The sequence below is a fragment of the Eubalaena glacialis genome, chromosome 17 (genome assembly GCF_028564815.1).
Source record: "Eubalaena glacialis isolate mEubGla1 chromosome 17, mEubGla1.1.hap2.+ XY, whole genome shotgun sequence".
NCBI classification, from domain to species: domain Eukaryota; kingdom Metazoa; phylum Chordata; class Mammalia; order Artiodactyla; family Balaenidae; genus Eubalaena; species Eubalaena glacialis.
Window position 1 is genome coordinate 82,923,439 of NC_083732.1, and position 72,089 is coordinate 82,995,527.

The following is a 72,089-nucleotide window of genomic DNA, read 5'->3' on the forward strand; positions in this document are numbered from 1 at the left end:
CTCAGCCTCTCGCTGTCTTGTTTCAAGGCATCAGTAAATATCCCTCGGCAACAGCCATCACCTGCCGTACTCATTACAATGACCACTTTCTCTGGAAACTCTCAAACACCTGAGCAAGTGTACCAGCCAGCACACCCCCTTCCACAGTTACCCCACCCCAGTTCCACTGGAGAGGTTTGAACAGTTACACTGTTAACGGAATGCAAACAGTAATGGGTAGTTCACCAGCCACCAGCAGTGGGCTCCCCATTAACAGTGAATATGCTCCCAAGCCCATTTTAGCATTGGTTTCCTAGCACCACTTCAGGCATCAGCTGTCTTAGATCAAATTCACTGGAAACAGCGTCTGAGACAGTGATCTGTGTGCAGGAAGTTTACTGAGAAGCGCTCTGCTCTCAGGAATAAAGCCTGGAAGGGAGTGGGAATTAGAGGGAGGAAGAGGTTGGACTGTGGAGCCATTGCTCCCATGGTTCAGCAGATCCTGCAGGGGAGGGGGTTCTGGAGCTGGGATCTGAGGCAAGGGGGCCAGGACTTTGTGGCCCCTTGTCCAACAGTCACTGGATGCAGGTCACTCCCAAGGAGGGCACTTGGCCTTGGGCCAGGAGGCTCCTCTCAGTCATCAGCCATTAGAGGTTAGCATTCTGCACTCCCAAGGCAGGACCCAGGGGCCTCGGTCCTGGAAGTGGGGTCTGGGAAGCACATCGCAATAACTATCACATGCCGCGAATCCTGTTCCAGATCTGCCATGGACTTTGCCTCTCTGCATCTCAGTTTCTTCAGCCATAGAGGAGAAGCCGTATGTTTGTGGAAGTGGACTAGATACTATCTGAGGAACTCCCTTCCTCTCAAAATATGACTATTTTCTTTTAATTTTATGAATGAGCTTCTTTGGATGAAACATGATGGAGTGGAAGACAATTGACAAGTGCCCGTTAAGCCTGTTCCGTGACCCTTTTCTGTCACTTAAAACCATTGGGACTTTTGACCAAGTTTCACAAGCTTCTGTGTCTCAGTGTTTCCAGCAGTAGAATGGAGATATTGATATTGACTTCAGGGGGTTACTATGAGGCTTAAATGAGATTAATTTCTCTTACTGTTTCATCTGAACTAATCCTAAGTGAAGACTTTGGTTTGAAAGACTCGGCTTTATTTTGATATAGAAGTTTATTTGTACCATATTCATCAGACTATGTAGCCAACACATGGAGTAAATATCTAGCTGTTGTCCTGCACGTGATTAGCTGTGTTTGAAAAAATCCACCTGATTACAGAGAGGAGGCTTTATCAGTGGGTATCGGGACTGCTTCAGGAGGTTGCAGTGCAGGTAACACGTGTGAGGTAGGTTGTCTTGCCATTGCTCCTCCCTCTTGCTGATGGGTTGCCCTGACACCATCTGCGTGGGAACATTCTCCTGAGAGCACATCACTCCTTTATTCTGCTTGGATGACTTTGTTTGATGAAACACAGTCCGGGGGCGTGTCTTCAGAGAGAAGCACTCAGGTGGGACCAGGACTTGCCTTCCACAGAAGGGGAGGGCAGAAAATCAAGTTGGGAGGTGAGATGGGCTGAAGGACAAGGTTATGCGCTTTGCAGGGATAAGGAAAGCGCATTGGCACCTTTGCACAATTAATTTTGTTCAAGGGAAGGAGACTGTGCAGAGCCAGAATGGAAGGAAAGAAGGAAGGGAGGGAGGGAGGGAAGGAAGGAAGGACCTCAAAAGGGAATTCCAGACCCAGAAAAGCTCTTGACTTAAGCTCTTCCCCATGGCTGTGACCATTAGACGTCCACCGCATCTGAGGTCACAGATCTGCCCCCAGAACTCTCTAAGAAATGAGGCTCTGAATACCTTGAATATAATTTATAACATCAGTGATAAAGTGGAAAGAGCACTTATTTTGGCACTGAATAGAACTGACTGAATTTCTAGCTCTTGTTTACTTGCTGACAAGTAAGTTTTATATAATTTAGGAGAAATTGTTTGCCTTCTCTGAACCTCGTTATTCTTTGCCTGTTAGAGAGAATCCTACCTACTGTAAAGAGATGATGTCGGAAATAAATTAAATCACAATGTAAGACACCTGGAAAATGACAGATGGTCAGTAAAATATACCTTTCATTATTAAGTCACTTCAGTCCCTTCCTCCCAATCCTCATTCTTGGAGAGCCTTTGTCTTTATAATAGGGCTGTAGCCTTGGTCTCCAAGTCATTGGCTATGATTCCTGTCAATGTAGTCCCGCCTGGCTTTAGCCTCTCCTGTGTTACAGAGCTGTGTCTCTGAACATTCAAGCCTGGATGTCTCTCCTGGACGTTGCCTGTCTACCTGGACTTGATTATAACCCAGTACAGACGCTCCCTACAAATTGGAAACCTTGCTTAATTTGGCTCCTGTGCTCCATTGCCCACTTTTATTATAAATATATCTGTGGTGGTTGTACTGTGCCTTTCCTGTGGCACTGGGCTGCATTTTATATGATTGGGTTGGTTCCTCCCAGCTCCTTTGCTGTCTGTCTCAGTGGGCAAATGCAATTCCAGGCACCTCTGCGTTTTCTCTTCCAGCTTGGGAAGATGGATCACCATGGGCTGTAGGATCAGAAGACCTCTGTATCCAGATCTAGATTTTTCTAATTGGCCCTGGTGAGTCACTTTTCACCTGCTAAGGTTCTTGGAAGGGCTAAATGTGATAGAAATAATGACAGATCACTTCTTCAGCTCTTACTTACTACGTGCCATGATACCTACTATGTGTGTTACAATAAGCGCATCACACAAATTATTTAATTTAATCCTCAAAGAATCCTAGTATCCTCTGTAGGCAAAATCTCAGTTATTCCCATTTTACAGATGAGAAAGAGAGTCAAAATGAGGACAGGGAGAAGGTAAGGCAGATGCGAGAGAAGGAAGATGTAACGAAGGGGAAAGGAGAAAAGAAAAAAGTAAGAAGTCTCTTGAAGAGGAGACCCAGTGGTACATTGAAGCAAGTAGAACTTTTTATTTAAGCTCTCTGTGCCCTCTGCTTTGTAAGCGACAATCCTTTCTAAACTCTGCAAGTCAAAAGACAAATGAAATAGAGTCAGAACAGGATTAAGGATTTCTGTGTGTTTTGTCTGAATCCCCAGATGCCAACACTTTGCAGCACCCTTAGCCAAGGCAGGGAGTATTTTGCCTGTTTCTCCTAGTGTCTGATCCAAGATCTCAGAATTGATACCTGATAGACTGGTGGCCAGAGCCCACCTATTGGTAGAATTATTTCAATGTTCAGCCAGTGCCTCATTCATTCAGCCAATATTGACTGAATGTCTTGTATGGACCAGCTGTGGACCAGGCACTGGGGATAAAACTGAGAGTTAAACAATCACAGGGATCTTTTAAAATGGCCAGCCCCTTCCCCAGGTGATAGATTAGGAAACTGAGATTCAGAGAGAGAAGCAGTCGGAGCGAGCTGACAGTTTACTAGATTCAGGAGGTAGGACTCAAATGTAAGTCTTGGAGATTCTTGATAATTGGTAGGATTTTTATGAAAATATTATGGACCATGCTGAAAAAAAAAAACTTGCTATTTTTCCTTAAACGTCAAAAAAAAATATTATTTATTTATTATTTTGGCTGCGCCGGGTCTTAGCTGCGGCATGCGGACTCTTAGTTGCGGCATGCATGCATGCAGGATCTAGTTCCCTGACCAGGGATCGAACCCAGGCCCCCTGCATTGGGGGCACAGAGTCTTCCCCACTGGACCACCAGGGATGTCCCTAAAACTTGCTGTTTTTTAAAATGCTATCAGAAGAAAGGGTGAAAGAAGCTAGCATAATTTGGGCACCTATCATGAGCCAGGCATCATGTGATTTAACCCTTCATCTCTGTGAAACAGAGGTTATAGTCTCTGTATTACAGATGATAAAGAGAGACTCGTGTATTTGTTTCTAGTCCCAGGTCACTTAGGTGGTACCTCAGGGAGTGTGACTGGGGCCCCCGTGCACGTTTAGCAGGGTGGCACCGTCCTCTGCAGCTGCCGATAGGTTTTCAGTGAAACACAGTTTTCATCTCTGAACTCTTTTCACGATGCTCTGCATTTTCTGATCAAAAGTGCCCAGTGGGAATAGACACCGGGAGGCAATTTAGCCAAAATCCTTTTTAGCAAAATGATGTATTTACTGCTGCTTGAACAGCGTTTTCTCCTGTTCTTTCTCGGGCCCTCTTTGTTGCTTCCAGTCATCTTTGTCTATTTCTCGCCAAGAAGCCTCTTATCTTTGCTGATTCGGGGCCAGTACATCTGCTCCCCGCAGTAAATCTGAGGCTAATGGGCACCCAGAAGAAAAGCAAAGCTTAGGGCCACTCAGAACACAACTGTCTTCTCTTGGAACAAACAAGTTATTTTTTCCTTAAATGCCTAAGCGGGATGCCTAATGACCTCTCTTCCCCTCACACGACCCACTTTTTCTCATACATCCATTTTTCTCCAACCACGGATAACTGAATAAACTTGGATTATTTGGGGAATAGGAAGTAGTTTTGATAAAAATTAGTGTGCCCTTGGTCTTTGCATAATTTTTAGTATGTGAGAAGATGCATTTGAGGGAAAGAAGGCTATGTTAGAGGCTCGTGTAAAAGGGAAGAAGATAGTAAAAGACTGGATGCTTCCTCTCTGCGATCAGGATAAAGACAACAAGCATGTCTGCTTTCACCACTTCTATTCAACGTCTACTGGAGGTTCTAGCCAGGGAGATTAGGCAAGAAAAGGAAATAAAAGGCATCCAGATTGGAAAGGAAGAAGTAAATCTCTATTCACAGCTGACAGGAGCTTGCATATAGAAAATCCTAAATAATCAACTAAAAGCTATTAGAATTAATGAGTTCAGTAAGGTTGTGGGATGCAAAATCAACATACAAAAATCAGTTGTATTTTTATACACTCACAATGAACAATACAAAAATAAAACTAAGAAAACAATTTCATTCATAATAGCAAATAACAAAAACAAAAAACAAAAGTGAAAAACCTACACTGTGAAAACTATTAAAAAATTGCTGAAAGTAATTACAGAAGCTCTAAATAAATGGAAAAGCATCCCACATTCATGGTTTGAAAGACTTAACAATTGGCAATTTTAATGGCAATTTTCCCCAGACTAAACTGCAGATTCAGTGTAATCCCTATCAGAATCCCAGATGCCTTCTTTGTAGAAATCAACAAGCTGATTAAAAAATTCATATGGAATTGCAAAGGACTCAGAATAATCAAAACAATCCTGAAAAAGAAGAATAAACTAGGAAGACCCACACATTCTGATTTCAAAACTTGCTACAAAGCAATGGTAATCAAGACAGCATGGTACTGACACAAGGCTAGATGTATAGATCAATGGAGATAGAATAGAGAGTTCAGAAATAAACCTGTAAATCTTTGGTCAACTAATTTTCAGCAAGAGTGCCAAACCATTCAATGAAGAAAAAATAGACTTCAACGAATAGTTCACAACATATATAAAAATTAAGTCAAAGTGGATAAAAGACCTGAACATAAGAGCTAAAACAATAAAACTATAAAAGAAAAAAAAATAATGTTTGTATTTACTTACATATATACATATTTCAGGTGGGTTTTTTTCTGTGTGAGAGATCTCAGTTTCTAGCTGGTATCGTTTCTCTTTAGCCTAAATAACTTCTTGTAACATTTCTTGCAGTGTAGGTCAGTTGTCCACAATTTTTTTCAGATTTTGTTTCTCTGTAAAGGTCTTACTTTTGTCCTTATTTTTGAAAGATATTTTAAATGTGTATACAATTTTGGGTTGACTTTTTGTTTTACTCAGCATTTTAAAGATGTCATTCTGCTGTCAACTGACTTCTGTTGTTTCCATTAAGCAATCTTCCTGACTTCGTTGTTCCTCTCAATGTATAGATTTGGTTTGTTTGTGTTTTTTCTGTTTTTTTTTAAAGATTTTCTCTTCATCTTAGGTTTTCAGACGTTTGATTATGATATGTCTCTGTTTGTGTTTCATTTTACTCAGCAAATTTACCAAGTAAATTCCTGGATCTTTAAGTTAAAGTCATTATTATTATCATTATTAACTGAATTTGGGATATTTTGGCCGTGATTTAATTTCCATGTATATTTTTATGCCTCATTCATTCTCTTCTATTTTCTAAGGAGTGTGACTTCACATATGGTAGACTATTTGAAATTATCTTAAATCTCATCAGGGCCCTGATCATTGAAAAATATTTTCCACATTGTTCATCAGATTCAACATTGTACTGATTTGTCTTCAAGTTCACTGATTCTTCTGTTCTCTCCAATCTGCTATTAAGCCCATCCAGTGAAATTTCTATTTCTAAAATATTTTACTTTTTTATCCATAGACTTTCCATTGTTTTGGTAGTTTCCATTTCATTGTTGAAATCTCTCATCTATTCACTCATTATACCCATATTTTCTTTTAAATCCTTATACATATTTTATAGTTCTTTCAGAGTTCTTCTCTGCTATTTTCTCCTTCTGTGTTATTTCATGGTTGTTACTGTTAACTTCTTTTTCTTAAATGATTTGCTGCATTTTCCTGCTTCCTCACATGTCTAAAAGTTTTTGTTACATGGTGGCTCTTGTGGGTGATAGGTTGTAGGAATTATAGATCATGTGGTCTTCCTTTAGAGGGAAGACAGTTAAATTATTGGTTGTATCCTCTCTATCCTGTCATATCGGTTTTTATACCTTTTATGATAGAAGTGCCTGTTATTTTCCCCTTATTAATAAAAAATTGTTCTCACTAAAGAAGACCTTATTCTTAAAGTGAGGTCTTTCTGGGGTCTCAGCTGAATGCAGGAATGCTCAGTGAAGTCTCTCCATTCTGCTGACTTGGAACGGCAGTGTCTTCCAGCACTGGGTAATCTCTAGATTGCCTTTCAGCCTTCAGCCCTGCAGCAGCCACTCTTTACTAAGCATGCTGAGTTTCTTCCTGTAAATGTCCATCCTGACTTTCTGCTGAGAGCTGCAATGACTGTCACGCAAACTTCTGGGGCCACCTCTGTGCACAATTTCCTCCTCTCTGGTTGCCTTCCCCACAAATTCCAGCAACTGCAAACACCGTTATATACCCCCCTCAGTTCAGCCGAACTCAGGCATTCTGCTTGGGTGCAGCTCCGTGGTTAGGAACATGCACTCAGGAGGTGAGGGGGCTGTCATAGTCTCACATCAGATGTTTCTCTTCTTATTAAGACCACAGTCTTCCTCTGGCTCTTCTCCAGTTCCTAAAAACATGCCTCGGACTTCCCTGGTGGCGCAGTGGTTAAGAATCCGCCTGCCAGTGCAGGAGACACAGGTTCGAGCCCTGGTCCGGGAAGATCCCACATGCTGTAGAGCAGCTAAGCCCGTGAGCCACAACTACTGAGCCCGTGCACCACAACTACTGAAGCCCGTGTGCCTAGAGCCTGTGCTCTGCAACAAGAGAAGCCACCGCCATGAGAAGCCCGCTCACTGCAAGGAAGAGTAGCCCCCGCTCGCCGCAACTAGAGAAAGCCTGCGTGCAGCAACGAAGACCCAATGCAGCCAAAAATAAATAAATAAATAAATAAATAAAAAGAAAAAAAACCTCATTGTTGATGATGATGATGATACATTTTATCGTTGCTTAGGGTAGTAAGATAAGTCTGGTAATATCTCTCACATGGCCATGATGAAGTCACTACCCATTGAATTTTTATTTTCTATAAATATATTGCTTTCTTTTTTCTTTTTTTAAAGAACTTTTTTTTTCTTTTTTTAAAATTTTTATTTTATATTGGACTATAGTTGATTTACAGTGCTGTGTTAGTTTTAGGTGTACAGCAAAGTGATTCAGTTATACATATACATATATCTATTCTTTTTCAAATTCTTTTCCCATTTAGGTTATTACAGAATACTATAAACATATTTCATTTCTATAATTTGGAGTATATTTCATATCTGCCCCTTAATTCCTGATAATGTCCTGTTTTGCTCATCTTTGTGGTGATGTGTTTATTTCTTTAAACATTTTATACATGGTGATTTAATATTCTGTATCTCCCAATTCCAGTAACTGCAATCCATAGAGACGTAAATGTGTTCTTTCTACTTTCTGCTGACTCTCAACCATGGTGGTTTGGTATCCAGGGTACTTTCTGATCTTTGCTTGTGAGATCATTCCTTGATCTTAATTTATCAGAATCGGTGAGAACATCATTGGGGAAACTTTCCTCTGAAGCGCAGATGTTTCTTCTGGCTTTCAGGGGTTTCTTACCAGCCAGAGACCACTTTAATGCTCCTCAAAAGTCTTGGCTCAGTGCTGGAGCCCATGGCTTTCATCTCCCATCTCAACTTTGTCCCACAGCTCCCAGTTATCAGCATCAGCCTTTAGGGAACCCCCCAATTTCCGGCCAAAATACTGACTTCATGTGCACCATTCTTTAGCTCTGATTCCTTTTTCCCCTTTGCTACTTGGGATGGGAAAATAATTGAAAATGTCCATTACCTTTTTTAAGAAGGATAATGCTTTAAGAGGTATGTCCTCTTCAGGATGGTTTATGTTAGTGGCAGGGGTTGAGGGTCTGTTAAAGCACTTAGCTTATGAAAGTGACAAAAAATGGACATTGATTTATTTCCTACAATCATCTGCTTTTTGGTAAGATGAAGATTCACATGTTATAGTGTTCCGATTTGTATCAGATTTTGCGATTATATAAAGAGTGGCATCCAGGATTCTATTTTTTGGTATTTAACCACATTGGAAATTCATATAACAAGAGAGAGAAAAAGGAATGCATTTTGCTGAATCTTAGGAGGAATGAGAGCTACCGCTAGAAGAATGAGGATGGAAGAAGCACATATTAGGTCTGTCTTACTGAGAGCAAGAAAGATACCTGGAGACTGAACTACTACTTCACCAATTTGGACTTCACATTTAGTGCATCAGTAAATGTCCTGTGTAAAGTGCATACAGGAGTAAGTCTGCATGTACTAAATGTACCTCTAGAGGTCCAGTTGAGAGAGATTAATCTAGTTAAATTAGACTGGGTCTTGAGAAAATAAAAACATTGACAGACGAGTGCCTGCTTAAGAAAAGGCATGCAGTAAATAAATGCATTTTTTGAATGAACAACTGAATGGCTACAGCCAGATTCTGATAATTACCAAAACTAAGCCTCTAGAGTTTAAATGCCTCACAGGTCACCTGAAGTTCCAAGTGATTTTGTCGCAAACAGTTGATTCCATTTGTCATGTAGAGTGAAGGAGCAGGTGAGTCTGACTTGGTACACCTGACACACCTCCGAGTACCCATCTCCACATTGTTCTGACACCCTAGGAAGGCTGTGACTACCAAGAGGAGATGGGGTTTCCAGTGCTCAAACTGTAGAGGAAGTCTTCACGAGGAAGCAGAAAGAGCGCAGGACTTGGGATCAGACACCTGAGTGGTCTCCGGGAACTTAGAAAGTTTCCTCAATCACACAGAACGTCAGTTTCCTTACCTGTAGGATGTGACTAGAAACAGCTCCTTGACAACAGAATGGTGGTGACAAATGACAAAATACGCATGACGGTGCTATGGAACCATTTTCAAACTATACAAAGAATAGAAGAGGCTGGTCAGTACGTTCTGAGCACAGATAAGGCAGCATTAAGACATACCGGGTCAGTCTTCTCGGGATTCCTAGTCATCAGGAAAATAGGGGAGAACAATTTTGAGTTTAACTTCCAAAGTAACTTAGCAGTGAGTCTAAACCAGAAAAATCTTTCAAATGGTTAAGGGAATTCATTCTCTATAAATTAGGTTAAACACTCAAAGAAAAAAAGTAATTTTCCGTTCTGCTACTTTCTGGAGGATATTTAACTACTGGGAGTTACGATCCGGGAACCCTCAGGCTCATGAAAAATGTGGCCATTTGCATATTGGACCTCAGAGACTTCTCTCTCGTAGCTGCTGCTTTGCTCATACCCTCAGGGTTGGAAAAGCTGAGTTGTTCTCAGCCAAGAGAGTTGTGTTTGGTAAAAACAAGAAAAATAAATAAAAATAAGACAAAGCAAGAAAGTAACATTGGGTTGAAAGTCAGGTGTTGTAGATTCTTGACTTAGCTCTGCCTGCCAAAGCAGTGTGGCCTTGTGCCTGGGCTGGGGGGCAGCCGTCTGGGCTGGTGGGCCCTTTTGTGGCTTCCTCTCCTCTCACGCCAGGGCCTGCAAAGCCTGACAAAAAAGTGTTGGGCTGCTTCCTGCTGACCAAGCAGTTTTTCCAAGCATCATCTTCCGCCTTCCACTTTGCATGTTCCCTTTTCCCTGTGGCCCAGATTCTATCCCACCGACCCGCAAAAGGGCTCCTCTGTCTGGACCACAACTTAGCTAGATGATCTGCCTCACCTTTGGGGTCCTTTTCTCCCCTAATGCTGTCCCCTGATTGCCCTTCCTCGCTTTATACCCTGCAGCCTCCCAACTCCTATTCTGTCCTGATGCCCACACTGAACTCTTGGTGGTGGCTCCCAGTTCCATGCCGCCCAGGCCCAACATTGATCAGGGAGCTGGATGGGCATCTTCATGTTCAAATTCTACGGCGCTTCGGGGAACTTTCCCAATAGCCTACAGCTGTTAACTGTCTTGCTGTTCTCTGAAATCTAATCAGACTTTCTCACTGATGTAGTGTGTGGGACTTAACACTCTATCAGGCATGTCTTACATCCCTACTAGATTAGGAGCAAGGTAGGATGCGTATCCGTGGGTGATTCATTTTTATTATTATTATTCTTTTAACTTTTTATTTTATATTAAAGTCTAGTTGACTAACAATGTGCTAGTTTCAGGTGTACAGCAAAGCGATTCAGTTATACATACACATGTACCTATTCTTTTTCAAAATCTTTTCCCATTTAGATCATTACATAATTTTGAGCAGAGTTCCCTGTGCTGTGCAGGAGGTCCTGGTTGGTTATCCGTTTTAAATATAGCAGTGTGCACATGTCTTTTCACTGCCAGTTTGAAGATGGCAGCCCTCATCAGATGCCTTTGCTAGCACAGCCTCCTCTGATGAATCAGGACTAGGACCTCATCTCATTTTCGTACACGACTCTTGTGCCTCATGCTGTTTTGTCTCTCTGGAATGTTCTTCTCTTCCTGTGTTTGGTCAACTTCCAGTCATCCTTCAGATTCTAGACCCATCATCACTTTTACTCAAAGACGTCATCTCCAACACCTGGAGATTCTGCCCCCATCACTCTCATGGGTCTGACTCTCTTTGCACTTGTCTTTGCGGCGTTTTACACATTATTGCAAGGTGCTTAGCTCCAGATGGCAGGAAGAGTAATTGACTTTGCTCACCATATTATCTCCAGCATTTACGACAGAGCTTGGCCCACACTTTACTTTAAAAAGAATAAAATAAATGGTCCACAAGTGAACGGCAAACTTTTATTCGATAAATGAATGAATAAATAGTCACGTGGGTTCGATGTTTTCATCAGTGACTGTGGCAGAGTCTTTCCATCTTGGTCACCCAAAGAGCTTTGGTTCACTTCGGAAAATACAACTAAGGCTCACAGCTTCCGGCTCCCACAAGCCTCCTGATGTCAGGAAATTGCCCTCCCTGAAGTGAAAACAGCAGGCATCAAGTCCACAAGCCTGTACATAAAAAGATCCATTATGTTGGGAGCCAAATGTCACTGATGGAATGGCTCCCAAAAGCTGCTAAAAAGAACAATATTAATAACAGTAATGATAATAATAGTGATCATAAAAACACATATTAAACTTTAATTTATATGGCACCCAAGCTCCACAGCTCTGGGAGGGAATCACTCTCACAGCAGAGGGGATGGAATAAAGCAAAACTCCAATTGAAAGGAAATATGATACAGTTTGGGCCCAGAGCCAGGCTTTAAGCTTCTGTGTGGACATAGAAAAAGAAAAAAACCTCACCAGGCTTCAGACTAAGTCAGATGATGTGAGAGGTTTGAATATCAGGGATACAACAGGGAGAGGTGAAAACATATGTTTTAATCTCATTTCAGGATAAGTACCCTTCATCATTTCAACTCAAAGCATAGAACGTATTACCCAGAGAAGCCCTAAAGGATGCAGGAAGGAAAACAGTCCAGAAGTTGTCTGAGTCTATGTCTACACTGGGTGCTCACTGCAACACGACTGGATGGGTTGAAAGATCAGCGGGCCATGCACTATTTACAGGTAATGGTCAAACATTTAAGGAGTAAAAAAAATAAAGTAGTTGTTTCAGTGGTTGTTAGGACACTTAAAACAGTTTTCACAGGTATGAGAGAATTCAGTGACTCTAAAAATGGAGTCAAGAGCTAAAAATGGAGGTAAGAGCTAAAAACAGGAATAACTTTTATTTATTGGGGCAGCATTGTGTAATGTTGAGCTGTGGGCCTTGGAGATCAGTCAGATTGGGTTTGGGTCTTGCCTCCTCTGCTCACTGTGTGACCTTGAATGTGTCACCCTAAACTTCCATTTCAGATTATCACACTGAGAGCAATAATGGTATTTAACCTCACAGGTTAGAAAATACACAGTAAGTGTCAATATCTCTTATTCAATAGAAGTTTATTGATAAACCAGCATCTTCCAGAATTGCCTGGTGTCCTTTATTTGTGTGTGGTAACAATACTTAATGTGAGATATACCCTCTTAATAAATTTTGAAGTACAAAGCACCATATTTTAAACTATAGGTATTATGTCTATTACCTTGATTGTGGTGATGGTATCATGGGTATTTGCCTATGTCCAAACTCATCAAATGTACACTTTTATTTATTTATTTATTTTTGTAACATCTTTATTGGAGTATAATTGCTTTACAATGGTGTGTTAGTTTCTGCTTTATAACAAAGTGAATCAGCTATGCATATACATATATCCCCATATCTCCTCCCTCTTGCGTCTCCCTCCCACCCTCCCTATCCCACCCCTCTAGGTGGTCACAAAGCACCGAGCTGATCTCCCTGTGCTATGCGGCTGCTTCCCACTAGCTATCTGTTTTACCTTTGGTAGTATGTATAAGTCCATGCTACTCTCTCACTTCGTCCCAGTTTACCCTTCCCCCTCCCCGTGTCCTCAAGTCCATTCTTTACATCTGCGTCTTTATTCCTGTCCTGCCCCTAGGTTCTTCAGAACCATTTTTTTTTTAGATTCCATATATATGTGTTAGCATACAGTATTTGTTTTTCTCTTTCTGACTTACTTCACTCTGTATGACAGACTCTAGGTCCATCCATCTCACTACAAACAACTCAATTTCGTTTCTTTTTATGGCTGAGTAATATTCCATTGTATATATGTGCCACATCTTCTTTATCCATTCCTCTGTCAATGGACACTTAGGTTGCTTCCATGTCCTGGCTATTGTAAATAAGGCTGCAATGAACACTGTGGTACATGACTGTTTTTGAATTGTGGTTTTCTCAGGGTATATGCCCAGTAGTGGGATTGCTGGGTGGTATGGTAGTTTTATTTTTAGTTTTTTAAGGAACCTCCATACTGTTCTCCATAGTGGCTGTATCAATTTACATTGCCACCAACAGTGCAAGAGGGTTCCCTTTTCTCCACACCCTCTCCAGCATTTATTGTTTGTAGATTTTTTGATGATGGCCACTCTGACTGGTGTGAGGTGATACCTCATTGTAGTTTTGATTTGCATTTCTCTAATGATTAGTGATGCTGAGCATTGTTTCATGTGTTTGTTGGCAATCTGTATATCTTCTTTGGAGAAATGTCTATTTAGGTCTTCTACCCATTTTTGGATTGGGTTGTTTGTTTTTTGATATTGAGCTGCATGAGCTGCTTGTATATTTTGGAGAGTAATCGTTTGTCAGTTGCTTCATTTGCAAATATTTTCTCCCATTCTGAGGGTTGTCTTTTCATCTTGTTTATGGTTTCCTTTGCTGTGCAAAAGCTTTTAAGTTTCATTAGGTCCCAAATGTACACTTTTAATATGTGCAATTCACTGTATATCAATTAAGCCTCCATAAAGCTTTAAAAATTTGCAACATAAAACATAGATAAAAGTTTATTGAGTATGATGAAGCAGTTCATATTTGAAGCAAAATAAGGGAATAATTCAACAAAACTTCCTGTGTACACAGGACTAAGATTTAATGAATACTTGCAAAGCAGAAGTTCAGTGTAACCATTTTTAACTTGAGTGGATCTGTGGGCAAATTTTATTTTGAGACTGAGAACTTGGAGGACAGGATTCCTGCCTGCCTGATATCGGGATATAGTGTGAGATTTGAGGACAGAGATGGGAACAGATGATGAATTACTTTAAGAGTAATCATTGTGTGACCTTTTTCCCCCAGACCACAGCCTCCCCCCAACCTAAATTGTAATTCATCGTGTCATCCTTTTCTACTGAGACCATTCTAGCTAAAACTGGAATCTATATTCTGATCTTAATCTATAGCAGATAAAGAACATTATAGTTTCTTAAATAAAAGCATATGTGCATATGCTAAAAAATTCAAACTATCAGGATGTATGATTAAGTCTGCCTTCTTCACCAAACCTCTAATATCCTTTCTCACTAGCAGGTTCTTGCTTATCTTTCCGTAATTTTTCTTCTTTGTTGTTATTTTGAAACTTGATTTAATGGACATGACTACATATAGCTTGCAAACTGTCAAGTTTTGCCCATTATGTTATATATATTAATATTGACTATTATTGAATGCATGCTATGTGCTAGTCATTTTTCTAAACACCTTATATGCATTAGCACATATAATTTTAACAGCAACACCTGGTTTACACGCTGTGTGGCTTCAGTCAGGTTTCCTAACTTCTCTGAAGACCAGTATCCTGCTTGGTGAAATGGGCATAGCACGGCCATCCTAGCAGGGTTGGTCCATGTACAATGTATTGAGTGGTGTCTGGTACCTAGGACTGACTAGGCCATAGTGACTACAGCCTCTTACACATATCTTTTTCTCTGCCGTGATAATACATAAGACGAGGCGTGATTCTGGTTCACTTAGATTGTACTGTATGGAAAGGAAGATCTATGCTATTTGAATCTTTTGGGTAGGTTTACTCTAGATAAACAAGACTGGTATGTATTAGACAAGTATAATTATTTTGTGTTTCCTGAACACACAGCGGGTTCATTATTATCCCAAGCACTAGGTATAAGAGCTTACTTTTTTACTTTTATTCTTTTACTCTCTCTTTTATAAAATCACTTTAGTGTTTTCAGACACTACTAGGGAAAGGTAATCCTGGTTTTTGATTTGTTCATTGACTCACCAAATTTAGTTTGAGAAAAAGCTGGTTGGATAATCAATCCTTTCATCCAGGCTAGTACATTAAATTATGTGGTCATAGACAAAATTCAGATAGCAAAATCAGAGTCCTTGAGGTTTGGATTTGAGAAAAACAATCCAGAACTCCCTGCCTGTTCCTCTACAGCTTAAATAATTGCCCTGTGCCTCCCAGAAAGATCTCAAACTCACCATTCACCAGGTTGTGCAAACCCCATATTGAGACATGAGATTTGCCAACTAATTATTTGTGGATCTTTTTATAATAAAAGTCACAAAAATATAAACTTATGAGACATTTAATTATACTTTTTAAAAACCACGTTGATTGAATATTTTGCAATAAGAAAGACACAAGTCAGTAGAAAAGATACACTGAGAAGTACAGTATTTGTATTGTCATTTTTGTCCTTTTATCTGTAGGTAGGTGATCTTCAGATAAGAGAGGGAGAAGCCTTTTAGGTAGAGTGAGAACTGTCTACAAAGGCATGGAAACGTGAAGCAGCAAACTCTCTTTAAAAAACTCAGAGTAATTCTCTTTGGCTCCTGTGATCCTGTTGGGGGACCACGTGCATCATTCCAAGGGGCTTGGGTTCATTTGGTAGCAATGGGGAATGGCTGATATATTTGAAATAAGTGAAGTGATGTGATTAAATTTACATTCCACTAAGAGAAGTCTTTCTAGACCTATTGAATAGGTAAACTAGAGAAATATTATTGAATTAAATTATGAAAAATATTAAATGAACTAATATTAATATGGAAAACTTGATAATTATTTGGAAAAGTCAATTCTATTTGTGGGAGAATGGGAGGGCACTGGCTGAAGGTACAAGGGACTTTCTGAAAGGATGTTGAAAGAGTTGGTATGAAGAATACTGAGTGATCGAAGAGGCCAGTAACAGTGAGGGCGATGCAGAAGGGCATGGATCAGTAAATATCTTCGATGTGAGGCCCTTGACCTCCAATAATTAAAATGATCTTGAACGAAGAGATAGTTTAAAGAAATGGAATGGTCAGAACTGAGAGGTCAATCAGAAGTCAATGGTGAGGTCATGGCAAAACGTTACGGTCCCTAGTGTGGTGATCCGGGGGAAGATGAACATCATCAGTATATAGAGAGTAGCAGAAATGAGTAGGAACTAACATAACATTGTTAAATCAACTATACTTCAATAAAAAAAATAAAAAATAAAAAATTGCCCAAGGTAGCGTGTAATGAAAATAAAGAGGATCTTGGTACCCTGGGAGCATGGGCATTTATCATAATAAAGGGTAACACCTAATAGGTAATTAATTTAGTCCCAGTGTGGTGTAGATGTATTACATGTATTAATTCATTTAACTCTCACAACAAACTTTTGAAGAGGATACTATTATTTTTTTATTGAAGTATTTACAGTGTTGTGTTAATTTCTGCTGTACAGCAAAATGATTCAGTTATACATATGTACACTGTCTTTTTTATATTCTTTTCCACTATGGTTTATCTCAGGCTATTGAATATAGTTCCCTGTGCTATACAGTAGGACTTTGTTGTTTATCCATTCTATATGTAATAGTTTATATCTACTAACCCCCAACTCCCAGTCCATCCCTCCCTGAAACTGATACTATTATTAAACCCATTTTACAGGTGAGGAAACTAAGTCAGAGGAAATTAATTACTCATTTGATGTCTGTGAGAAAATAGAAAATATATATTTTAGTCTTTGTGCCCAGTGCCTGACACAGGGCTCCTAAAACCCTTGCAAATTCCCGAGATAAGAGCAGTAGGGCCATCTTCTGTTCTAATGAGGTGACTCTGGGTGGGTTCCTGGACGGCTTCTGGATGGGGCTGCTGGTCACCAGAAAGACCAAGCCATGATCAGAAGGTTGGAATTTTCAGCTCTAGCTGCCCCCTGCATCCTCCAGGGAGGGGGAAAGGCTAGAAATGGTGTTAATAATTGATCATACGACATGAGGAAGCTTTCATAATATTTGATCCCAAGGGCTGCTGTAACAAAGTACCACAACTGGGTGGCTTAAAACAACAGAAAATGTATTCTCTCACAGCTCTGGAGGCTGGAAATCTGAAATGGAGCTGTCAGCAGGACCATGCTCCCTCTGAAGGCTCTAAGGAAGAATCCTTCCTTGTCCCTCCCCACATCTGGTGGTTGCTGGCAATCCTTAGGGTTCCTTGGCTTGTTGACACATCCTTCCAGTTTCCACCTGCATCTTCACACACCTTCTCCCTGTGTGTGTCTCTGGGGATGCTCTTGTCTTCTTATAAGGATACCAGTCATTAGATTTAGGCCTCATTCTAATTCAATATGATTCATGTTAACTTACCTTATTATATGTGCAGAAACCCTATTTCCAAATAAGGTCACATTCTGAGGTTCTGAGTAGACATGAATTTTGGGATATACTATTCAACCCACTACAGACTTATTTATATTTGATACTAAGTATTTGTCTGTTTTGTTTGTTTGCTATGACTTCATCCTTCTAGAATATTAATTCCATAAAGATAAAGCGTTATCTGTTCTGTTCATTGGTATATCCACAGTGCCTTGTAGATGGATCATCAATATCTGTTGAAACTAGAATTTCTGTTTAGTTGTGAATAAGTGTAAACAACATATTTTTAAAGTAAAATCTGAGAATCTAATATTTATTGTGATTGGACAGATATTTGGACTTATTTCTACATCTTATTTTGCATTTTATATTTAACTTTTTCTAGTTTTGTTTCCCTCTCTTTTCCACCTTCTGCTAAAAGATTGAGTTTTATCTAAATCTATTTCACATTTCTTGTTTGGAAGTTAAACATAATTACTGCAATTATTTCATGGCTCTCTACAGTTGTATTAGGCGTTCTTACAAAGTCTAAAGTTAATCAGCACTTAATACAGCCAACTACATAAGTTCCACCTTGTTTTTAAATCAATCCAAATTATCATCCTCATAGTTTTTATTCTTACAATTAATTCTTATTTAAATTTACTTTACAAGGTGTCGCTCTAGGACCTGGCTTCAAATGTAAGTGCTTCATCTTCAAGAAGATCCATAGGAAGAACCTTTTGACAATAACACGTCCCTGATACATGTCAGATTATACTGCTGAACAGGATAGAGGGACGCCCTTTACCTCAAGTTGGTTATGATTTATAGCAATTTGGTAAATTACCCCTGTGGGTAGAATTGAAACATTTTTCTTTTCTCTTTGCCTGGTCCCACCAGAAATTGGGAACTCCAGTTCTGAGGAGCCTAATCAGGTGAATGGGAAGGACTGGCATGTCTGGCATGTGCAAGAATCTCAATATTCTGGGGACTGAGAAATCCACTGAGGCAGAGCCTGATGTCAGGCCTTGGGCTTGACTTTCCTGGCCTTGAGAAGCCTGTTGGGAATTCAGTCTGAGAACTCCTTCTGGGGAGTTCTACCTCAGCCAGTTTGGAGGAGCCTATATGATCAACTGACCAGACTTGTTTTGCAAACAAATTAGTCTTGATTTGGCTGTATTTGGTGGAGATGAGGGTAATTTTAGAGAGAACAATATTATGTTTCAGTGGATGTTAAATTCTAGTTCTGTTCATTGAGGTTTGTATTTATGAAAGTTATTATGTTATCCATACTTTTGCCCTGATGTTCTGGATGGAAAGAAAATTATCTAGTGAAATTATCCCAGAGTATAACTACTCATGAACTGTGACACTGCTTGCTTTAAGTCTGCAGCTAAAAGCACATGTACAATGCTTGTGTCACAATGAGGTATAAGTGATAAAATGTATAGCCCATAAAGTGTTTCCCCAGTAACGTACCTCTGAGCCTGTTCATGAGATCTGGTTAGTTTTCCCCCAAAGTGAATGACTAGGCAAATATAAAGGAGGCCTAGCATGGAGGGACATGATCTGAACCGAGGGTAGGAGTCAGCACCCCAGCACCGAAGGATGGATATTTTGATCATCAGTGCTTTCTATTGAAAGATTTTCAGTCAAAGGGGGAAATGATGGAAAAATCTGCACATATTTGAGGTCTGAGGAAGTCAGAAGGTTTATACATGGTTTAACTTAAATTTTACTGATCGGAGCCGCCTGGCTTGTGGCCTTTCAGACAGGCATTGTACATCTGCTTTGGCCATTGAGGAAGGGGATGGATTTGAAAGTCAAAATGGAGTAGCTGTGGTTCAGACATCCAAGGTAAAACTAGGTGGCCATTGTATACATGATTTTGGGCACATTCCTGTATTACTGAAAACTTGAGTTTTCTGAACTGCATTGCAGACAAGGACAAAAAAACCACAGGCGGGTGTGGTATTATCTCAGAATGTGGTTACTGCTTGTATTTTGCTTAATTGTCATGATCTCCCCTGTGTCGTGCCTGTTAGATGCCTTACATTCCCTCCCTGGCCTGAGGGAGGAAACCTGTTCAAGGACAGAGCAGCAGCACGGGCCTCACTGTGACATGAGTCTAGTTGCTGAGTGTCCAGCGAGATGCCGTTGTCGTCCTCCTCCGGGCTTCCACGAAAAATTGACCCGGCTGCTGTGACTGTGGGGACTACTGACCATGGGGGAGAAAGCCTCTCACCATCTTCCTGTCCCACCAGCCAGTACATCAGAAGGACCCCCACTGGTAAACGTTACGGTACACCTGACTGCCCTTGAGTCCCCCTGGGCTATGCTGGGTGGAATGGAATAGGCTGGCTTCTGGACACACAAGTCCAACTAGTGGGATTAACTGGGTTTTGTTTGGAAAGACCTAATGGGTCCACCCCTAACGGCACTCAACATTACGTGGGGTGACAGATCTGTACTGTGACCAACACAGTCTGTCTGGTGGCTAGGCCACCAGAATATTTCTTTGAAAGCCAGGCCTTCCCCTCCTCATGGGGGTGGCTCTGGGTTTGTGAAAAACAGAGGTGGCCTTACCTTCCTTATAACTGGACAGGGTACTGCTGCTGTTGACCCCCTTTCCATTGACTCGGTAAGCTCCAAAATTTGCCCATATCCGGGCAAATGACTGTCCTGAACATACTAGGCGTCTTATTCTTGACACTCTGGCTGCTGCTGTCTGTACTGAATTTGTGGCCTCTGGTTGCAGTGCCCCCTACACGCCTGACCCTTGCAGTCCTCCTTGGGGAGAACCAGGACGTAAGGGTTGTGCAGGGTATGTGGGGGTGGAGAGTGTGGTCAGGATGGCTGCTCTCTCGCTCCCTGTACATCGCCTACCTGACCAGTGCCCGCTTCACCCACACCTGCTCACATGACTGCCCTTCCTACGTACTTGTCCCAGGCCCCAGCTAGTGATAGCTTATCAGAGGGGCGGTGAGGGGCGTGCCCCTCGACTGGTTTCCCTGGTAGCTAATGAGCCCACCTGACGTCAATTCCCCTGTAACTGGTAACCTCCCCTTCCCCCCAGGACCAAGGCTACCAACACGTCCTGCCTGCCCAGCGCCTCCCATGGTGGGGTGTCGCTCCAGGACCTTGTTTCAGACGTGTAAGCTCCCTCATCCATTAAACCACTGATGTCTCTGTAAATAAATAAATAAATAAATAAATAAATAAATTGATGTACTTTATCTGAAATGGGACACTGGGGTTTTAAAAGATTATAACTGCCTGGAAAACAAAACATTGCTAGGCCAACAAATTCAAACCAAGCCTCAAATACTTTCATAAAATTAATAATAAATTTGGAGTACATCCCATTAACAGGAGGAAATATGTGTGGTAGCCTAGTCCAAAGCAATTCTTTTAAGCCCACAAACTTACATATTTAATTTGTTCACCTGTACTTATTGAACTTCATGCTTTTGTTCCTGCCCTCAAATTCCTTTATTTTGCAATGCATTTCTTTTTATTTAAAGCTTTCTTAGTTGTTGTTTTGTTTTGTTTTGTTTTTTGGCTGCATTGGGTCTTCCTTGCTGCACGCGGGCTTTCTCTAGTTGCGGTGAGTGGGGGCTACTCTTCGTTGCGGTGCATGGGCTTCTCATTGCGGTGGCTTCTCTTGTTGCAGAGCACGGGCTCTAGGTGCGCGGGCTTCAGTAGTTGTGGTTCGCGGGCTCTAGAGCACAGGCTCAGTAGTAGTGGCGCATGGGCTTAATTGCTCCGCGGCACGTGGGATCCTCCCAAACCAGGGATCGAACCCTCGTCCCCTTCATTGGCAGGCGGATTCTTAACCACTGCACCACCAGGGAAGTCCCTGCAATGCATTTTTAATGCGGCATTTTTCAGTAAGAGCCTCTGAGAATTGATCTAAAAATGTCTTTATGTTGTCCTCACTTTTGAAGGGTAATTTATCTGGCTCTAGAATTATGAGTTGATAGCTATTTTCCTCAGTCCTTTGAAGATGTTATTTCACGGTTTTCGGGCATCTGTTGTTGCTGATGAAAAGTCTGCTGACAGTCTATTTGTTTTCCCTTTCCAGTATTTTTTCCAGTTGTTTTCCTTTGATGTTCTATTTTGTTTTTCGTAGTAAAACTAGAATTTCTTTGTGTTTATCTTGCTGAGAACTTATTTATCAAGCTGGAGACTCATCTTTCTTCAATGTTGAGAAACTTCTCATTATGTTTCCTCAAATATGAGCCCCTCTCATTCTGTCTATACTTTTAACTCCTCTTAGATGTATGCTGGACTTTCTCAGTCTCCACCTCTATCTCTCTTTACTACTGATTTTCCTTCTCTCTCTTACATTCATGATGCTTCCATCAGATCTGTCAGTTTACTAAATGTTACTTCAATCATATCTAATTTCAGTTAAAGTTATTCTACTTAAACAAATCTTTGTTTATTAGTAAAAGTCTTATTTTGGACATTTTCAAATTTGCGTTTTTCACACTGTATTTCTATTTAATTTATTTTTTACATTTATGCTTTAATCTCCTTTGTGTCTTTAATATAGTTAATTAATACTCTTTTTTTCATTTTGTTGCTATTATAGCCAGTTCTTTCTTTTTACATTTTTATTTTTATTTATTTTTCTAAATTTTTATTTTGTATTGGAGTATAGTTGATTTACAATGCTGTGTTAGTTTCAGGTGTATAGCATAGTGATTGAGTTATACATATATCTACTCTTTTTCAGACTCTTTTCCCATATAGGTTATTACAGAGTACTGAGTAGAGTTTCCTGGGCTATCCAGTAGGTCCTTGTTGATTATTCTATATATAGTAATGTGTATATGTTAATCCCAACTTCCTAATTTATCCCCCCCCCACCTTTCCCCTTAAATTTGTTTTCTAAAAATAGCCAGTTATTGAGACATTAATTCTTAAATTCATTACACCTGGTAATCTTTATGGGCCTGTTAATTTTTTGAGTTTTTTTCACTGGAGTACTGTGGAGTTTCCTAATTGATTCTGGAGGGGCCTGGCGTCTTTAATGGACCAGATTAGGTTTTCATTTGTTTGTTTTGTTTTGGAACAGTTTTAGGTTTCCCAGCAAAATGGAGAGGAAGGCACCGAGATTTCCCATACAGCCCGGTCCTGACACATGCACCGCCTCCCCATTACCAACATCCCCACCAGAGGGGTGCATTTGTTACAGTTGATGAGCCTACATTGACACATTGTAATCACTTAAATACCGCAGTTTACAATAGAGGTCACTCTTGGTGTTGTACATTCTATGAGTTTGGACATGTATCCATGTAAAGACATGTATCCATCATTATCAGACTAGTTTTTTTCTTTTTTTTTTTTTTTGGCTGCATTGGGCCTTCAGTTGCTGCATGCAGGCTTTCTCTAGTTGCAGTGAATGGGGGCTACGCTTTGTGCAGTGTGCAGGCTTCTCATCCTGGCGGCTCCTCTTGTTGCAGAGCACAGGCTCTAGGCGTGTGGGCTTCAGGAGTTGTGGTACGCAGGCTCAGTAGTTGTGGCTCATAGGCTCTAGAGCACAGGCTCAGTAGTTGCGGTGCACGGACTTAGTTGCTCCGCAGCATGTGGGATCTTCCCGGACCAGGGCTTGAACCCGTGTCCCCTGCATTGGCAGGCAGATTCTTAACCACTGCACCACCAGGGAAGCCCCCAGACTAGTTTTTAATGTTAATTTATGATCTTATGACACAGGCCTGGGTTTTGTTTTCTCATTGGTGTTTTTAAACCACATCTGATTCCCTTGACAGAGTTATTCCCAGAGCAGTCAGCAGAGTTTTCATGGAAGGAAAAACTCTTTAGGAATCTGGAATTTATGCAAGGAGTTAGTTCCAGTTCATAGTTTTCATGGACTTAAAGCCACATCTTTTCTGTCTTCCTGGATAGCAGAACATTAGTTCTCATCATCTATGACACAGATCTTGGTCCAAAACCCTGAGGGCCCTCCCAGCATCAGTCCAGGCTTATCGTGCTGGTTTTGTTTCTCTTTTATTACTAAAACCCTGTAATTCCCTTTCCTTCTTTTGAGTTCATTTCTGTGTCAGTTTGTTATAATTTTTCAGCATATATATGATTTTGTAACAGGAGTGGGCTTATCTCTATCACCTTAGACTGCCCAGGTTGCTAGAAGTATCCTTTATATTTAGTATAGTTCCAGGGATTACACACCGTACTCATGTAGACCTTGGAATATTTTGCTTAAGAACAGTAGGAAATGATTCCAGTCTGCAAATCCCACCTGAAAAGTAATGGAAAATATTACTTGGTGGTCAGATAGGCCCCATAGAGGGTAGTTTAATGAGAACCTTCCATAACAATAGGGAATTTTAACTTCTTCATTTATATTTTTCTACTGCTATATTTTCCATATCATCTGAAATGAACAAGGATTGTTTTTGAAATGATAAAAGCTGATTTAGCAAAATAAACACAAACACAGGGCAAAGAGTGATACCCATGTGATTGGGAGATGCAGTGTTTCCACCCTTGATTTCTCATTCTAACACCACCCCTTAATAGCACTTGGGTTTGTATTTTTAAACAGAGCCACACTTGTCTGTGATTTTCCCCCTTATTTCCACCCCATGAATCTGAGATGAGATTTGACATTGCATTGTTGCTTTTTTCCTTCTCTCAAGAATATGTATTTGAAGAATTTATAGGAACAAAGGATAGAACTTCTGTAAAAAGAGAGGCAGTTTCCTCTGAACAGCAGGGATGAACGGGCACTGGATCTTTGGGTGGTTTCCCAGATGCTGGATTTCTGGCATGCCTGGATTTCCTCTCCTGGCAAATGCCTGGCATCTCACCACCGACAGTAACTTCTTTTTTTCTCGCCTGCCCACAGCCTGCCAATGTCATTTGAAGGAACGTGAAAAACTGTACCAGGCATGTCTCTTCATCAGATCAAAGTGAATATATGTATATGAAAATTCCATCTGAAATGTGAAATGATTTAAACTCCTTCTCATTGAACAAGGGAAGATTTCACCAGCTGGGGGGGTGGGGGAAGGAGCCAAAATTTCCCTCACAGATGTGCAGTGTTTGTGCTTCTCCTCTTTTTCAGCAAGAGGAATGGAAATGAGGTTAGAGGACCCCAAGACATCCGAGAAAGCAGTTAGTGTGTTCTAGAAGCACTAAGGCTTTCTGCGCCCAACAAGTGCTCAAGCTAGTTTTTCCCCAGTCCTTTGGATGGGTGCTCCCCTTGAGCTGAGAAATTGTACACCACTTCCTATCCCCAGTAGAGACTGATTTTCGACTCCGAATCTTTATTTTTTAATTCTTTATTTTCAAACATCTCCAACCAGCAAATTTCAGCTGAATGTGTGCTTGCCCTGAATAGAATTACATTTTCTATTTCCCATGCAGTCCAGTGTATCGAAATGACTGTGTTCTTGAAGTGTCATGTGGGATTTAGAGAAGGTGTTTCCAAAGGGAGCATATGTTTGTTCACCCTCTTCCATTCTGCTGGGAGTTGTGATGGTTGGTACTTGAGCAACCATCTTGCACTCTGAGGTAAAGGCTGTATGCTGAGGTTGCCAGAGCAGCAAGATAGAAGAAACTTTGGTGCTGAAAAATTCAAGAAACTACCCTGCTCTATATTGCCAATCTTCATACCTCTTTTATGGGTGAGAGAAATATATTTATATCTTACTTAAGTTTTACTTTGGATACCCTGTTGTTCTCAAATGGACCTTATCGTAACTGACATAACTTCTTCTAACTGCAGTTTTCATCTCTTGTTCCATTGCACCATATAACAGCTTTCAGGACAAAGTTCACAATTCTACTCCCAGTTTCCCTTCTAAGAAATCCAGGATACTAATCTGTAGGCTGATCCTCCAGTAGAGAAAAGCCGGCACTCTTGGATTTTGGAGTGCTGGAGTTGTTTAAATATGAACCTTCCAATGTGATCATTAAGCAGTTATTGAACATAGACATTGTGCATTCTCCATCCCCTGCCTTCCCGATTACTTTTTTTTTGAGTAGCAAGTAGCTAACTAAGCTAGAATAACACAAATTTAAAATATACACTCTATTAATGGGGAGCCAATTGCAATGTAAATTTTACAAGTAATTTGGAAAGAATGCCATTTTGAGAACAATTTGCCGAAGTATTCCCCCCTTACTTGACTTCAGACTGGGGAAAACTAGTGCTTTAATTACAAGCTAGACAAATAGTCTCTGAAATCTTGTTTAGTGAGTTCAGATATAATGAGCTTTCCGAAAGCGGTGAGAAGGAAAATGATCATTTATTTATGTGGGTTTTGCTTCTTGGCATTTGTGATTGCATTTGTTTGGTGTAGTTCACTACTGAGATTTTAAAAACACTGTTTCCAACGTTAAGGCAGAAAGATGCCAAAAGTCAATCTTCAGGAACAGTATCCCTGCTCATTGACCAGCAGGGAGCCACCAGCACCAGGGAGCCAGAGGAATGTGGAAGGCAGTGCCCACTTTTCTTTCCTGTTACTAACTCCAGTACATTGCCTGTTGAACTTGCAGCCAGAAGTGAGACTTGTCTGTATCCCATACCCTGTTATGTCCTCAATCTGGCCTGCTTGTGTTGTCAGTGTCTTCGGTTTTCCAGCACGTTTGTGATTCCCCAGGAATAGAAGGCAGGACCGAGACCACTGGAGGGTCAGTGGTGACATAAAGGGATGACCTTCAGATATCATCAGGGTGGCCAGCTTAGGGTCCCTCATCCAGCTGGGGCCGTGCTAGACACTCACCCTGATGCACTGTCCATTGTCTCCCTTTTCCTCTGGACCGTAAGTCCCGAGAAGACAGAATTGCCTTCGTCTTAAGCATCGTCATGTCCTCAGTACCTGTCACAACGACCAGCATAAAACAGGTGTTCAACGCATGTTTTTCAAAATAACCAAAGGCCCCTTTATCTTGAGAATAAAGTTTAGGTTCCTTTGCATGTCATTCAAGACACTTCAAAATCTGGCTTTAACCTTTTTTTTCTTTTCTTCTTTTTTTTTAAATCAGCCTCATGTCCTACTTTCCCCTGACAATTACTGAACCACCGTATTGCAGCCACTACAATTTCCCAGACGGGTTTGCATTCTTACGCCCTATGTATGTTTTAAGAGTACCCTTGGCAGACTTTTAAGATCCAGCTTAAATGTCACCTCCGTGCAGCATCTCCCAAACCCAGCAACTGCTTGTGAAATGAATTTACTAACAGACACGTGCAGGTTAGCTATTCTGTCGTGAGGCGGCTCTTACCAGCGCTTGACGGTGGGTGGACACTAAGCTGAAACAAAGGAAGTGAGGGCTGAGAATCATGGCCAAGGGTTGGTCACGTCCGCATTAGAAGTCCCGCCTACTGTCTTCTTCAAGAAGAAAGGTGAGCTTGTGGAATGGAGAACCAACAGATCTCATAGCTGCTCTGTTCAGTAAGACTTCGCCTGGCTAACTTTCCCTTACTATCTCTAATCCCGTTGGCTTCCAGCAACACCAAATGCTAATCATTCCCTGGGTAACCCATCTCGTCTTAGTGGCATTGCCTGTGCTCTCCCCTCTGGCCCCTATACTCCCCTACTTCAAACCTGCCTGGCCAACTCCTACTTCACCTTAAAGAATTATATCAATAGTCCTTCTCTAGGAAGCCCTCATTGATTACTCCTTCAGTCTGCATGATGTCTATCTCTGCTCTTCCTATTTATAATTAACTATTTATATGTCAAACCCATCTCTGGAGAGCCACCTGGAAATTTTGTTGAAAACACCAATGATGTAGAATCAGACCTTTCAGGAGTGAGGTCTGAAAGTTTGAATTTTAGTATCTTCCCCGGGTGATGGATGTCAGGTGTGTTCAAAACCGCCTCTCCGGATTGTGAGTTCCTTGAGGCTGGGCATCTCTTGTAGAGGTTGTGTGCTTAGCAGAGTGACTCACATACAAAGGTGGACAATGTACGCTCACTGGCTGGATGAGTGAGTGAATGAATGACAATGCCCCGAGTGGCATCGGAACAAACGGACTCTCCACGTCTGCCCCATGTGGTCTCGTCCTCCCCCTGCCTTGGGCCATCTAGTCTCACCTCTGAGTGCTTCCCTTTCGTAGCTGCACCTGCCTTTACCTTTTAATCTATCTTAGGATAAAACCCTTCCTTGAGATTTAGCTCTTGTGTCTATGGTAATGTGCTATGTAATTTATTTACTTTTTAAGTTAGTTGTCTTTCATCTGTCTTCCCCCAGCAGAATACAACCTGCATGACGACAGGGATCTCTGTGGGTTTTGTTCAGTGATAGACTTTAATGACCCAGAACAGCATTTCAGTAAATATTTGGTAAATGAATGAATACATGAGTGGATGAATGAATTTCCTGAGATGGATCCACTTTTGTTCAGCTTTTACTCTTGAACGCAATTTGTGCAACTGTCCTTTCTCACCTGTTGGCTCATTTCTGCCTGGCAGTCCTCCCACAATTTTGTGTGCCTGCCAACCTCCTTGCTGGACACCTGAGTTCTCAGGCTCTGTCCATGACCATCATTTCAGCCATACCTGGGACTGGCCCCTCCTAAGAACTTCAGAATGTCACTGGCCATTCCTAATTTCTGAGTGATCAAGGAAGGGTCCCTTGCTTTAAAATGGCACCATTTCCATGAAAGCCGAGGTGTCAGCTGCTGTCTTTGATTTATTCCAAGGCTGGGCCAGGAAACCTCTCTTTCTTACTTGGAATGCACAGAGCTCCCCCTGGGAAATGAAGATGACGCCAGTTAGATTCATCACTGCAGATGGCACCCTTCACCGCATCCTCCTAAATGATTCCACATTTGGGCAAGCCAGTTGGGGCAGAATGGCTGGCTTCAAAGGCTTTGTGGCTTGCTAATGAGCTACTTGGCTGAATCTTTTTACCTTGAGGTCACTGGTTTGCAAATGGCCCAGATTCCTGGTGATAAGAAGTGCTTCTGTTGGACAGCTGGGCTGCAGTGTGTCTGAGACATGATATGCTTTCAGGCCAGGCCCTAGTGAGTAATTGTTTCTTGTTCTTATCGTGGGGACAGACTCAACACCAAGCCTGTCCCTTTCTTCTGTGTGGGCCTGGTCCCTGAGGCAGGTGGCAGGAGGTGGCCATTTGGAGAGGAGGCCTGGGATCCTTGACTGGGGGGTCTGAGCATATCCATATGTGACTGGAGACCTCAGGGGAGTGCAGAAGTGGGGGGAGCAGAAGGGGAAAGTGAGGGGGGAGGCGGCAGCAGGGTCTGCAGGAGGATGCTGTAGTGGAGAGGACACCAGGTCGGGTCTCAGACAGGCACGGCTGCAGATTCTGATGCTGCCAGTTACTTGCTATGTGGTCTTGAGTTAGTTAGAATGAATTTCAGACTCTACTTTCCTAATCTGCAAAATGGAAATGATAAGGTGCGTCTTATGAGGTTATTATATGACCCATGTGTGTAAAAGTTGTATATGAACTGTAAAGTGCTGTAGAAATGGAAATCAGATCATTAACTAGCTGAGCCTTTACCCAACAGTTAAGAAGCATTAGATTCCTTTCTCTTTTTTTTAAATCCAGATCCTAACCTTTAGAGACACACCAATTATCTTCTTATTAACTTAGATGAAGTTGGAGGGTTTTACGCAGAGATCATCTAATCCAACCAGCTGTGGTGATGAGGAGCTGCCACCTAGAGATTTGTCCACCACTGTGTGTTCCAGCTTGTGTGTGCACAGCACGCTTGTATATGCGTGTACACGTACACACAGAGCTGGCACGTGCACAACTAGTACACGAACAGCTGGTATATGGGCTTGTATCCTAAGTCTTTTGGAGTCTAAATCCTGTGGTTTTCCCTATGTGCTAGAACAGGAAATCAGGGGAGAACAGGGAGAGGCAAAGCATCCTTGGGTCAAACATTAGGGTAAACTTAGCTGTCCTTGTTTCATACATAGTTATTCATTTCCTAGGAACCTCAGGGAATACGAGAACCTTCCCCTGAAGGAGGCTCAATGAAGTCACTTTCATTTCATTCATTCATTCATTCAGTCATTATCCAAGTATTTATTGAGTACGTAGTATATGCCTGATACTGCTCTAGGCCCTGGGATACCAGGCATAATGAGTCAGTCCAGGCTGCTGCCCTCATAGACTTATCTGGAAAAAGATGAAGAATTTCCTGGGCACAGTTGTTTTTATCGTACATGCTGTAGTACCCCTACTGGGGGGATTGTGCTCAGCTCCAGGTAATTTTAAAAGAGAATTCTGCTCCTAAGAGTTTATTTTTAAAAGATTGCAGATTGCACAAGTATCTATTTATAAAATGCTTCTCACAACATTATTTCTGTTAGCAAACAGTGGAGATCTACCTAAATGTAGATCAAGAGGGAAAAGTTTAAGTACGTCGGCAGCATATCCACTGAATGGTACTTTATATTCACCTTTTCCAGTCCATACAGTATGTTTCCAATTTGAAGGAAAACAAAACAAAACGAAAGCACGGATATCTATGAGTAGAATAAGTGCAGGGAAGATGCATTTAAATATGCTGGCATAATCCCTCCAGGTTATTGGTGGTTGTCATTGTCTTTATTGGTCTGTGGCAGATTCCTGGGTTTGAATTCTCTTTTCATGGGTGTGACCTTGAGAACATGACCTGAGTCCCCTAAGCTTTCTTTCTAAAATGGGAATAAAGATGACCTGGCAAGGCTGTTGTGAATTTTTAATGAGATAATGTATGTTCGAGTGTACGTTGCACAGTGCCTGGTTCAGAATTAGAAGTTAATAATGATCTGTTTATCCATGTTATTTTCTAAGGTGTCTACAATTAATATGTATTACTTCCTTAATCAGAAGAAAACCCAATCAATATTATACAGAGAAAGCGAGGGAGGGGAGCCTGACAGCCAGGTCCTCTGACAAGCAAGACATCAAAGGGCCTTGCTGTGTATCTACCACATAGTGGGTAATGAGTATTAGCTTAATCACGCAGTGACCGTGTCACGGGAGGAATTGCCTTAAGAAGTGATACTTTTATGAATAGGAGTCTTTAGGAGAAATGTGAGCCTGTATCTTAAGGTCTCTCATGTTCGATAGAGATTAAGGTTAGAAGGCAGAGCTACCCCCAATGCATAGACTTTGTCAGTTCAGTCTGGGAAAGGATGCCCCGCAGAGGATGCCGCCGGTGAGGAGTGAGCTCCTTGTTGCCATCAAGCCGGGGGAAGGAACCCACTTGACTGTGAACTTGTAGGGAGAATTCCTGCCCTGAGTGGAAGCTGGACGAGCGCCCTTCCACCCCCCGTGGTGCTGTGAGTTCATGAACTATCAGAATGGAATTTTTTTTTCCTTTGTCACTTCCTGGAAACTGCCACGCCCACACACCTGCTTTGTTCCAATATCACACGTGCGATAAGTTTGTTTCTGGCACCTTGCGTTGTGGTGCAGCCTCACCCACAGGAGCCTGATAAAGTCGTGGTGTCCCCAGTGACTCTGGAGGCCACCCAGAGAGGACACTCCAGGGATGCTTCCCTGACTGCAGTGCTGGGGGACAGCCTGGCACTGAAGTGGGGAGGCTACATTTAGATCTCGACCGCTCTGCTCACAAGAGAGTTACCGGGGACAAGTTCTGCAAACTCTTCGAGCCTGGCTTTCCTCATCTGTAAAATAAGAATTACAAGTTGTTTATCATGGGCTTTTTTTGAAAATCAAATGCAGACCAATTGGAAACATATGAAAGAACCTCGTACGCAGATAGTTCTTGCACCTCCTTTTCCCTCTTGCATCTTCCCTTTCTTCTTGCCCCCCTCTCTCCCTTCTTTTCTCCCTCATTTTTTCTGTGTGTGTGTGTGTGTGTGTGTGTGTGTGTGTGTGTGTGTATTTTCCCCTCCACTTTCCCTAATAGGAATCTCTTAATTTTGCCTGGTCCTTTTAAATTTGTAAATATGTGTTCCGATGCTTTGTCAGTTAGTCCTCACTGAAAAGTGAACAAGTTTGCAGAGTGGAGGGTAGAAAGAAAGAAAAAAAGGATGAAAGAAGAAAGAAAGCCCAAACCATTCATGTGTCTGTGGTAGTAGCTCAACTTTACAGGTGAGGAAACCAAGATCAAGAGAAATTAAACAATGTGTCTGAAGACACAGGGCAGGAAAGCCAGGCGTGAAACCTGGACCACCCCACTATCTCAGGAACTAAGGAAATCCTGGCTTCTCTCATTTGTTTGATGCATTGACTGAATTTTAAGAGAAAAATATAAAAATAAGATGAAAGACTGGGTCCTACTTATTATAAATAACCACGTTAAAAACTGCTACAAAAATCCATGCAACGCTTTTTATATTGTCATTTGGGGAAAAAAAAAGTTTAAAATCTAAATTTGAGGATCTTCTTAAATGTCAGACTGAAGCCAAATGGCCTTTTACAACTCTCCCCATCCCTTTCGGCGGCCTGTTTAATCGTTGCTGGCTAGCTGGGCATTTTCTGGTAGGAAATCAAATAGGAGATGGCCAGATGCTTTGGCAAAGGGTGACTGGTAGACTTCTCAATTAAAATAAATCACCGTGATTGAGTCATCGAGCAGAGGTTTTGATGGCAGCAAAAAGGAACATGCTGATGTGTTTTGAAAGGCTGGTGTCTCCTTGCGTGCAGCGTGAGGAATGACGTGACCTGGGGCCAGTCCCCCGATGGGCTCCAGAAATCCCGGGAAACACGCCGTCGCCATCCTCAAGCGGGACTTGGACACAGGGCTTGTGCTCAAGCATGGACACAGTATTGTTCATTGGACTTCCGACTAGGCAGCCAGTTTGATTATGATTTGGCAGACGCTAGGTCTCTGAAATAATTTGAAACCTGCCCCAATCATGACTGAATATCAAGTCATAAAACGAAAGAGCTGGCAAGGCAATCATCCCAACCCCTTCATTTTACAGATGAACAAACTGAGGCTCACGGGAGCCCAGGCAGAGCAGGGAGTCGGGGTGAGCTGACCCGCGTTGGGGTTTCCATCTGTCCACTTGCTGGTCCTGCGGCCTTGGCCGTGTCCTTCGGTGGTCCTGGACCCCTGTATGCTCATGTGTAAAATGGTAAAGCCCTACCTCCTTCACAGAGTTAAGGGAACCAGAAATACTAGCTGTGAAGTCCTGAGCAGAGGGCCTGGCCTGGAGGAAGAACATGATACATGGCAGTGAAAGCAACTCGCCCAGGGACACACGCACAGCTTGGCAATGGCCGAACCAGGGCTTGTGTTGGAGTCTTCGACTCCCTACCTCTGTTAGCCTCACAAAGTAAAAGATTGAGATGGCCTGGGGGGGAAGCATGGGGGAGGGCCGTGTCTGCGGGAAGCGAGGTCATCAGAAAATCATCGGCTGTTGGGCTGGAGCTGCTCCCTCCAACTCTTCATCTGACACACTCAGAAAAATGACTCACTGATCCAGTGTCTCTGCCCTCTTGTCTCTCCACTGATTCTGACCCTTTCCTGACCTGTTTCCGGGGAAGTCCTGGATCAGTTGAATGATTACAACTTTGGTGTAACCTCTCTGAGGAGGACTTGCTTCTTAGGTCGGTTATGACTTTAAGCTAAAAGAGTCAAATGCTGATGGTGGAATTGTAGGCTTTAACTAATCAATAGGATCGTACTCCTGAGGACTTCGCCCTGTGTCTGTATCCACGAATGAGGTCATTCTTGCCCCTGTGGTTCTTGTGAATATTCTGGATTCTCTAACACTCTCTTTGTTTCAATAAACCCAATAACTCACTCATTTAGCCATATATTCAGTTTACTGAGTTAGTAAATATTAAGGTCCACAAGATTCTATACACGCTATAGCCCTAAGAGAGGAAGAAGTATGAAATGCATCAGTTCAGTTCAGTTAGATAGTTCTATGATGGAGAGAGCTCAGGCCTCTAGGGCCACATGGAGGCTTTGCCCAGGGCCCCAGGGTCTCAGAGGAGGAATTACAAAAGAGGTAAGAAGAGTGGAGACTCAAAAGAGGGAGTTTCCAAGCGGCTTGGGGGGATGGAAATGACATTCCAGATGGTGTCAGGTGCCTATGTAAAGGAAGTGAAGTTGGAACCTGCATGGTATGCTTGGGAATTTTAAGTCCTTTCATGAGAATGGTATATACAATATGCAGGAGTTTCAGTTACTGAGTCATGAGAATTCCAGAGGCTGGCAAGGTGCACTAGGCTGTGAATGATACTCTTGGAATTGTTCAGTGTGGCAGCCCTAAGGCAATGTCATGAAGACCTGCATGCCAAGGAATATGGGTTTTTTCCTGATGGCAAAGGGAAGTGAGATGTATTACAATATGGAGGTTAAGAACACGGCCTCGGGCACTATGCTACCAGGGCTTGTAGCCTCATTCCGTCACTGTGTGTTTTTGGACACGTTGCTTAGCCACTCTCTGCCTTGGTTTCCTCATCTGCATGGGAATACTGAAAGTATCCACGTCATAGTGTGGCTGGGAGAATTTAATGAGTTGAATTACGTAAAACATTTAGAATTGTGCTTTTAACCTAGTGTGGCTGTATTATTATCATTCATGGGTTTTTAGAAGGAAAAAAAGTTAGGCAGATGGTCTTCTCGACAAGTGAATGTTATAATAATGAGGAAGATGGTTTTGAAAACGATAGGAAAGGAAGCAGGGAGAACATTAATAAGTAGTCGCAGATATCCAGGGGAGAGAAAATGAAGATCTAAAGTTTGACAGAGGCCATAGGGATGGAGGAGAGGAAGGTATCAGTTAATGACAACCTCATTAACTGGGTGTCAGGCTACACCATTACCTCATTAACTGAGGTATTGTATTAGTTTGGGTTCTCCAGGGAAACAGAATCAATAGAATCATTGAGGGGGAGGGGAGAGAGAGGAAGAGAGAGACAAAGAGACAGAAGAAGAGAGAGACAAAGGAACTGGCCAATATGATTATGGAGGCTTCTCTCTGCTTGACTAGATGACCTGACATTAAGGGAAATATTCGTTAACTGAGATGTTCAGAATGCTCACTGTTGAGGTGAATTTAGATATTTACTTACATCTTTATAGCATGAGAACATGTCTGAGACGCACAGCGCTCTAATTCATCAGTGCTCAGCAGGGCAAAGTTGAAAGAGACATGACTCTCCTCATAGGGTAACCATGACCCAATCCCACAAACTCTTTCAGTCTTATTTTTCTCAGTGTGGAAAGTTAGAAGGTTGGGCCAAATGTTACGTAAGATCTTTCCTGACTTGCCTAATTTTTAAAATCTGCATCTAAAAAAATACAGCGTGATTTCTGTAGTTCGGCTTTATTTCGTCTGTGCACTGTGTCATTTACCTTCCTCTGTTCTTGGCAGGGGGGTTAGAGCTAGCACTGCCAAAGAGCCAAGCGCATTCCCCGGGGACGGGATTTGGCAGGAGCAGCTGCGGCAGTGAGCAGGTGGACCCCTGGCCAAGGGGGAGGAAGACAAGAAGAGATTCAGAATTGCCGTAAGTGCCCAGTGCCATAGCACAGGGGTTGGGTGATGCCTTTTCGTGGGCCCTGGGGCTCTTGGTAGGCATTCCCTAGGACTTGGAATTTGTTTCAGAGAAGCACAAAGAGCGGAGGGCAGGGGCTGGGGACACATCTCCAGTTGCAAAGACGTTACAAACAGTGATTTACTGAGGACCTACTATTGCCAAGAGCTGACCTTGGCTGGAAGGGTAGAAGGTCGTGTGAGAAACACCATCTGAATTAGACCTGCTACCATCCTTTAAAGGACCTTATGGCAGAGTCAAGCAAGAAGTGAACAAATATGGAGCAGAGGGAATCAATGCTAAGGACAGGATATGTTTTAGAACACTCTAAACTCTGGGTTCCAAATTGGAATACAAAAATCACAGTTCTTGTGTGGCTCTTTAAAAATCTCCTATCACTCCTGTGCTTAGTATCAATGTCCTGCACAGCCCAGACCTGTGTGAAAATAGGTTAACTTTATTTGCCACTGAATAGATTTTCATAGTAAGAAGGGAACTTTTACGCCTCTTCCCCCAAAGAGGAAAATATTGAATATGAACAATTCAAGACTGAAGCAGAAGTAACTTAACTGATGAGCAAATCTGGGGAAAAAATACTGAACTTGTCCAACTCAGTCTCTTCTCTCCCCTCTTTAAAGTCTGTCTGTCTAGACAAAGGGTGAATTTTCCATTCATCCATGGAACAAACTCATCTGAGTAGATGTTAGGCAGTAGGGTGGTCTTTTAGTCAGGATGGGCCAGGGCATGCTGCAGTAACAAATGGCCCCAAAGCTTCAGTGGCTTACAAGTACCAAGATACTTGTCCATCATGAGTCAGCTGTGTCTCTGTTCCACAGGGTCTTCGCTTCTGGTCCCAGGCTTAGGGAGAGCCTCTTTCTGGAAAACTGTTGGTTGCTATGGACTGAATTCTGTTCCTTCCAAATTCATATACTAAAGCCCTAAGCCCCAATGTAGTGGTATTTGGGAGATAATTAGGTTTAGATGAGATCATGTGGGTGGGGTCCTCATGATGAAATTAGTGCCCTTATAAGAAGATACACCAGAGAGCTTTTTCTCTCTCTTTTTTTCTGCCATGTGTGGACACAAGGAGAAAGTGGCACTCTGCAAGCCAGGAAGAGAGGTCTCAACAGAACTCTACCATGCTGGCACCCTGATCTTGGACCTCCAGCCTCTAGAAGTGTGAGAAAACACATTTCTGTTGTTAAGTCACCTAGTCTATGGTATTTTGTGATGGCAGCCCAAGTAGCCTAATACTCTGGTCTTGAGGCAACTCCCCTCTTACATTAGAACTCCTACTTATTAGAAGTTATACTTATTACTTCTGCTTACATTTTCATTACTCCCAGAAGTCATATGGCCAAGCCTATATCTATCCATATATATAGATATCAGAGCATCAGGACTGAGTCAGGAAAACTATGTTTGAGTCCTGGCTCTACCACCTTCTAAAAGGACTTCAGGCATTGAAGGACAGAATTTTAAAAATGCAAAGAACCAGTGGTAGCTGAGAACTGTTCCTTACTCTATGCTTCCACGTCCGTTATCTCATTTAATTTCTGCAAGTACCCATATGGACATATATTCTCAGGATGATGGACCTGGGAAAGAATCCTGACTCTGCAGATAGGTTAGCACCTTTCATTAACCACTGACACAGTACACCATTTATCAGCAAGTCACTTCCACTCTCCAGCCTCAGGATCCTTACCTACAAAATACTCGTATTAAAACACTGCCCTACATTCCCTGCCGGTATTTGCAAATAAGACTGGGAAAGTACGGGGACTCTGGAATCAGAGTCTGTTGAATCTCAGCTTCCCCACTTACTCCCTGTCCCACATCAACCAAGTGATTTAACTTCTCTGATGTCTTAGTTTCCTCATTGGTAAAACAAGGATAATATTAATCCCTAAGGCAGAAGGTCATCATAAGATGTAAAGGAGTTGATTTACGTAAAGTTCTTACTACAGGGCCAAGCACAGAGTAACTCTGCCAGAATATTGCCTCCTATTATTATTATTACTATTAAATTAAATTACCAATACTAATATTATTACTATCATCACTATTATAGCACATGCAATAGACTTTTATTAGCTACCAAGCAGCAAGAACGGAGGTTTCTGAGCTGTCTTTGGTTCAAGGAGCCATGCTCAACACACTGAAATTGGCCCAAAAGATGTGTGGAAGCTGAATATAGTAATCATTTGACAAACGCTTCCAGAAACAATGCTAGATTGGGATCAGGAAGGCTGGACTTTTTATCCCCTTGCTCTGCCACTGATTTTCTGGGAGACAGTGACAGTGACCTGCTTGCTTGGGGCCCCATCTAGACCGGGCATATCTCCTCTCCTCCTTACACAGCAGGGGATTCATGGTCTAAGGGCTCTTGCAGGGATTAAATGAGGCAGCAGAACAGGTGCTTAATAAATGTTAGTTCCTTCCTCCGTACTAGGTGTATGCACAGAGCATTTTTTGTAAACTGAGAAAGCCCCAGATGAGATGAATCCAACAGTCTCTTTCTCGTATAATATGCTTGGCTTCTCGAGAAATCATCATGCTCAGGCAGCCGAGGCAGCTGTGGTTTTCTGAATGGCTTGAAATTTGGCCATGGAGGCCATAGCAGGACAGATGGGATAAGGGAGCCATGAATTAACAAAGGCATGAATGACCTATTCAACTGGGAGGGCTTTCGGCAGTGGAGGATCTGGGCTCACTTGTTAACTTCGCCTGATTCTCCAGTTCCTGTTAGGGTCTTTGTAGGCCAACCGGAATACCCAGGGCCTGAATAACAACCACGGGCATTTTTCAAGTTCGTTCACAAAGGTGAATGAAATGATGTTACTGTCATGGCCACAAGGATGCCCTGTGTTCTCGTGGGATTTAGAGATCATCCAGTCCAAATGCTCAGAACAAAAAACACCGAAAACAAAACCCAAACATAATCATTAGACCTGAAAGGACCTGTGACTCACTTCGGTCACCCTGTGTCTTTACTCTTTTTCTTCTACAAGTTGCTGAGCATGGGCTACGTCCCAGGTGCTGGGCCCTGCTGATGAGAAGATGAGCAAAAACACTCTTTGCTCCTCTGGAGCTGCCAGAAACCAACAAGTAAAACCGGTGATTACAAGTGTGTTTAATTATCTTCAAATGTCTTCTGCCCTGCATTGCATCCATATCAAGCTGGCTATGAGCCACCTCTTAGCTTCCTCAATGATTTGGTTGAGGACCAGTCTGCTGGGTAATGTCATCGGTCTCCAGTCTTGCTCACTAATTTCCTTGCTGTCCCCAGAAGCTGACCTGTAGGAATTAGATCAAATAACATGTAGTGGGTTCAGCCAGTGGGAGCCCCAGTAGGACATGGGAGGAATGAAAGTAGAGTCAGGGTATATCTTCACTCTCGCTGGAGGTTCACTCCTCACTCAGGCTGTATCTCTCGAAGGAAGGCCAAGGGGTCCTTTTCCATTAGACTCTCTCCTTCTGGATGTCCTTCCTTTCCCTAACCCCTGCAGGCCTATGGGTGGTTACAAGCCCAGAGCAATGCACTGCCCTTGTGGTCTGCCCATGCCCTGTCTTCACCTCTGTAAATAGACCTGTTATTAAACTCCCCTAAAATTTTCCTAATTCGAATATGTCCTGTGTTACCTGCTGGGACCTTCAGGAATACAATTTGGGAAAAGCATGATGAAGTGTTTGGGACATTGCGTGATGGTGGGAAGGAAACCGAGAAGAGAAGAGAAGGTAACAAGGAAACTAGTGTAAAACACAGTTGAAGAGAATAAGTTAGGCAGTGGCATGGAAGGAGTATATAATTAGCATGGTTACCAGGACCACAAGCACTTCGGCTTTCCCTCCTCCCTCGCTCAGGCACTTTTCAGGTCGGAGTTTCATTCTAGACCTGCAAGAAGAAGCAGTTGGGGATGGTCTCCTAGGTGGTAGTCCCTCAGCCCTGGGAGTTTGGAGATGGTAGTATGGAGGACTAAACCAGAGGCCGGGCAGCCTGCACGTCCCTCCATCAACTCCTAACCCCAGGAGGTCTGGGGTGATTACCTTGTTTTTCTGCAGTCTCTTATCTGTATTCTTTGAGGGGAGCATCTTTAAGAATTCAGTTTTCTGGATCTTAGAGAGGTAATGCTGTGCATATACTGGGTAGTATGTATCACTGAGTGGTGTCTGGGGCAGAATCCTATAATCAAACCTATTCATATTTTGCAGTGAAACATGTGAGTTTTCAGGGGAAGTCAGATTAGTAAGCAATGGGTTCAAATTCTAAACAGGGAGCCCAACTGGCCCCCTAGGACAGGAGATGGGGCCTAAACTTAGAGGCTGAGCCAAAAGGGCAGGGTGGAGCTGAATGGTCCCCAAGTCCAAGACCCATGCTCTTCAGACACTCCTGCCTCTGGCCGCAGGCTGTTGATGCACTTCCCGGTGCTGTCTTGAGATTTGGGAACCCAAGTCTTATGGTGGGACCTATTGGTGTGGGTGGCTGGTTGGCTCCCCAAGACTGCAGAAGGCATTTCAAATTTCCCTAACGGGTATGCATGATTTGTAATGAGCTTAGTTTCTGATAAATCCCTGTCTACCCCACATATCCCTCATTTTTAAAGGTGTAGAGAATATCTCACGGTGGGTTGTGAAGCACCTAGCACTGGCCGGACACATAGTAGGTGCTCAGTAAACAATTCATTGTCTTTCCTTCCCTCCTTCCCCTGTAGCTGTCCTACGGAATTAAATTTAGTATAACTATCTCATCTGCCTGGCAGCCTCCCTTTCTTTCTTCCCGGGAAATTGCCTGCCGCCTGGCATGTATTTACTTCCATCTGGGATTTTAAAATTCAACTGAATAACGATCATCGTGAGGAAGACACTGGCTGGAGGAAACTATAGGAGAAATCATGGCCGTGGTTCCACTCGTCCACCTGAGCTGCTCGAGAAGATGAGAAGGTAGAGAAATAAAGCATCTCTATTTTCTGAAAGGTACACACAGAGGAAGAAAAATAAAGTGGTGTGCGGCCTATCTATAATAAATTTCAATTTGAGAGAGGTGCTGACCTGTAGCCGGCTAATATAATGGGAAAATTTGATTGTGCTGAATCTGGAGAAAGAAGAGGCCCAGAAAAGTTGTAACTGGGTGGACAAGGCGTGGGGTGCTGTTCCAAGGGGGCAGAGGTCGCTGTCACGCGGCGGCACTACGGAATGAGTGACTGGATTTGGAAGTGGGGGCATACAACATTTTCACTGCAGATCCGCGGCGTCAGTGGGTCGGAGCACCAGTGGCAGGATGGACTCAACAAAGCATAAAGGGAAAGGCAGGAGGCCTAGACTGGCATATGGCATCGTGGTTAGGAGTCAGACAGACCCCGTTAAAACTCCAAGTCTGTTCCTCTCTGGATGACCTTGAACCAAGTTTCTTACGTCTCTGAACCACAATTTTCTCAGCTGAAAAAAAATATTGAATAATATTCTAAAGTCTGCCTTGCAGAATTAGTTTGAGGTTCAAAGTGATAAAGCAGGTAAAATAGCTTATTTGCCTGGAGCATTAAAAAGACTCAAGAGATTGTTCATTTTAGAGTTCACTTATCAGGGGAGCCTGGACTCTGCAGAAAGAAGGAGAGAATAGGAGTAAGGTGCCAATTATGGTGACTGAGGTGTGTCTTAAGAAACAGCCTCTCTTGGGGAGGACCTTCAAGATGGCAGAGGAGTAAGACATGGAGATCACCTTCCTCCCCACAGATACATCAAAAATACATCGACATGTGGAACAGCTCCTACAGAACACCCACTGAACGCTGGCAGAAGACCTCAGACTTCCCAAAAGGCAAGAAACTCCCTGCATACTTGGCCGTGTGGCTGACAGGGTCTTGGTGCTCTGGCCAGGTGTCAGGCCTGAGCCTCTGAGGTGGAAAGCCGAGTTCAGGACGTTGGTGCACCAGAGACCTCCCGGCCCCTAGTAATATCAATCGGTGAGAGCTCTCCCAGAGATCTCCATCTTAACGCTAAGACCCAGCTCCACTCAACGACCAGCAAGCTCCAGTGCTGGACACCCCATTGCAAACAACTAGCAAGACAGGAACACAACCCCACCCATTAGCAGAGAGGCTGCCTAAAATCATAATAAGTTCACAGACACCCCAAAACACACCACTGGATGCGGTCCTACCCACCAGAAAGACAAGATCCAGCCTCATCCATCAGAACACAGGCACCAGTCCCCTCCACCAGGAAGCCTAAACAACCCACTAAACTAACCTAAGCCACTGGGGGCAGACACCAAAAACAATGGGAACTACGAACCTGCAGGCTGCGAAAAGGAGACCGCAAACACAGTAAGTTAAGCAAAATGAGAAGACAGAGAAATACACAGCAGATGAAGGAGCAAGGTAAAAACCCACCAAACCAAACAAATGAAGAGGAAATAGGCAGTCTACCTGAAAAAGAATTCAGAGTAATGATAGTAAAGATGTTCCAAAATCTTGAAAATAGAATGGAGACAATACAAGAAACGTTTAACAGGGGCCTGGAAGAACTAAAGAGCAAACGAACAATGATGAACAACACAATAAATGAAATAAAAATTCTCTAGAAGGAATCAATAGCAGAATAACTGAGGCAGAAGAAAGGATAAGTGACCTGGAAGATAAAATAGTGGAAATAACTACCACAGAGCAAAATAAAGAAAAAAGAATGAAAAGAATTGAGGACAGTCTCAGAAACCTCTGGGACAACATTAAATGCACCAACATTCGAATTATAGGGGTCCCAGAAGAAGAAGAGAAAAAGAAAGGGACTGAGAAAATATTTGAAGAGATTATAGTTGAAAACTTCCCTAATATGGGAAAGAAAATAGTCAGTCAAGTCCAGGAAACACAGACAGTCCCCTACAGGAAAAATCCAAGAAGAAACACGTCAAGACACATATTAATCAAACTATCAAAAGTCAAATACAAAGAAAAAATATTAAAAGCAGCCAGGGAAAAACAACAAATAGCATACAAGGGAATCCCCATAAGGTTAACAGCTGATCTTTCAGCAGAAACTCTACAAGCCAGAAGGGTGTGGCAGAGCATCTTTAAAGTGATGAAAGGGAAAAACCTACAACCAAGATGACTCTACCCAGCAAGGATCTCATTCAGATTTGACAGAGAAGTTAAAACCTTTACAGACAAGCAAAAGCTAAGAGAATTCAGCACCACACACCAGCTTTACAACAAATGCTAAAGGAACTTCTTTAGGAAGGAAACACAAGAGAAGGAAAAGACCTACAATAACAAACCCAAAACAATTAAGAAAATGGTAATAGGAACATACATATTGATAATTACCTTAAATGTAAATGGATTAAATGCTCCAACCAAAAGACATAGACTGGCTGAATGGATACAAAAACAAGACCCATATATATGCTGCCTACAAGAGACCCCCTTTAGACCTAAGGACACCCACAGACTGAAAGTGAGGGGATGGAAAAAGATATTCCATGCAAATGGAAATCAAAAGAAAGCTGGAGTAGCAATTCTCATATCAGACAGAATAGACTTTAAAATAAAGACTATTACAAGAGACAAAGAAGGACACTACATAATGGTCAAGGGATCAATCCAAGAAGAAGATATAACAATTGTAAATATTTATGCACCCAACATAGGAGCACCTCAATACATAAGGCAAATGCTAACAGCCATAAAAGCGGAAATTGACAGTAACACGATCAAAGTAGGGGATTTTAACACCCCACTTTCACCAATGGACAGATCATCCAAAATGAAAATAAATAAGGAAACACAAGCTTTAAATGACACATTAAACAAGATGGACTTAATTCATATTTAAAGGACATTCCATCCAAAAACAACAGAATACACTTTCTTCTCAAGTCCTCATGGAACATTCTCCAGGATAGATCATACCTTGGGTCACAAATCAAGCCTCGGTAAATTTAAGAAAATAGATATTGTATCAAGTATCTTTTCCTACCACAACGCTACGAGACTAGATATCAATTACAGGAAAAAATCTGTAAAAAATAAAAACACATGGAGGCTAAACAATACATTACTGAATAATCAAGAGATCACTGAAGAAATCAAAGAGGAAATCAAAAAATACCTAGAAACAAATGACAATGAAAACACAAGGACCCAAAACCTATGGCATGCATCAAAAGCAGTTCTTAAAGGGAAGTTTATAGCAACACAATCCTACCTCAAGAAACAAGAAATATCTCAAATAAACAACCTAACCTTACACCTAAAGCAATTAGAGAAAGAAGAACAAAAAACCCCCAAAGTTAGCAGAAGGAAAGAAATCATAAAGATCAGATCAGAAATAACTGAAAAAGAAATGGAGGGAACAGTAGCAAAGTTCAATAAAACTAAAAGCTGGTTCATTGTGAAGATAAACAAAATTGATAAACCATTACCCAGACTCATCAAGAAAAAAAGGGAAAAGACTCAAATCAATAGAATTAGAAATGGAAAAGGAGAAGTAACAACTGACACTGCAGAAATACAAAGGATCATGAGAGATTACTACAAGCAACTATATGCCAATAAAATGGATAACCTGGAAGAAATGGACAAATTCTTAGAAAAGCACAACCTTCTGAGACTGAACCAGGAAGAAATAGAAAATATAAGCAGACCAATCACAAGCACTGAAATTGAGACTGTGATTAAAAATCTTCCAACAAACAAAAACCCAGGACCAGATGGCTTCCCAGGCGAATTCTATCAAACATTTAGAGAAGAGCTAACACCTATCCTTCTCAAACTCTTCCAAAAGATAGCAGAGTGAGGAACACTCCCAAACTCATTCTATGAGGCCACCATCAACCTGATACCAAAACCACACAAAGATGCCACAAAAAAAGAAAACTACAGGCCAATATCACTGATGAACATAGATGTAAAAATCCTCAACAAAATACAAACAAACAGAATCCAACAGCACAGTAAAAGGATCATACACCATGATCAAGTGGGGTTTATCCCAGGAATGCAAGGATTCTTCAGTATACGCAAAGCAATCAATGTGATACACCATATTAACAAATTGAAGAATAAAAACCATATATTAATCTCAATAGACACAAAAAAAAGCTTTCGACAAAATTCAACACCCATTTATGATAAAATCCCTCCAGAAAGTAGGCATACAGGGAACTTACCTCTACATAATAAACACCATATATGACAAACTCACAGCCAACATCGTTCTCAATGGTGAAAAACTTAAACCATTTCCACTAAGATCAGGAACAAGACAAAGTTGCCCACTCTCCTCACCACTATTATTCAACATAGTTTTGGATGTTGAAGCCACAGCAATCAGAGAAGAAAAAGAAATAAAAGGAATCCAAATTGGAAAAGAAGAAGTAAAGCTGTCACTGTTTGCAGATGACATGATACTATACATAAAGAATCCTAAAGATGCTACCAGAAAACTACTAGAGCTAATCAATGAATTTGGTAAAGTAGCAGGATACAAAATTAATGCACAGAAATCTCTTGCATTCGTATATACTAATGATGAAATCTGAAAGAGAACTTAAGGAAACGCTTCCATTTACCATTGCAACAAAAAGAATAAAGTACCTAGGAATAAACCTACCTAAGGAGACAAAAGACCTATGTGTAGAAAACTATAAGACACTGATGAAAGAAATTAAAGATGATACAAATAGATGGAGAGATATACCATGTTCTTGGATTGGAAGAATCAACATTGTGAAAATGACTATACTACCCAAAGCAATCTACAGATTCAATGCAATCCCTATCAAACTACCAGTGGCATTTTTCACAGAACTAGAACAAAAAATTTCACAATTTGTATGGAAACACAAAAGACCTCGAATAGCCAAAGCAATCTTGAGAAAGAAAAACGGAGCTGGAGGAATCAGGCTTCCTAACTTCAGACTATACTACAAAGCTACAGTCATCAAGATGGTATGGTTCTGACACAAAAACAGAAATAGAGGTCAGTGGAACAGGAGAGAAAGCCCAGAGATAAACCCACGCACGTATGGTCACCTTATCTTCGATAAAGGAGGCAAGAATATGCAATGGAGAAAAGACAGCCTCTTCAATAAGTGGTGCTGGGAAAACTGGACAGCTACATGTAAAAGAATGAAATTAGAACACTCCCTAACACCATACACAAAAATAAACTCAAAATGGATTAAAGACCTAAATGTAAGGCCAGACACTATAAAACTCTTAGAGGAGAACATAGGCAGAACACTCTATGACATAAATCACAGCAAGATCCTTTTTGACCCACCTCCTAGAGAAAGGGAAATAAAAACAAAAATAAACAAATGGGTCCTAATGAAACTTAAAAGCTCTTGCACAGCAAAGGAAACCATAAACAAGATGAAAAGACAACCCTCAGAATGGGAGAAAATATTTGCAAATGAAGCAACTGACAAAGGATTAATCTCCAAAATTTACAAGCAGCTCATGCAGCTCAATATCAAAAAACAAACAACCCAATCCAAAAATGGGCAGAAGACCTAAATAGACATTTCTCCAACGAAGATATACAGATTGCCAACAAACACATGAAAGGATGCTCAACATCACTAATCATTAGAGAAATGCAAGTCAAAACTGCAATGAGGTATCACCTCTCACCAGTCAGAATGACTTCATCAAAATGTCTAAAAACAATAAATGCTGGAGAGGGTGTGGAGAAAAAGGAACCCTCTTGCACTGTTGGTGGGAATGTAAATTGAGACAGCCACTATGGAGAACAGTATAGAGGTTCCTTAAAAAACTAAAAATAGAACTACCAAATGACCCAGCAATCCCACTACTGGGCATATACCCTGAAAAAACCATAATTCAAAAAGTGTCATGTACCACAATGTTCATTGCAGCGCTATTTACAATAGCCAGGACATGAAAGCAACCTAAGTGTCCATCGACAGATGAATGGATAAAGAAGATGTGACACATATATACAATGGAATATTACTCAGCCATAAAAGGAAAGGAAATTGAGTTATTTGTAGTGAGGTGGATGGACCTAGAGTCTGTCATACAGAGTGAAGTAAGTCAGAAAGAGAAAAACAAATACCGTATTCTAACACGTATATATGGAATCTAAAAAAAAACAAAAAACAAAAAAAAAACTGGTTCTGAAGAACCTAGGGGCAGGACAGGAATAAAGATGCAGACGTAGAGAATGGACTTGAGGACACGGGGAGGGGGAAGGGTAAGCTGGGACGAAGTGAGAGAGTGACATGGACATATATACACTACCAAATGTAAAATAGATAGTTAGTGGGAAGCAGCTACATAGCACAGGGAGATCAGCTCGGTGCTTTGTGACCACCTAGAGGGGTGGGATAGGGAGGGTGAGAGGGAGGTGCAAGAGGGAGGGGATATGGGGATATATGTATACGTATAGCTGATTCACTTTGTGATACAGCAGAAACTAACACACCATTGTAAAGCAATTATACCCCAATAAAGATGTTTAAAAAAAAAAAAAGAAAGAAAAGCCTCTCTCTCTCGTTGCCTGGCAGTTAAAGGCCAGGTGGGTTTCCAGGAGGATGCTCATTCCCTACAGAATACGATGTTTATTGCTGAACTTTTGTCTACCAAAGAAAGGTGAAGCAAGCTGTTTTTCAGGCAGGGTGTATCATACATACCAGTCAAAGGAGAGGAATCTTGGCTCGCCTGCCCTGTAGGCTGTATTTCCAAGCCCATCAGAAGCTAGACATCAATAAATTCAGCAAGGCTGCGTTATGTATTATAATAGAAAGAGCCTGGATTTTGAGGTCAGAAAGGTAAAGGTTCAGATCTGGCTCACCATCTTTCAGTCTTTAACACACGTTCACTGAGGCTGGCTAGTTCATGGTATGGCGGGTGGCAGAAGATGGGAGGAGGGTATACAGAGATTAATTGAAGCAGTCAGTATTTTCATGATGATCATGAAAAGAGAGGAAGATCTTTAAACAAATGCATGTGAAATGCTGTGCAAGTTCAGAGATGGAGGGATACACACAGGAGATTATGGAGTGTGCCAGCTTAAGATTCTCTATCCTAGAAGGTTTCCTGAAAGAGATAATACCTGGAAATAGTCTTAAGAGATGAAGAGGATTTGGGATTGGGGATGGACAATTTAAACAGTCAGAGGCTTTATCTTCTTGGAGCCTCATTTCCCTGAATGTGAAATAGAGATCACATCTACGTAATGGGGTCATTGCGGGCATTGACGTATTAGTGCTTTGGAGATTGTGTTTTGCTGAACATCAGCAGCTGGGAACATTCACTTAAAAAGACTTTGATAATTGAAAGAAAAAGTGATATTTTAGTGTTATTGTACGAGTGCAGTTTTTTATAATTAGTGCAGTTAAATATTTTTTATATAATTATTATCCATTTGTATTTTTGCTTTGTGAACTTCCTGCTCTTGCCCTCGGCACCTAAAAGCTCAAGCTCTAGAAGTCATTGCCATGCCTAGGAGAGTGATCCATAATATGAAATAAAAGGGACAGAAGGAAGGAAGCATCAAGAGTCATACCGTTAGGTGGTGAGGAGGCTCATACGCACAGGACCAAGTTATAGAACCGAATTTCTGTGAAATATCATGAGTTCCTAAATTGAAGAAGAATTTTGAGCTCATTTCCCCCCCACTACAAAGACAATCTTTTAACTCAAGTTATCACACACTCGCACTTGAATGATGTGCGGGGTCTCCAAGTGCAAGTCCTGCTGTGGCCCTGGAGACACCAAGATGGACAAGGCCCTGCCTCTGCCTTGAGGATCATATTCTGATAGAGAAGACAAATATATGGGCAGATATTTTTAATGTGATGTCATATCTGCAAAGACAGGGCTGGGCCAGGGGCTGGAGGAAGAGTTCTTAGTGCCCACCACGGGGGTCCAGAGAGGTCTTTTTGGAGAAGGGTCAGCCTGGCCTTGCACCTCAGCCTTACAGAAGTTAGTACCAGAAATGTATGGTTGCAAATGCTTTTCTCCAAGGTGGGATAGAACGCTAGTGAAATATTTTCCCCTGGAGGGTTGGACTCTGTTGTGAATAAGGGGCTGGGGGTATTTCACAAGTATTACTCTTCTCTTCCACCTGCCAGGGCCACAAGGGAACCTCTCTCAGCTCTGCAGTGTGAGAACCCACTAGGATTGCTGGAGCTAAAACCTGCAAAGGAGTGGGAGCCTCCCTAAGACACAGGCTACTCCCCCTCAGCCTTCACCGATTTGTCAAAATTACCATGCAAGTGTTCCCACCAGTTTCCGGCTTCAGATGCTTCTGTTCTCAGATGGGACTCTGCATTCACCCATCTCTCCAGATTTTAGGGCCGTAGTTTCCCCGTAACCTCAGTTCTCTGATGGGTCTAACACAAATCACTGATTCTCATGGTTCAGTTTTTTTCTTGTTGTAAAGATGGGAGTGACAACCTCAAAGTTCCCTTCAAGCTGAGCTGCAACCCAATTGTGCTATATTTGCCCAGTGGAACACTCGTCCATAATGAAAAATAAGGAACTACTAATTCACTCATCAACACAGGGTGTATCTTGAAAACTTTATGCTCATCAAAATAAGACAGACAGGAAAGAGGATGTGTTGTATGATTCCACTTGTATGAAGTTTACAAATGGGCAAAACTAATCTAGGAGGACAGAAATCAGAGGAGTGGCTGTCTCTGGGGGAGGGTCAGGAATTGAGTGGAAGAGAATATAAAAGAAGTTTCTGGTGTGATGGAAATATTTTGTATCTTGTTTGGGGTTGGGATATTGGTTATGCAAGTCCATATGTTTGTCAGAAATCATCTAACCGTACACTTAAGATACGTGCATTTCACTTTATGTCACCTTAATTAAAAAAAAAAACTTGAAAAACAGATGTCATTTGAAGTCATGGGAGTATAGGAGGTCAGCTAACGAGTGAGGGTGATGAGAAGCGAGTGGGTCAGAGGATAGAGCCCAGGGGCACCCCAAGGCTGAGAGGTGAGGAAGAGCAGGAAGACTCAGGAAGGGGCCCGAGGAGAAGCAGCCCAGTCGCTTCCTCCGTGCAGTGATACCAGGGCTTCTTCCAGATCCCTTATTCTCAGGGTCAGTGAAACAACTACAGTAAAACGCAGAGCGGATCCTGCTTTAACAGAGTCCTGTGTCCACATCAAATCCCACTGGTTTGTAGGTTCCCCAGGAAGTGGAAATCCATGAATTGAGGACTGTGAACCTCCTGGGTTGTTGTCTAAGCGAGTGTCTCCCTGTGCAGGTTACGTGGAGCCCTGGAGCACGGCCACACTTTGCTGGGGTCACGTGAGGAGGAAGATGCCCGGGAAGCGAGAAACAGCTCTAATCCACTGCCTGGAGGACTCGGGGGTGGAGGTGTATGAATGCGCCTGACTTACCACCAGCTCTGAGTTAGTAATCGGACCCAGTTCAGCCCCTGCCCCGTGCAAGAGTCCGCTGCCTGATATACAAGAAGGGTATGTAAGTGACTCTGTTGAATAAGAGAAAAGCAGAATGTGAATTTCTATTCATAATCATTAATGGTGAGCCTCATGGAAATGTATGTTTTGTGTTGACATATTAAGTAATGGTAATGATAAATCTATATTATACAACTCATAAATTATAGATAGTAGCTATAGGTGGTATTATAGATAGTAGCTATATGGATAGATAGTATCCATCCATATAGATGGGTGGATAGGTAGGTAGATAGATAGAGATTGAGGGTGAGAGAGCACGCTGAAATATTTTTTACTGTTGGAGTGCAATCAAATATAGTCAAAAAGGAGACTGTTGCCATAGTGAATGGGTTGGAGAGAGGTTAAGACTTGAGTGAGGTGAGGTGCTGTCGGTTCATCCAGGTGAGGCACTTGAAATGGAAATGGAGATAATGGTGAAGTTTCAAAGAATATTAAGGAGGTTGACTCATGAGAGCAAGTTACAGGAAAATGCGACGAACGGCAGCTCTTTTGTAGAAACCAGGCTGTGAGTCTAGATAGAAGGTACAGACTAAGGCAAAATCCTTACCTGTGAGCAGATAGAGGGTTAGCTGATCACAAACAGAATCTGTGTTAAGATTGGTCAGCAAGGATCCTTTGGCTGTCCAAGGTGAGATGCATGGACCAAAAGATTCTGGGGAGGAAGAGGGGGAGTTTTGAGTGGTCACCCTGGACCACGTGGAGAGAGCCTTTTCAGAGGATCATCTACTCCCTGATGAGAGCATTGATGAGGGTTATATTGCTTCCTCTGGTTAGCTTCCAGGGGAAAAGAAGATGACAAAGTACAGTTTGGGGGAAGAAAAGTTTTATTTTGTAGAGGGAAAACAAACCCAGACCTCAACAAGAGGAGCCTGACACAGGTAAGAAAAGAAACGGGAAAGACACAGAAGTAACTTTTAGTGATGCTTGAAAAAACAAGAGAAAATCAAAGTGTAGAATAGTTACAAGCAAAGTAAGGAATAGAATCCACATATGGAACAAAGAGAATCCCAGTTGTATACATTTCAAGGGTATGAATGAGCGGAGCCTGCAGACGAGCTGATACATGGAAGAAAGATGACAGGAAGTACACAGGGACCTGAGCAGAAAGTCTGAGGTTTGGGGATGCCCAAGATAAGGCATTATCATGTACTTCTTTGTCTTTCCCTCTCTACACGCTAAGGATGAACCTCAGCTGCTGTCTTTAAACAAGGATTGACTCTGAATACAATTCAATTTAGCCGCTATTTATCCATTGCCTACTAGATGCAATGCATTGTACTTAGGGCTGTGGGAACTAAGGAGATGAATAAAGCACGGAGTCTGCTAAGAGCCCACAGCTGAGCTGGGGGACACCTGTAAACAAGTGGCTCTAACAGGAACAGAAAATAAAATGACAGCTAAATAGAGCGCCCAGCAGCCCACTGTGAGCCATCCCTCAGGAGGAAATCTGTAATTCCAGCTGGGTGTGTTGGGGAAAATTCCCGGAAGGAGCTGTTGCTTGACCCATGTTAGGAAGGTTTTATCTGGAAGGAGGGAAGGGGTTGGAATGTGGGCAGAGGAAACACGGTGAACAGAGGCAGGAAGGCAGGAAACTACGGGGTGTGCTCAACACATCCGTCGCTTACTGTGCCTTGTCCTCAAGGTCATCCCCAATGACAGTGTCAGGAGGAGTCTTTCCTCCTTCTGCCTGCAACAGCACTTTCTTCCATAAGGCATCTCTCCCCAATATTAACATGCTCTGTTGACTTGTCTTCTGCATCTCACTCAGAATTTTTGCTTCTGGGGGCAAGGACCAGGCTCCACTCACCCCTTTATTATTCTCTAACTGGCATAGTGCCTGGCACAAGGCTGGTGCTCAAGGACTCTAAGGAAGACCATGAAAGAGTTGATCTTGCATTCAGTAGGCAATTGTGAAACATCAAAGGTTTTGCATATTTTTGAAAGACGTCTTGAACAAATTTGGTACCACTTCTATGAGAGAGGAAGTGGATGAGGTATAGGATGAGTTGTCTAGAGGAGAGGGCAGTGATGGTGTCTCTGGGGTGAGGAATGGTGAGACGGTGTGTCACTTATCGCTAGGGTTAATCATAGAGAACTCATGAAGGTGAGCCAATTTGAGAGCAGAATGGAATTTTGTTTGGATTTCTTGATCAGAGTAAGCCAAAACGAGTTTTCCTTAATAACTGGTGATCTTTCTTTCCAACACGATTGAGCACATCCTCATAGGTGATGAATCTGCATATGTAATATTTCCCCCATCACTTCTTGTCAGATGTGCTTCACTTTTGCAAGCAGCTCTTTTCTTTTCTGGGTTAGTTTCCACCTGGTGCAGTGGTGATACCCAAACACTCACCTCCAAGAAGAAGCATCCCACCATATCTTCATCTCTGTCAGAACTCCCTTTACACTTTGTGTCTGTAACACGTTCTCTGGAAATGGTCTGGAAGGGAAAGGAGAGATCACTGGGCTAAATGTTCATTTTTTAAAAATTGGAGTATAGTTGATTTACAATGTTGTGTTAGTTTCAAGTGTACGGCAAAGTGATTCAGTTATACATACATATATATCTATTTTTTTTCAGATTCTTTTCCCTTGTAGGTTATTACAAAATATTGAGTGTAGTTCCCTGTGCTATACAGTAGGTCCTTGCTGGTTATCTATTTTATATCTAATAGTGTGTATATGTTAATCCCAAACTCCTAATTTATCCTCCTCCCTCTTTTCCCTTTGGTAACCGTAAGTTTGTTTTCTATGCCCGTGGGTCTATTTCTGTTTTATATATAAGTTCATTTGTATCATTTTTTTAGATTCTACATATAAGCCATATTACATGACACTTGTCTTTCTCTGACTTACTTCACTTAGTATGTGATCTCTAGGTCCATCCATGTTGCTGCAAATGGCATTATTTCATTCTTTTTTATACAATGGAATATTACTCAGCCATAAATGTTCATTTCACAGTAGCAAAATGAGACTTTGATTTTTTAATTAACTTGCCTAAAATCCCACAGGCTGTTAACAGCAGAACTGAGCATAAAGAAAGTGAACAGACCCAGTCATTCAAAATTTAGTCAACCCAGTGGGTCTTCACTAAATGATGATGACAGTGGTATTCAATTTCACCAAGATATAATTTGGTGTCATCCACCATCAGAAAGAAGGCTCCGAGCAGATGATTTTTTTATGTGATAGATTGTATATGTATTTATCAATCACACAATGTGCAAGAAGAAGGAAAAGAGGAACTGACATTTTCAACCACCTGTTTTATTTCATACATTATGTCAGGAAAGTTACAGGCATCACTTTATTCTTGCAGCCACCCTGTGAACTAGACATTATTCCCATTTCCAAATGAAGTGAATACTTAGAAACAGTAATCAACTTCCCCTGGGTCACACTAGCAAGTAATGGGGGCAAACTCAGGTTTGTCAGATCCCCTAAACCTCTGCCTCTCAGATCACAGCTTCTTTGAGGTGTCATACAGGTGTTAAATAATAATCCTGCCTCACAAGAGTCCTAAAGAAGTCTTGAGAAAGGAGTCGCTGGCTCTGACAGGTTCTGGATGTGTGTTGAAGGTTGGTCCCATCTTCTGCCATTCCCATACTCCCTTTTGGGACGTGAATCTCGCGTTGCTTCTGTCAGTGGACATCAAACGTGGGCTTTCTCCTAACTGGACTGATGCCCCAAGAATGTAAAATTCTTCTTCTTGGAATGATGTAGAGAGTTCAAACTGCACGTTTTGTGGCTGCATCTTTTTGCTGTCTTTCAAAGGTTCTAGGTCTGTTCCTGTTTGTGACAGTGCAGATCTGCACAGATGCCGGGGAGTTCGTATTTTTTCATTTTTGCTGCAATGCCTTCAGCAGCTGCCTCTGTTGAAGCCACAATCTGCCTCCTCCTCCGAGCTGATGAAGTGTGAAAAGTTTTTCAATATCCCTGGCCTTTGAGGTAAGAGAATTTCTCTCAGTCGGGGCAACCCGTTACTGTCCCAGCACCCAACACTGTTCCCCATGATGGCCATTCTGGGTCACTTTCTCCCTGGCACATCCCAAGTGCCACATTTGGGTTTTGAAGTATATATATGGGTTTTCAAAGAACCTCAGGCATAAATATTTCTGCCAGAAAATAGGAATGATTTAATGAGTGTGAAATTAGTTTATTAATGAAGCAGGTGGTATCAATTTGCTATTGCTCTCGAGGACAAGGAGTCTGGTCATTTACATCTCCCTGCAAATGTTGTTCTATTACAATGCACTGCTGGGCTACATTACTTTTCTTTGAGCCTTTCAATGTATTTTTGGGAGAGTGCTGGTCCGTGAAATGAGGGATGGTGAGTTCTTGCAGAAAGGCAGGCTTGCCCCGGGAAAGAGGTGCTCGCCACTTCTGAATTCAGACTGCAAATGCCAGCGGGCGTTTGACTGCTAAGGCTTCTGGTCACATCTGGCAGCGTGATGCCTGAGACCCCAAACTGCAATAAAAGGAAAGTAGATTGCAGCTCGCCTGTTCACCTGAGGTTGATGGTGGAGCTTGGCAAGGTGGTGGGGCGGGAGCAGCCAGGGGTCTGAGGATGGTGCCAGGAACGGAAGCAGTGGTCACCTGCTGAAACAAGGAGGGGTGGGACCCCTGTTCGCTTTTCTTCTACAAAAATAGAAATTGACCTGAGAACTGCATTCCAGAGCACCAAAGTCAAATCAGGAGGCATCACAGCAAACACCTCAATTTGCTTGTTTGCCAGTAAGGTTTCACTGAGTATTCACATCTTCAAGAGGTGACTTGGGGATAACGGGGGTAAAGAGAACACTGACAGAAGGGGCTTCGAGTCCCACCATCTGTCGACTGAGCAAGGGACTCGTATCTGTTTTCTATGTTGTGGCTCCAAGGAAGGTTTTGCTTCATCTGAAAAATGGTTGCTGCTTCCAAAGACAGTTTGAAAACTACTGATTTTGTCCAAAATACCCAGAGTAGCTTTGAAACCCTACAGATACTTCCTGAACCTACAAAAAGCATTAGATAACTAATGAGGACCGACTGTATAGCACAGGGAACTCTACTCAGTGCTCTGTGGTGACCTAAATGGGAAGGAAATCCAAAAAAGAGGGGATATGTGTATATGTATAGCTGATTCACTTTGCTGTACAGTAGAAACTAACACAACATTGTAAAGCAGCTATACTCCAATAAAAATTAATTAAAACAAAAAAAAAAGTTAAGCATGAAAAGATTAAAACTGGGATGCAAAATAAAATAACATTTTTCAGTTTAAAAAAAAAAAAGACATCCAGTAGAAGGGGTGCTAGAGTGATAGGGTCTGTCTTAGGTCAGTTTCTTCCAAGAAACACACTTCAAGCCAAGGATCTGAGTGCAAGGGATTTTCGAAGGAGAGCCTATAAGTAAAAGAATTGGTGGAGGGTGGAGGGTGCAAGATAGGAAAGGGGTAGGAGGGAGGCAAGGCTGAAATTGCAGGAGGTGTCCCAGCCTCGGCCTGATCCCACAGGGAGATCTGGAGCAGACGAGGAGGCTGCGTGACCTCCCGTCTGAGAATGAGGGTGGTCGTTGTGTGGCCTTGGGAAGGCTCCTGGGCCGCTCAGGACAGGTTCCCTCTCCTGCAGAGCAGGAGAACTGGCTGGCATGACCTCTGAGGCCCCTGTGAGCCCTCGCTTCCTTTGACCTTGGGGTAGCAGGGTGCCATTCACCTCTTCTTCAGACTCCAGCTTTATATTCATCACTTACTGTACAGAACTCATCTCAGACTTTGCAGTGTATAAGGTGCAGTTCTGGGCACTGTGGAAATAAGAAAGGTGATGGGGGTAGAACAACCATTTACACTGAGATTTCACATCTGTTTGTTCATTTAATCCTTACAACAGCTTGCAAGGTAGGCAACTCCCCTCATGCTCCCCGTTTGGCTGGTGGCACCAGCTTGGGGCAAAAACACATTGATGTTTCTTAAGTTTTTTGCGTCATTGCTCTAGGATTTAACTATCCGGATTTGAAGAATTGGTGTCTTCCTCTCAAGGTCTCCCTGTGCCCTAATTTGCTAAAAGTTCTAAAATTCACAAAGCGCATTTCACTTTGTCTTCACCACATCTCTGTTGATGAGGTGCCCAAGGAAGAGGGCCTTTAATTTTTTTTCTTTCATTGGAATGTGGACATTTTGGGGTCACTGATAACATTTGCTTCCTGCAGTTGGGGAGCATTAATTATCTGTCGGAAAATTACTACTGAAGCTCTTTGGTTTCATATCAGGAAAACCCACCACCTATTGTTCTGCTGAATGGAGCACTTGGCCTTTTGATGTAAGTTGAGCGTGTCTTTCTCCTGACCCAGCCCTTGAAGAATTACTCCTCCTAAATGTGGATTTGTGCTGGACTCTTGGTGTTCTCAACCTGCTCTGTTTAAGTTGAGAAACAAATGCCAACAACAACGACTGCCCTGTCTGTCCTGGGCAATCAGATTCCATTCCGTAGGTGGAAGGAAGAACAGGGCGTGTCCTGAAGAAATGGGTGCTCCCTGCTTTCTCACATCCTGGGTCAGAAAAGAAGCCAGCCTGAGCCAGATGTGGGCAGGGAGCTGGAAGGGACCTTCTTTCTGTGCACCAAGGAATGGCTGTCTGGTCTCTGAAGGAGGGATTGGCAGGGGGGGTCTCATGGATGAGGGTTGGATGCCTCCTCCACCAGGAGGGCTGCCAGCTGTGAAATGAAATCCCAAGTTTGAGTTAACAGTTGTGAGACCCAGGAACAACCTCGGGAGAAACATACGCCACTCATTGCTTTATTGTTTGCTATTTCTCTAGCATGGAGTAAGGTTTGCCAAATCCCAGGCAATGCTGAGAAACTGGCGGGGTAGCGGGTGGGGAGAAGTGAACAGAGAAGATTGTGCCCAAGCTTAGAACAAACCAGGATACTTTCTGTAAAAGAAATTGTGGAGCAATGACAACTTGGACCGTGAATGTCTGGAGAAAGAAGAAATATATGCAACCAGAGCGAGTTAGTAGAACCTTTAAACAACGTTTGGAGAGCCATAGTAATTTCGGGGAGAGGGCAACCCCAGGAGAAAAACTGGATGTTCTGTCGATTCATAGTCATGGGGGTGGCAGTTTTTCTAATTTGAATATTAAAGGAAATATGTCTTTGATCTCTTTCCCAGGATAGTGAAGTGGAACAAAACAATAATATTTTTGAGTTAGGAATAACAGTGACACTTATTACATGCCATATATTTTGTTTTACATTTATTAGTTCATTTAATCATCATAATAATCCTATGGGGAAACTGAGGCACAGAGAAGTTAAATGACCTGCTGAGATTTGCAAGTGATCAAGGTGGGCATCAGTTCCATATACAGCTGTTTTCCCCTCCTATATAATAGTTGAGGATTCCGAGTCCTATAACCCATTTGATAAATTACCAGAGGTGAGCTGGGATTCGAGGCCTGATTGTGTCTTCAGATCTGTGCTCTTTTCTCTCCTTCTGCATCGTGAAAGGAGTGAGCGGAATCAGGTCCTTCTATTCTGTCCTGTGTCCACTTTGTTGTTGGGGACTTTTCTGTCTTGTCTACACATCCTAGTCCCTATGGCTTCTAAATCCATAGGATTTAAACCACACACATATGCACACACACACATACACACGTGTTTCCGCATGCACACAAACTCACACACAAACATAGATACGCACACATGCACATATGCACTCACATATGTGCCCACCCATGCATAGACACATGCACATACACATAGACAGATGCACATATTCAAATACATGTACACACATGTGCCCACACATATGTGCCCACACATGCATACACAGAGACAGACGCACATACACACATACACACGCCCACACATGCATATACACACCCAAACACACATCTCCTTTCATTGCTGAAATAGCACTACTCAGGCAGTGACAGGGAAGGTAGGCTGATTCACACTGTGGCTGACTTTGTTGGTTTTAGAGGATTTTGAAAAGTTTGAAAGGATATTGTTGGTGGCACATAGACATTTTAAAAATGTCAGGTCACCCTCAGAATGGACGCTCCTCCCGTAATAGACTTACGCTGGCCGCTTAACTGCCACACCACCTCCTACAGACGGGCCCCCGCTCCTGCTCTAGACATTTCAGACGGCTGAGAAGGGCGGCTCTCTCCTACAGAGACAGTGCTCCAGTGACAGCGCTCATGGAAATTACACGGAATTAGGTGATGGGCAGAGGGAGAGGCTTCGTTACACAGAGATCAGACAATCTACTGAATAAACTGTGGGGCTGGTGTGTCCTGGGGAAGGGAGCAGATGTGGATTTGGACCTCTGTTCTGTGCTGGCTGTGCAGCCTTCGCGTCTTTGACCTTGAGTGTCCTTGCCTAAGACGCATGGGGTCAGACTCCTAATTTCTGCGGATGGTGTGAGGGTTGGTGGTGCTCGTGGTTGGGTCTAACCCCATGCAGAGGGCATAGTCGGAGCTCAAAAAATAGCAGCTAAAGTTCCCACAATTTCTGCTTTTAAAAATGGAATAAAATGATCAACATGCTCTTGACAGTATTTGCCAAGTATCTTAGGACTGAAGGATTCCTGTGATCTCCTAAAAGCCCTCTTGGTTCTTCCCAGATTTCAATCCAACCAGCATCCACTGAGTACTTATGACATGAACAGACATAATGTGAGTCCCATCTCCTGGCAACATGGAGCAATCGACGCCCCCATTATGCACAAGGAGCCTCCCATCTCTTGCTCCCATGCTGCTGTGTGGTGGAACTTGGTCCTCTGGTCTCCCTTGTCTCTACCAGGCGCCAGATGGCTCAGCAGAGCCCTGGCAGGAGCATCAGAACTTGGTTGGATTTCCGCTTACCCCCTTGGTGGTGGAGGAGAAACATTGAGGACGTAGGATTAACAACCAGTTTGAGTTTGGGGCAGAGGTTCTTAACTCTGGCTGCATATGAGCATCGCTTGGGGAGTCCTTAAAACCCCCAACACCCCCAAACAAAATCCCATTCCAACTTAATCCGAATTTCTGGAAATGGCATCAGAGTGGCAGGGAAGGTAAAGCTCCTGGTGCTTCCCATGCTCCCAAGCTCGAGAACCGTGGGTCTGGAACCTGCAGATTCCATACACCACCATCAAGGCTACATTCCTCTATCCCACTGTTTCCCAACTTGCGTGATCAGGAGAATCCCCTAAGGTGTTTGTTTGTTGAGGGACCCCTAGGCCTCTTCCTGTAGATTATAGTTCTTTCCATCTGGGGTGGCCCCTGAAACTTAGAGATTTTTTTTTTTTTAATTAATTAATTAATTAATTTATTTATTTATCTTTGGCTGCGTTGGGTCTTCGTAGCTGCGCGCGGGCTTTCTCTAGTTGTGGCGAGCAGGGGCTAGTCTTCGTTTCGGTGCGCGGGCTTCTCATTGCAGTGGCTTCTCTTGTAGCGGAGCACGGGCTCTAGGCACACGGGCTTCAGTAGTTACAGCATGCAGGCTCAGTAGTTGTGGCTCGCAGGCTCTAGAGCGCAGGCTCAGTAGTTGTGGCGCACGGGCTCAGTTGCTCCGCGGCACATGGGATCTTCCCAGACCAGGGCTCGAACCCGTGTCCCCTGCATTGGCAGGCAGATTCTTAACCACTGTGCCACCAGGGACGACCCCGTCATCTGGAATCTGACAAAGACTCAGGGGAACGTGTTTGCCACTGACGCCATTCTGGCCACACTGACGAGCTGCACCCGCTCCGTGTACTCCTGGGACACGGATGTCCAGACAGTCGGGTCCAAGCTCTTCTTTGACAAGAGGGACAAAACTGTGACTTTGACCTCCTGACGGTGAGTGAGACAGCCAACGGGCCCCCTCAAGATGAAGGTAACTCCTTCAACTCGCCCCGCAACCTGGCCATGGAAGCGACCTACGTCAACCACCGCTTCTCCCCACAGTGCTCGAGGATGGGGAAGGAAAGATGCAATTTCCCCACCCCAAACCCGTTTGTGGAGGACGGCGTGGATAAGAATGAGATCGCCTCCGTGGCGTCCCGTTACCGCAGGTGGAAGCGCGGAGATGACATGGACCTCATCGTCCGCCATGAGCACGGCGGCGCCATGACTGGTGCCAACGGGGAGGTGTCCTTCACCAACATCAAGACCCTCAATGAGTGGGACTCCAGGCACTGTAATGGCGTTGACTGGCGTCAGAAGCTGGATTCTCAGTGAGGGGCCGCCATTGCCACCGAGCTGAAGCACAACAGCTACAAGTTGGCCTGCTGGACCTGCTGTGCTTTGCTGGCTGGATCCGAGTACCTCAAACTTGGTTACGTGTCCTGGTACCACGTGAAAGACTCCTGATGCCACGTCATCCTGGGCACCCAGCAGTTCAAGCCCAATGAGTTTGCCAGCCAGATCAACCCGCACATGGAGAACGCCTGGGGCATCCTGTGCTGTGTCATCGACATTTGCATGAAGCTGGAGGAGGGCAAGTACCTCAACCTCAGGGACCCCAGCAAGCAGGTCGTCCGCGTCTATAGCCTGCCCGACGGCACCTTCAGCTCGGATGAGGACGACGAGGAGGAGGAAGAGGAGGAAGAGGAAGAAGAAGAGGAAGAAACCTAAACCAGACAGTGATGTGGAGCTGGAGTCTGTGATTCTGCTGAGCCGAGGAGGGCCTTGGGTACCTGGAGGAATGTTTGTCTGATTGTTGCTCTCTGCAGCTTGTCAGTTGGAATAAAGGATATGTCTATTTATTTAGTCTCTTAAAAAAAAAAAAGAAAAAGTTTCAGTTCCTGAAACTTGGAGATTTTAACATTCTGAACTCAGATAATTCTCACTGTGCCAAACTGGGAAACTCAGCCTTTTGCTGAAGGCTTTGGCTCCATTTTTTGTTTTGTTTTGTTTTTTTGTGTTTTATTGGCTTTGGCTCCATTTTAACAGCAAATACTCGTGGAGGTGATGGTGAGTTGTTACTGACAGTTTACATAGTGGCTTAAGTAATAGGATCATAGATGGTCTTTCTAGAAGGATCACCTAGTCCTATACTCTGATTCGTATGTGAGGAAACTGAGGCTCAGAGGGAGGTGATTTCTCCCGGGTCACACACCCCGTTGGCTCCAGAGGAAGCAGAGAAGCCAGACTTCTGTCTCCCCTCTGTTCTCCCTCCTCTGGGGCAGGACCCGCTCTGCAAACTCGAAATCACCAGGCAGCCAGAGTGGTCAGCGTTTCCGAGCAGGCAGCCAAAATTGCTTTCCCTTTAACAACAGATCCTTATGACAAGGTGGTCAGTGCTAAACAAGGTCCCCGGAGGAGCATAAAGCAGGGTTCCCCTCAGGGCCACACCCGCCGGACAAGGCTAATCCATTTTAGTGGACAGCTACCCTCTGCTCAGACACCCAGAAACTTTCATCTTCATTATTAACTCATTCATCACTATAACCGGCAGCAGCGTTGTGAATCCCCAAGGAGAAAGCCAGCCGGTAACGCAAATGCTGATGCTGGTTTCCGTGTCCTTTCGTAAATCCAGTTTTCAGGCAGCCTCATGGCTAATTGTTAGCACAGGAACTTAGGGATTGTCCACCAGGCTGCCACATGGAATGCTCACAGTTGCTCTACAAGGAAGGAAAGTTCAGGATAATTTGTGCCTTTTGACGGAGCAAGAATGAGGCATGGGGTGAGGGGCTGTGGGTGAGAGAACAAGAGGTGTCTCTGATTGGATCGGCAAAGAAGAGTCCAAGTGTTAGAGCTGATGCTTTTAGCTTTGTGGCATGGGAAAGTCACTTCCTGTCTCTGGACCTCAGTTGCCTCATTTTGAAAAACTAGTCTATTTGACGCACCTCCTCGCAGTGACTCGTGAGGATGGACCAGTCCGTGAGGTGAAAGCAGTGAGCTTTTGTCTTACGCAGAAAGGCTAGACCAAGACCAGGTCCACCTACGTGCAGATTTGTAACTTGGTGCCCACTCCAAGTTGAAATTTATTGAATATATGCTTCACAATCGTTAAGCAATAGAGTTGCTTACTACTACTACTACTACTACTAATTCTTCTTCTTATTAAGCAATATTGGCAAAAGACTGAGTCTTGTATCCAGGAAAGGTGGAGAAGGAGGCCAGCCTACCAGGTGCTGCACTCAGACCGTTTGGCTCAGGCACTGAAAATTCAGCCCAACCCGACTTGCACTCTCTACAGGGACCCGATTTTCTTCTCCTGGGAAGACTATTTAGTGGCCACCTGGGGTTTCAAGATCTCTGGGGAGGGTTCACTCTCCACTGGTCCCCTAAATGCCTTATCAAAATACCTCTCTCCACAGCATGTTGATAAACAGTGTATTAGCAGTGATAGTCACGGCCCCTGTAGATGGTTACCAGGCACTGACCGGCTGGCTCAGCCGTTAATAAGAGCCCAGGCATTCAGTATGTATAATTCTCTGTCCGCTTCACTTGCGTGCTGTCAATCGAGGTGACCAGTCAACGCGGAGTCCCTCACCACCCCACGGACACCGCATTCTTCTGTTTCACACACTTACACCTACGTTTCTCCCCCTCCCACTTCTCAGGGTGAGATTTGGAATCATCCTTGAAAACCCAACCCAGACATCTTTTCCCCTGAAAATCTCTCAGTCTCCCCTCCCCAAGAAGCTGCTGCCTCCCCCCCAAACTCTTGGGTACCCTAAACATGCTTCTATTCAGTACTTTCCACGTCGATAACTAGTAGCTCTGACTTATGCTGTGCTAATTGGCAAGTGTGCTGCTTGTCAACAGAATGTTGCCTCACCCAGCGCCTGCACATAGCGTGTGCAAAATGATACATTTTTGTAGTGGATAAATGTGTGTGTGTCAGTGTGTTTTTTGCTCTCAATCTCTGTGCATTTGTTTAATTGTTCTACCACATAGCAATTAGTTAACGTGATTTTTGCCTTTAGGGTAGCCTTTTTTCCCCCTGTTTTGAGGAATTGTTTTTTTTTTTTTTTGCGTGTTGAAATCAAAGCTTCATAAGGATAAGAAATTAAACCTTTCATAAGCATAACCAGACTTATGGGTGGGTAGTACAGGGTGGCTGCTATTCCATTAACACAAAGCAGAGCCTTTTGGCTGGGTGGGCTGGGATCAGGCATCCATCCCAGGCTCTTCCACAGTCCCTTTCTCTTTTTCCTTTAGTATCTATTTATAGCCATTCGTATAAGTAAAGTATTCTACTTTTGAACTGGGGAAGAATGAGAAGTGTAGGTTATGGAGAAGTAAGGCAAAGGGGGGAGGAGAAGACAAAGAAGCCTCCCTGCCTTTGTTCATTGCTCTTCCCACAACAAATGATACTGTTGCTCTTGCCTATGCCTGTTCTAAATTATATACAATGTTGTGATAGCAGTTTTATTATTCACTTCTGTATTATCAGTGTCTGTAATGTGGCATGTATTTAACAAATGTTAATGAAATAAAAAAAGATTTACTTTTCCCCCAGTGTTTATTTTTGCCTTGCTTAATGCCAACGTTATGTATTATGGGAGTGGGGCATAGTCGGTAGAGCACCCCCTAAGGTCTCTCTAGATCTCTCCATTCAACATGGAGTTGAATGTCACGTACAGAACAGTCATTGCTTTATGGCTAATTCATGATATTTATCTAATCACAGAGTGAGCCTATCAGCAGGAGGGGTGGTCAGCATTGCAGACAAGTGTCAAGGACCCCCCCGCCTCTACTTATGCTAATTCCACGCTCTGTCACAGTGACCTTGGCAGCCATTGACTTTGGTCACCCAGGATCCTTGATTCCAGTGGAGTGGGTGGGGCTTGACTCCCTAGCTCTGGGGCCCAAGCACAGCTGGGCATTACTTTTCCCTGGTCACTTTGTCAGACTCAAGGATGAGCACGTGATAACAGTCAGAGACAACAAAATAGATTTCTGGAAAAGGAAATCACTGTTTATCTGCAGGACTTAATTTGAGAGCTTGCCAGATCTGAAGCTGCCGTAGCCTTCCTGTGTCTAAAGGGGAGCCCTCGTCAGAGGAAGGAACCGACCGACGTGGAGGGTGGCAGGGCTGAGAGGTGACGAGAAGGTGACCCGGTCCTGTCCCTGATCACGCTATGCCTGAAAATAATCTTTTGGAAGAGTCAGTTACACGACACAATCACTTAAGTCATTTTGGCTCAGGATTTCTGCTATTTGCAACTGAAAGAGTCTTGGGTCATAAATCTTCTCATTATTACAGTGGCTTGTCCTGTATCTCAAGAATGTCCTGGGTAAGAAACATAAGGGTTCTGTTTGCTAAAATGCAATCTATACTGTGACTTAATACGTTGTTATTCTCCTGCAAAACAAATGTACATAAACACATATGCACACACATATATGCACATGTGTGTGTATGTGTGCATGTGTAGTTGGTCTCCAATGCTAGATGCACTAGAATCATTATTTTAAACTTAAATTTGCCATATAAGCATCGTCTATATTGGTGTGAAAGTTTTTTGGACATTATTTGTAAAGCCTGAGTTCTAGTTCGTAAGGTCTAAGCGTCGTCTATGTTGGTGTGAAAGTTTTTTGGACATTATTTGTAAAGCCTGAGTTCTAGTTCGTAAGGTCTAAGCGTCGTCTATGTTGGTGTGAAAGTTTTTTGGACATTATTTGTAAAGCCTGAGTTCTAGTTCGTAAGGTCTAAGCGTCGTCTATGTTGGTGTGAAAGTTTTTTGGACATTATTTGTAAAGCCTGAGTTCTAGTTCGTAAGGTCTAAGCGTCGTCTATGTTGGTGTGAAAGTTTTTTGGACATTATTTGTAAAGCCTGAGTTCTAGTTCGTAAGGTCTAAGCGTCGTCTATGTTGGTGTGAAAGTTTTTTGGACATTATTTGTAAAGCCTGAGTTCTAGTTCGTAAGGTCTAAGCGTCGTCTATGTTGGTGTGAAAGTTTTTTGGACATTATTTGTAAAGCCTGAGTTCTAGTTCGTAAGGTCTAAGCGTCGTCTATGTTGGTGTGAAAGTTTTTTGGACATTATTTGTAAAGCCTGAGTTCTAGTTCGTAAGGTCTAAGCGTCGTCTATGTTGGTGTGAAAGTTTTTTGGACATTATTTGTAAAGCCTGAGTTCTAGTTCGTAAGGTCTAAGCGTCGTCTATGTTGGTGTGAAAGTTTTTTGGACATTATTTGTAAAGCCTGAGTTCTAGTTCGTAAGGTCTAAGCGTCGTCTATGTTGGTGTGAAAGTTTTTTGGACATTATTTGTAAAGCCTGAGTTCTAGTTCGTAAGGTCTAAGCGTCGTCTATGTTGGTGTGAAAGTTTTTTGGACATTATTTGTAAAGCCTGAGTTCTAGTTCGTAAGGTCTAAGCGTCGTCTATGTTGGTGTGAAAGTTTTTTGGACATTATTTGTAAAGCCTGAGTTCTAGTTCGTAAGGTCTAAGCGTCGTCTATGTTGGTGTGAAAGTTTTTTGGACATTATTTGTAAAGCCTGAGTTCTAGTTCGTAAGGTCTAAGCGTCGTCTATGTTGGAGTGAAAGGTTTTTGGACATTATTTGTAAAGCCTGAGTTCTAGTTCGTAAGGTCTAAGCGTCGTCTATGTTGGTGTGAAAGGTTTTTGGACATTATTTGTAAAGCCTGAGTTCTAGTTCGTAAGGTCTTGTGCTTTGGCTTGAAGATGTGCATTTTCAAACTCCTTTACGCTCAAGGAATCCGGTTCATGTTTTCTTCCTTCTGAATGGTCAGCGAATAGCCATGTTGGCAGAAATATCTTCCATAAATTCAGTCTGCTTGATACTATAACATCAGTATGAAAGATGAAAAATTACCTGAGCTTTCAAATGATGGTCTTTACGATGCCAAGGAGCCAGAGGTATTATTGCAGATCTGGAGCAGGATGACTGGATTTTCTCCCTTTCAGCCTGACTGTTTGGCACTTTAAAAATCGTCCCCAAATTCCAAAAGTGAGATGGTCAGGCTCCCCCACTTCTCTTCTTGCTCCAAGAGACGTTGTGGGTGGGCTTTTTCCATTATTTAAATTCCTTCATGGAGTCCAACTGAGCCCAGAAACTGTCAAGCTAAAATATTGTAAGCAGAACTGGTCTCACACTTCTTTCCTCTTGTTTAATGAAAAGCTTCAGAAGTTGAAGATTTGTAACTATTTCCCAACCTAGAAAATTCAAATATGTTCTTCGGCTTTGGATTTTCATCGTTGGTGTTGCTATTTAACTGATTTAAGATTGTATTGCTGGCACTTATAACATTTTTCAAAACATGTATTTGACAACTCTTGTGGCCAGGCACTGTGCTAGGTTCCTCAAAGATGAATAAGTAAAGGTCCTTGCTCTCAAAGAGCTCACCAGACTGGGGCTATTCAAAAATTAGTTTCATAGGCTGTAGGATGAACTAAGTGCTTAAAAGAGGCACACGCCAAGGGTGTGGGAGCTCAGGGGAAGAGGCACAAATTCCACCTGGTAAAATCAAGAGGGGCTTCTCAAAGTTAAGTCCTAAAGGATTTCAGAGAATAGGAGAAGTAAGGAAAGTTGAAAATCTAGGGGATGCCATAAGCAAGGCTTCAGGACGTAAAAACAGATTGTGGGTAAAAGGATGAGAGGACAATACACCCAGATGATCCTAAAGTACATATCAAATAAGAACAGCTTAGAGCAAACATTTCCCCAGTCCGGGTATATATGAGTTTTGGGAGGTGTGGCAGCAGGAGAAGGAGGAGGCACCTCTGGACCTTCCCTAAGGCTCCATCCTCCCCTCCCCACCAACCTATGACACTTATGCACTTGCCCATAGACACTCATGTGGTCTACAGTATTAAAATACCTGTGGTTCCCTGGATATTCCCTGTTCTTTCATGCCTTCAGGTTCTGTCCATTCCTCTGTGCCTGAAATGTCTTCTTCTTCTACTCCTTCCACCTGGTTGACGCACTCTTATCACTCTTACCAGGTCAAGATTGAGTTCTAGGAAACTTATTTTTCTACAAGCAATTGTATATCCCTCTTGCTCTGTATTCTCATGAATCTATTTATATTAGGATCCTTCTGGATGTATGTGACAGAAACCTGACTCAAACTTATATAGTCAGAAGGAGGAAAATGTTGGCTTATGTAACTAGGATAAGGAGATGATGGAGATGATTTTATGATTTAAATGTTACAATTAGGGCGTTAATGTTCTTCCTCTCTCTTTACCTTTTAGCTCTGCTTACCCCAACTTCAGTCTCACCAGACCTTTGAGGTGGAGGCAGGTTGGCCCTTGGCAACGCTGGGTCTTCATTGTCTTTACAAGTCACAACCCTGAAGAAGAGACACCCTCTCTCTTTCAGTGTATATACGCTAAATCTCATGGGGACTCGGTTGTCCCTGGTAGATTTATACGTCCAAACTTCAGTAACCTTGGCAGTCAGGGAACAGATTTGCTTGCTTATTTTCACCCAGACCACACATGATGGGTTTCCCACAGGAAAGAAAGCTTCTGTTCTCCAGAGAAAGGGGAAAGGCAACCTAGGTGAGCAAAAACAAACCAGCAAACCAAACATTCACATTACCACCCTACCCTCAATGCTTATCACGTGAACGCAATGGTTGGTTACTGGTCTCTCCTCCACTGGACGATAACCCTTGATGGCAGGACGGGGGCCTCTCCATCCCTGTAGGTGGGAGTGAGGTGCATTTGAAGAGGGATTTAGTAAACCACGGTTGGATGAGTGAGCTAGGCAATGAATGAGAATGAATGAATAAACACGCACATGAAATAGATTGGTCAGTTAATATCATTTCCATATTATAGTTTTATTCCAGCATTTCTAGCCTGGACAACTTTAATAGCCTTTTAATTAATCTTCATATCACCTGTCTTGGCCTCCTCTAATCCATTCTTTACACAGCAACCAAACGGATATTTTTAAAAATGCAAATATGATCATTTTCTTCCCCTGCTGAAAGCCCTTCCTTGCCTTTGGGATATTGGGCAAACATTTTTGCAGGGCTTCTAAAGACCTTTATGATCTGGTTTTTGTCTGCTTCTCTAGTTCCATGTCTTGCTATCCTAACACTTCTAATACCAGTTGCCACCTCCCCACTGTATTCTGAACCCTAAATGCATGTGCACTTTATAGTCTAGTCATTTTGAATTACTTCTACTTCTTCAAAAGCATTATGTTCTCCTTTGCTCTCAAGTCTTCATTTCGTCCCTCAGGGTGCGCTTTCTTTCCCTGTCCTCTTCACCCAGCTAACTTCAACTCATGCCTTGGACCCCAGATTATACATCCCCTTATAAATGAGGATTTCTTGGACTTTTAACTACTGTCTCTCCTATGTGCTCCTGCAGGACCCCCTCCTCTCATAGAGATACCTATAGCACTCCATTGTAACTGTTTATTTCCTTGTCTGTGTCACTGCTAGCTATACTGTATGCTCTGAGGACATGGGATACATCTGTTTTATTCACTGTTAATCTCCACTGCCTAGATAGGACCTAACACTGATGAATGAATGAATGGACAAATGAACGAATGCATCTATTTGAGTCCCAACCGTATACTAGGCATTTGGTATGACACGAAGCTAGGGGTGATCATGGCACAGGCCCTGCCCCGAAGGAGTTCCCTGTCTTTATGCAAAACAACTGCAGTTCACAGAGGTTATAAGTGGCACAGCCTGGCATTGAGCCAGTCTTGACTCCAGATTCAGGCTCTTCAGATGTCCCTCTGTTGACACTCAGCCTGGATCCATTCAGAAAGGACAGCTTGTGCTTGGGGACGGTTGGTCTGGTTTGGATGGTGAGTGGGGCTGAGAATCTCAGGATGGAGTCAAACCCCTATGAAATGGTACTGAGGCCAAGAGCCATGTTCCAAACCATTGTTTTCCCTTCATCTGGAGTGAGGATCTGTTGATATGTTTGGCTTTGGGAAACACACTGGGATGAACACTTTATTCCTATTTGTACAGTAAAACATGGGCCTCAAAAAAAATTTAGTGAATAATGAAAACTGCTATTAAAGTTGAGCTGTTGGTTTGCTGGTATTGTTTTACGGTCAGACTTAGGTTCCTGGAGCCAATGCTGTGGTCGCTGCTGGGAGGACTTGGAGGACCCAAGTTCTACTCTTGGCCTGACTGGCAGGATTTGTGCAGTGATTTTTAGGAAAGGAAGTCCCACCCTAGCCCCTGGAGAATCAATGGTCATTGATCTAAAGCTGCTGTGGAAATCTCATATTCTCTGCTAGTGTTTGGTCTATTGTATAACCCAATTCTGTCCAATGAGACATATGAGAAAGTCTGTGAAGGGCTTAATTTCCAAATAAAAAGACAGAGCCTTAAGAGAGAAAGCATATAGCATCGCCTTACTTTTTCCTGAGAGAAATATCATTGAAAGCATGTGGTATCTAGAGTTGTGGAAGTTTTCTTGAGACCCTAAGGCAATAAACAAAGAAAAAGAAAAGGTCAAGGCCTTGAGGATAGTTGACCAGGAAGATTAGAAAGTCTTTGCTAACCCAGTTAAGTCCCAGAACAAAAGCTTTGGTTTTCTGGTTCCATGAGATAATTTAATGTCTTTGCTCAGAGCCATTCTATGTTGGGTTTCCTGTTACTTGCAGACAAAAGCATTCCTAATGGATACATGTGGAATCAATTAGGTCACAGCCGTTATGTTTTGCTTAAACAAACAAAAATGATCTGCTGATTGGAACAAATCAATGATCACTCCAGGCTTGTCTGGATTTGCTCCTCTGTTAAATGGGAAAAATACAATTGATCTTGAGAAATGCCAATGAGGGATGAGCAGTGGTGTTAACTTTTCAGACGCTGGGGTGGTACTTTGATCTACCGCTGCTCAGTCTGTTTCATGTGGACCCTACTTGAAATTGGTATTTCTGGACGACATGTCATGCAGGGAAAAGAGCAAGGCCAATGGCGTTACACATTGGAGTTAGTTAGACGTGCTTAACAAGTTGTGTGGCCTTAACGTAGTTATTTCAATGTGTTCCACATAAAGTGGCTACTTAGTTTATCCCATTTCCAGGGATAATGTGTTATTCTCTGAGGTTAACTTTCTTGCCCATGAGGAGTGTTGCACAGCTAGTGATGCTGTGCTCATGTAGCCTCATCTTCAGGAGATGATTTTATCCTCCGATCCCCTTAACCTCTCACATCCGGTCAGTTGCAGAGCAAGGCCTTCTTTTTGTGTGTATTTTCAGAAAGGGAGTTTGGCTGGAGCTTTGAGTAAGTGGAGGGCAGTGATGGGAGGTGAGACTGACAAGGCCAAGTGGAGGCCAGAGGGCAAGGGGCCTTTAATGCAAGTTAGAGTTGTGGTTTCATGCTGTGGGCACAGGGGGCTGTGGAAGAGACTCCAGCAGCAGAAGGGGGGAGACAGAGCCTGGGAAGAAGGAAAGCAAGAGTGAGGCTGCCATGAGCCAGTCCATTGCCTTCTCTGCTTTACAGACACCATCAGTCAGTATATCGAATCCCACAAAGTGGTTTGTGGTTATAGAATAGGTCAAAGAGCTCAAACACTAAAGTAAATTCCAGTGTTTCATTTGTATTTTGAAAAGATAATAATTTGGGGAGGGGACATAAAAATAGTCGGCCAGGGCAAAACAGGGCTTTTGGAAAGTTTTCCCTTCTCCAGATTACCTCTTCTCCTCACACTGGGTATATAACATTTCTGAGTGGGTTGTAGATAAAGGGACATAGGCCTGTTGAGTTTTATTACTGGAGAGAACAACCAGGGGTCAGAAATCAGGCAAATTGAACCACATAGATCCATTAAAAAATAGAGGTGGGGAGGATATTAGGGGTAACGTGGATCATGCCCTATTTCTATAGATGGGAAAATGGAAACCCAGAAGGGGAAGTGACTTGTCCAGTGTTAAACAGAGCCATGTTTTGTGTATTAATTTTTCCATGTAAAACAGCAGAAAGAAACATTTAAGGCAAAATACCAGTGAGTGCTGATTTATTTATCATTATGAAGCTTTCCCTTGACTCTCTTTCTTGCAACTTTATTGAATAGCTATTATTTGTGGGGCACCATAATAGATTCTGGAGATACAGAAATATAGATGGTGAGAGTTCTTCAGAGGCACCTTCACTGGTGTATCCCTTTGTGGATTCTGAATTTGTATCGTTTCCTTGGAATGCGAGAAAATATATTCAAGCAATATCAAACCCCTGCCTCTCCCCTCAGCGGTCAATGGATGTAGTGTCACATGAGAAACAGGTGGATGAGGCTTTCTAAAAAAAATCACCACTGGTCACTGTTTCCTGTAGGGAATTTCAGCACACAGAGTTGGATTGGGTCCAAAGGAATACCTGCGAATTGCATGTGGTCTAACCCAGATCATGAAGGAAAGAGACCATTTCTCCCTTAGGCCACAGAGACCTGTCGAGGGCTGCTTGCTGCCCTTGGGACCACTTCCTGTAGGCATTTCAGGGAATGAGTGAGGGTCCTTCTTCTGGCCCCTTATGCTACAGCAGATCCCAGTGTAGGAACAGAGAAAAAATACATCCTAAAGGAAAAAAAAGACATCCCAGAGGGAAGACCATACCACCCACAGGTAAGAGCCTTCACCAAACTTTTGCTCCTCACTCCAAAGTCTCTCCTCCGGTCCCACCCTCAACATCCAGCCAGCCACGCCCACTCCCCAGGTAGCCAAATAGCATCCTTGACTCTGATCCATATCCAAACTCCTTCTCTGGCAGATGTTGGGTAAGGGGTGTTGGAACTTCCTTGGAGACCAGTGTCACTAACCATATCAAGGAGACCACCTCTGGTCACAGAGTAACTTCGACAATCCTGCTAAATAATTTTAGATTTTTCTGTGGTTGGAGTTTTAACAGAGGATCCCTGTGGACAGTTCATTTAGTTGCATTTGCATATAGAATTTATTTATTCAGTTGCTTTGTTCATTCAATAATAATTTATTAAATACGACTGTGTGCCAGGCATATCCAAAAAGGGCAGCTTGTTCTTCTCTTACCCATCTTGGAGCATTAGTGCTATCATGGAGACTGGCTTCTAGTGGCAGAGATACACAACAAGTAAGAAAATTACCATCTTTCATCAGGTCAAAGACATTATTGAATACTGATTGTAATTTGCATTGCCATTTTATGGGCCACTAAGAAAGAAGTGATACCCAAGAAGCTAAGATGAGCTCTAGTTGACACTTGTGATCCCAGCTGTCACCTGATTTCTGTGCAGCTGTGGTGGGTCACACCTGTACTGGTCAGAGGCCTGCCGTCTATGAGCACCATGATTTTAGGATGCCACGGAACGCTGCTTAGCTGAGACCACAGACATACCCCTGAATTGGGGGGAGTTAATGACATGGGGGTATGGGTGTGGGCATTTCGTGCCTCAAGCCCAGTCCTGTTCCTTAGGGGAACCTAAGCCAAGACTCACCATCAATTGTATGATATATCCTGATCTCAAAGATGTTAAAACCAAAAAAAAAAAAAAAATCATCTTAGAAATGCCAAAGCATGGTAAGTGTTAGTACTTGGTGCTGAGAGCTAAAATTAGCAGGGGAATTTTAGCAGGGTGTTCAGAAAAAGCCTCAGTGATAGACCGCTTTCGAGAAAAGACTGGAAGGCAGCGAAACTTATGGATATCTGTGGGAGGAGCATTCCAGGGAGGGGGGCAGGCCATGCAAAGGCTCTGA

General features: G+C 42.8%; 1 pseudogene; it reads left to right on the forward strand.

The window, feature by feature from the left end:
- Window positions 1–19,740: 19,740 nt before the first annotated feature.
- LOC133077063 (eukaryotic translation initiation factor 3 subunit D-like) lies at window positions 19,741–60,157 on the forward strand (annotated as a pseudogene).
- The last annotated feature ends 11,932 nt before the right edge of the window (window positions 60,158–72,089 follow it).